Source organism: Prunus mume, linkage group LG1, assembly GCF_029339155.1.
Source record: "Prunus mume cultivar Tortuosa linkage group LG1, ASM2933915v1, whole genome shotgun sequence".
Taxonomy (NCBI): Eukaryota; Viridiplantae; Streptophyta; class Magnoliopsida; order Rosales; family Rosaceae; genus Prunus; species Prunus mume.
In genome coordinates, this window is record NC_142698.1 from 2,087,477 (window position 1) to 2,138,044 (window position 50,568).

The 50,568-nt window shown below is 36.2% G+C and overlaps 1 protein-coding gene, 2 long non-coding RNA genes and 1 pseudogene across 4 annotated transcripts; 2 read left to right on the forward strand and 2 right to left on the reverse strand.

Moving 5' to 3' along the window:
• Window positions 1–2,890: 2,890 nt before the first annotated feature.
• On the forward strand, window positions 2,891–4,388 carry LOC103343575 (uncharacterized). The gene is made up of 2 exons (XR_514966.3): window positions 2,891–2,974; window positions 4,127–4,388. It is a non-coding gene; the product is annotated as an uncharacterized LOC103343575 (long non-coding RNA).
• A 113-nt stretch (window positions 4,389–4,501) lies between these two features.
• On the reverse strand, window positions 4,502–6,173 carry LOC103343574 (uncharacterized). Its single transcript, XR_514965.3, has 3 exons — window positions 5,924–6,173; window positions 4,988–5,104; window positions 4,502–4,747 (listed from the first exon to the last, which is right to left on the reverse strand). It is a non-coding gene; the product is annotated as an uncharacterized LOC103343574 (long non-coding RNA).
• A 9,949-nt stretch (window positions 6,174–16,122) lies between these two features.
• LOC148920673 (uncharacterized) lies at window positions 16,123–16,910 on the forward strand (annotated as a pseudogene).
• A 12,365-nt stretch (window positions 16,911–29,275) lies between these two features.
• On the reverse strand, window positions 29,276–35,229 carry YAB2 (Plant-specific transcription factor YABBY family protein). Of its 2 annotated transcripts, none has more exons than XM_008232295.3 (6): window positions 34,882–35,229; window positions 32,538–32,663; window positions 32,198–32,333; window positions 31,554–31,602; window positions 31,378–31,453; window positions 29,276–29,648 (listed from the first exon to the last, which is right to left on the reverse strand). In XM_008232295.3, exons 1-6 carry the CDS (start codon window positions 34,951–34,953, stop codon window positions 29,529–29,531), a joined length of 579 nt encoding a protein of 192 aa, XP_008230517.2. In that variant the 5' UTR covers window positions 34,954–35,229; the 3' UTR covers window positions 29,276–29,528. The 2 variants fall into 2 exon arrangements, with proteins under 2 accessions (XP_008230517.2, XP_008230525.2); XM_008232303.3 differs by having other exon boundaries at window positions 32,198–32,327; window positions 34,882–35,217.
• Between the last annotated feature and the right edge of the window lie 15,339 nt (window positions 35,230–50,568).

Sequence of the window (50,568 nt, forward strand, 5' to 3'; positions counted from 1 at the left end):
TTAATATATGATTATCTTGGTTAAATATATATTAGTATGTGTAATTATCTTGGTATGTATATGTAAATATTGTTGTTATACTTTTATATTAATTATTATATTATTATAATAATACTTATTTGTTTATATCTTATTACATATATTATTCTATTATATATATATATATATACATATATCTTATTATATATGTGTGTGCGGATATGTATTAATAGACCTTGTTAGTTAGTTTTGTTAATTCATAGACCTTGTACGTGTCAAAGTGAAAACCATGTTAAGTAGCAAGGTTAGTCAACTCACCAAAGAGAAAAGGATATGATTGGAGGAGTTGGAAGAATCACAAAGACATTCTTCCTTTATCTGCTATGTATATTACTTGGTTAGGAAGTATAAATCAACCGCCATTACACCATCCAATAGAAGGTGTTTTACTGCTGACTTATTTCCTTATATATAGGACATTATGTTCATAGCAAATGAACCAAGAAAGAAAGAGAGAAATGATGAAATTCTTGGAGGAGGCATAGGACTTAGCTTGTGTTTTCTTAATTGGAGATAGCTTTGGAAACAAGGTAGGGATTTCTTGGGGATCTTTACATAAGATTGATTTAATTAAATTTTGTGAGCTCTATATTATGTGTGCTATTATAATGGGCAAGGATTAAAATATCGGCCGTACAGATAATATCGGGCCTCCAATTTACGGATATTTCGAGGAATATATCGTTATCGTTTTGGGTATCGGGAAAAAATTAACAAAAATGACAGATATAGGCATTGAAACACATAATTTTAGTGTAAAACTTTCATAGATGTTATGTACATTGTCAATGAATGTATTGAACAAATAAAACTCAAAATTTACTAATAATAAGATATATATATATATATGATAAAATATAAGTGGTATGTAATACGCGTTAATGAAAAGTTTAAAAATAAAAAGTTGATTAGAATGAATAAATCATGCATAAATCCATAGTTTATTTGAACATTGGATTACAATTTAGACGAGTGTCCAACTACATAAATGAAGAGCTCCTATGAGGTTCAAACAATGTGGAACAACCATCTAGATTCATACAATAATCATACCAAGTCATGTAACCCGAGTAGTTTGTAAGCCATGTTTGAACATGGTGCACATATATCTCTCTTGAGCTCCCTACTGTCCTCCCATATATGGGATAGTTATGATTAACCCAACTAGTAGATCCATAATCTGTTTCATCATCTTGAGCTCCATATCTAGTTCCACTATAATCAGACATGACATAACCATAGCCATCATAAGATTCATTTGAGTTAGTACTAGGTCTAGATTCTTTTGATGCATACTCTAAAACATGCATACTCCAAAACATCTTTTGAATTGAATATTGCCAAAAGCCTTCACACATATATCTAATCACTGCACATATACCTCCAAAAAATCTTTTCAGTTTCAATTTGCTTCAAAACTTTTGAATTTTTTTGGGTTTTGTTATGGGCATCGGGAAATATCGGGAATATCGGCAAAATATCGGGGATATAGCACTTATCGGGGATATATCGTCGATATCGGGGAAGATATGGCCTTACCCCCCAATATCGGTGTCGACAGTTCAAAATATCGATATATCGGCCAATATATCAGTGTATCGGCGATATTTCAATCCTTGATAATGGGTGTTCTTGATATTGTATAATGTTCTTGATATAGGATATTTATGTATTGTGAACTATTTGAATAATGTTGATATCATATCATGGAAATTGGTTGGAGTTGTTGGGTGGAGAAGATAATGATGGAAAAGAGGGTAATGAAAATAGTCTTTTGTGTAGTTGAGTCTAACTCTTGGTAAGTACCAGGTCTCAGGGATCCCACAGTGGACATAATTTTTATTGGATGATTCAAGACTGGCGAAAGGGAGTTAGACAAAATGACTAACAAAAGGGGAATTCTGGGATGATTAAAATGGTGTTAGTTCATATAAATGGGCATGACATTCGGGACCAAGTGGTATAAGCATGGTATGGGACGTGCAAGTCTGCTTGTCTAGTTATAGAATTAACGGGAATAGATAAAGAGCATTCATTCATGCATTATTATGAATATTGTGATATTTTGGTTGTGTGATTGCATGTCACTTAATTTAGTTATATCAATCTATTGTGGTAAGGTCTCATGTCCTTACTGAGCTGTGGTTGCTCACCCCTCACCCTTTTTAGTTTTTAAGATGAATTAGTGGGCAAGAAACGGAATAAACCAGTTGATGCTAAATTAGACGAGAGTTATAGAGCTTTATTTATTAATTGTAAACTTGTAAGATTTTGGGAACTATTTTTATAAGAGAAGTTTATTTTAAACCCATGTTTCGACTTCTTTTTATTTTATTTTACTTTTTATTTTCTCACGCTTGCTGGTTTCCACCTACCCCGGTGCTGGGCATGACATTATGGGTTATGACTGGTAGGCTAATTTCCAAAGAAATTGTCTCCTAGGTTCTACTGTACACTAATGTATAGCGAGTCATGAAGAACTTGAACATTATGTATTTCATCTTGCCTAAAGGTGTTGGAATTTATAATTTTTTTATTCTCGTTGATTTATGCTTGGCTATGCAAACACATTTTGATAGAAAGTTTCTTGCCTAAAGGTGAAGCTGATTCTATTTTTTATTATAACATAAAATCTTTTGTTCTAGTTTTTTTGTTGTAATAATATATATATATATATATATATATATATACAGTCCCTTCATTGAGGGATTCCTCAAATAGTGTTATTTGAGGATGGGGCTTCGGCCGTTGGATGTCTTTTAATGAGATTGTGCAGCTGTGATTGTTTTAAAAGTTGTAACCCGTTTTCACTCAAATGACCCGCAAAGGACTGAAGTCAAGCACATATGAAGAAACAAAGGAAGAGGAAGAGCCAGCCTTGCAAGTTGAAGGGCAGATCCACCATCGCCAGCTGAAGAGTGGACCCGACAATTAGGTATGGGTATCGCTGTCGATGGTTATTTTTTTATCTCTTTTCTCCATCTGGGTTGTGGTTTTAGATTTGGGGTTCTGTGATGGTTTTTTGATATGGGTTTGAAAATTTCTGTTCAAGGTTGAGATTACACCTGATTTCTCGTGGGTTTCTTGATTTTGAGTATATGTGTTATATGAGTTGGGTTGTAATGGTCGTGAGAAAACAAGAAACCATTTGATCTTCTGTTAATCAATAAGGAATGCATTCAAATCCTGTGGGATTCACACTTTGATTTGTGGATTGATTTTTTTTTTCCCCACATTCATGTCAATTTCCTCTACCTTCTGTTGATTTCTATTGCGTTTCATGTTTTTTTTCAAAGAAAAAAAATGAATTGTTGTGGGTTAGTTCTAGGACTCACTAATCTGCAACAAATAGAGAATGAGTTTGTATAAATTCATGCCATTTACTTATTGTTGTTGAGGTAAGAGATATAACTATTTAATTTTGTTATGGAACGCATAAAAGTGGTCTAAATAATCCTTCTAAGTCTGCAAATAATCTTTTTTATTTTCAAAACCAGAATGCACACAGCCAAACGATAAGTTAGTTAAAATTTGTATGTTATCTAGTGAAAGTAGATGATTTTAGTGAGCCTAAACAATTTCAGCCTAAAGAATTGTAAGCCAAGTACAGAATACTATAAAAATGGCTTTAGCACCTTAAACAAAATGTAACTGTTTGTTATGGTAAAGAAAAGGAAAAAGGTCACTTTCCTTCCCTGTCTCTGAAGCATATGTTTTTGTATGTGCCAGTGAAAGCCTAAGGATTTAACATATCTTTTTTTTTTTTTGAAATTAGATGATAATACAGTTCTATTCGGTTCAGGAACTTGCTTCTTTTACTTTAATAAAGATAAATATAATAGAATTGCTTAACTGAATTTGTGATGTTCATAATACTTCGCTTATGTATGACAGTGATAATAAACTTTAAATCTGTTGTCATTCATGAATTCATTAAAATGACTATAAATGCTTTGAAGTACTTAAGAGTGTATCTCTTTTTCAGATGTTTATAGTGTTTGAGTTATATGAAAGTTTTGTAATTGCAGGAAGAAAATATGATAATTGAAGGTATTTATCTATTTCGTTTGTTTTTGTTTTCTTGCAGGCTATATGGCTAAACCGAACGAGACGATCATTTTTGCCCGCAAATGTTAAGCTTGGCTTTAGTAGACGGAGGCTGTGGCTCAGAGTTTCTATGAAATCATGATCTCATTTATGTTTTAGTGATACTTCTTTTGTTAAGCGTGTAAATTGTATCTCAATGCCTTAGATTAGGTGATGTAAATCTAAAGTTTGTTTTATCACACTTGGGACCTGTAATTATCAACGTTTGATGGTTGAAAGAGCTTCATGGCAGTTTAGAGCTATTCAAATTTCTGCATAATTCACGAAAGCCAAGCATGCTAATGTTCCTAAGTCAGGCTTGGGAGTCACATGACAAATCATCACTGTTCACATGTATTTTCTGCAAACAAACTCATGTCATCAACCAGAAATTTCTGATCATTATTATTTCCACACCGAATATAGCACTTTCTTTTGGATTACAAACATTGCAATGGAAACAACTAAATCATGTTTGCTCCTTCGAAGCTCTTCTTCTACAGAAATTTGCCACAACCATACGTGCATTTCAAATCAAAACATTCCGATTCATATCTGTAAGAGGGACCTTATCTCCATAAAATTTCCGCATGAACTTCACTGCTACTATTGGACTTTTTATCTAGCACAAAAACAATTTCAATTTCAAATGCATATTAACAATTCGTAAGCAATCTCATAAGCAAGTACAAAAACAATTTTGCATGTGTACTATAAAGGACTAAAATATATCCGTAACACGTTAATCAGCTAAATAGAGCTCATCATTTAACTATTGAAAGCATCACTAATATAGGTTGTAATTGTAAACATAATATGAGACAAAATTTGGAAAAAGGATTATATACAGTTTAGCGCGCACCTACTACAGCTAACAAGTCTCTACGGTTTTTTTCACAAAGCAATAGCTCCAATACTTTCTATGTGAACCTATGCCAAGACGAAGGCAACATCTGCTTTCTGATTCGCACAACCGAACCTACAAGGATGGAGTCAGATATACCAACAAATATCATCTATACACACACAAGCCTTACACAGAGACACAAGAGACCGAGATTCTTATTGTGATCTAGTTCTTGCAATTTATATGAATCAAGGCAATCGAGTACTGTCTATCAGCATTGAAGAGGGGGAGAAACAAGGCCACAACTGCCTTATGGGCAGACAGTGAAAATGAAACAAAAAAACGTCTTGTCCTTGCTTATAAGTGTTCTCCCACAACTTGATACACAGGTATCAAGGCATACAACAATTCCAATATGACATGCCAGAGCAAAAGAACATGACATGAATGCGACTTCATACATTTGTACATGCAGATTTCTAAAAAATAATGCTTATAATTGTTTGTCATTGAAAAGCACACAAGCCCATTCACTATTTGATATCCCAATATGACATTGACTTTTTTTGTTTGTTTTTGTCTTGGTTGCCTATGCCGTTAGAACTCATTCTCTAATTTTACAAGAAATTTCTTATAAATAAAAAAAATGAAACCCAATAGAAATCAACAGAAAGTAGAGGAAATTGACATGAATGTGGAAAAAAAAAAAAATTCACAAATCAAAGTGTGAATCCCATAGGATTTGAATGCATTCCTTATTAATTAACAGAAGATCAAATTGTTTCTTGTTTTCTCATAACCATTCAAAATCAAGAAACCCACGAGAAATCAAGTATAATCTCAACCTTGAGCAGAAATCTTCAAACCCATATTAAAGAACCCCAAATTGAAAACCACAACCCAGATGGAGAAAAGTGAGAGAAAAATAACCATTGATATCGATACTCATACCTGATTGTCGGGTCTGCTCTTCAACTGGCGATGGTGGATCTACCCTTCAGCTTGCAAGGGCTGGCTCTTCCTCTTCCTTCGTTTCCCCTTTTGCGTGCGTGCTTAACTTCGGTCTTTTGCGGGTCATTTGAGTGAAAACGGGTTACAACTTTTAAAACAATCACAGCCGCACAATCTCATTAAAAGACATCCAATGGCTGAGCGCCCCATCCCTCAAATAATACTATTTGAGGGATCCCTCAACTGAAGGGGATTGAGTTATCAATGCTAGGTGCCAATCCCCTGAACTTCACCAACATTCTGAAACTAAATGGAAGCAACTACAAGAAATGGAAACAGGAGATTGACATTTTGCTAGGACTGTTGGAATATGATGTAGCTTTAAGAGAAGAGAAGTCAGCTGATCTGACTGCAGAAAGCACTGAAGCAGAGAAAAGTCATTTTGCCAATTGGGACAAGACCAACAGGTTGTCACTGCTGATCATTCAGAATCCCATGGAGGAACATGTAAGTGGTGGAATCAAGAAGTGTGACGCTGCAAAAGAATATTTGGGAGAAGTATCATAAATCCCAAAAGGTAGAAACTGGAAATTTTTTGTCAACATTTACCACCATGAAGCATGGTGGTACTGGAAGTGTTCGCGAGCACCTTTTGAAGATGGTTGATGTGGTCAACAAGTTAACTAGCCTGCAGATACCTATTAATGATGAGTTTATAGTTCATATGGCACTCAACTCCTCGACTCCTGAGTATGAACAAATTAAAGTCTCCTATCATACTCAGAAGGACAAATGGTCAGTCAATGAGCTAATCTCAATTTGCTGTGAGCAAGAAGACAGGCTCAAAAAGGGTAAGACAATGGTTGTTAGTTTGGTTGATACAGTCAACAGTAAGAAAAAGTTGGTGGTCCAAAGAAGTATGGAAATAAAAAATTTGGAGGATCAACCTCTGGTAAGAAATTTTCCAATGACTCTATTGTACCTGCTAAAAATGATCAAAATCCTCCTACTTTTGAAAACTTGAAAGTGAACAAAAAGATTGCCAAATGATATTTTTGTCAAAAATCTGGTCATGTGAGAAAGGATTGCGATGGTTTCAAAGCATGGCTGGTGAAGAAAGGTAAGAATGCTATTTTTAACAAATGATTTTATTAATGTATGTGTTGAGTCAAATCTTGTTTTTATTCCTCAAAATTCTTGGTGGTTTGACACTGGTTGTACAACACATATTACAAATTCTTTACAGGGATTCAGAAGGGAGATGATACAAAGTAAAGAGAATTATAGAGTTTTTGTTGGAAATGGATTTAGATTAGAAGTTGAGTCAGTTGGTAGTATTGAGTTAAAGTTGTCTTCTGGTTTTCTTTTGTTTTTGAATAAAGTACTCTATGTACCTTCGATGAAAAGGAACCTAGTGTCAGCGTCTAGTTGTGTAAAAGATGGTTTTGCTTTCACTGGTGACTGTGAAAGTTTAAAACTTTTTTGAAATAATAAATTAAATGATTTGCTTGGTTATGCTTTCCTGAGTGGTGATTTATGGCAAATTCAATGCACTGAAGTTCAAGAATGTTTCAACATTGAATATTCTGCACCCAAGAGAATGCTCACTAATGAAAATTCTTCTATGCTTTGGCATAGAAGATTGGGGCACATCTCAAAGGATAGAATGACTAGATTAATAAAACAAAACATTTTACCAAACTTGGATTTAAAGGATTTTGAAATTTGCATAAACTGTTTCAAGGGTAAAACTACTAATACAAGAAAAATTGGTGCAACTAGAAGCAATGACTTTTTAGAAATCATTCACACAGATGTGTGTGGTCCATTTCCAACAAGAATCATTTGTGGCAACTCTTTCTTTGTTACATTTATAGATGACGACTCTCAATATACCTATTTGTACTTAATTTCTGAAAATTCACAAGTCTTAAACTGTTTTAAAAAATTTAAACTTGAAGTTGAAAAGCAATTGGACAAACACATTAAAATTGTAAGGTCAGATTGTGGAGGAGAGTATTTTGGCAGGTACACAGAGGCTGGACAACAGAAAAGACCATTTGCTATCTACTTGCAGGAAAATGGAATAGTAGCTCAGTACGCAACTAAAACTCCACAACAAAATGGCATGGCTAAAAGGAGGAACAGGACTCCTAAAGGCATGGTAAGAAGTATGCTTACTTGTTCACAACTACCTAATTTTCTATGGGGAGAGGCACTAAAAACGGCAAATTATATTTTGAATAGAGTTCCTAGTAAATCAATGCCTAATAAGACCTTTTGAAATGTGGACTGGAGGAAAACCTAGTCTTGCTTAATTACATGTTTGGGGTTGTCCATCTGAAGCTAGAATCTACAATCTAGTAGAAAAGAAACTAGATTAAAAAACAACTAGCTCCTATTTCATTGGATATTCTGAAAAGTCTAAGGGTTATAAATTTTATTGTCCGCACTCTCATACTAGAATTGCAGAGAGTCATAATGCAAAGTTCATTAAGCATTCAGTTGCAGGACATACTAATTCTTAGAAGAACTACAACTTTGAAGAGACAGAGTCATCTACACATGCCTCTACATCAAATGATCACACCCTTATGTTGCCCATTCCTTTTGTCCCCTTCAAAGTCGGTGGAAACATTGCACCAGTTTCTGCCGATACTCCTCAACCGCAAGATATTGCTCCACAAAATATTATACAGCAAATTGACAATCTTTTTCAGGATGAGCAGCCTACCGCACAACTTGAGCAGCCTACCGCACATCTTGAGTAGCATGATGAACCACCTGTAAGAAGATCTCAACGGGCAAGAAAATCTGCAATACTAGCAGATTAGAGGGTTTATTTTCAGGAAATAGAGTTTGATATGCTCAAGTGAAAGGTTTACCAAGTGCTCGAGGGGAGTAACAATAATCTGCCCAAGAGGACCAAGTCTAGCCGAGCTCAAGATGGTTGCATGTCTGATATGCTAAAGACCAGCTTTCTGTCAAGCTTATCAAGCAGAAAGATGAAGTCATTGGATTGCTTCAAAAAGGTGTGATTTTTTCTATGAAGGGTATTTGGTGTTCATCTATTATAGCACCATCTTCTTCTCAGCTTGAAAATTTGGAGAAGAAGAATGATGTCTTTACTTATCTACTTTCAATGAAGCAAAAGTGTCTAGAAGCATGTCACAAGAGCGTTTAGAAGGAGAAAAATCAAAGACTGCCTGTTTGGAGAGGATAATATCCTTGCTTAAGAGTTCCCTTGCCTTGAAGGATGATGAAAGTAACGCCTCCTCCACTGCCTTGAACTAACGGAAGGAAGCCTGTTTCCTGCTGAAACGTGAGTTCGTTGAACTGTCTTAAGGTTATGATAATATATATGAAAAGTTCGATGCCTTCTAGAAGAGCACCTAAGAATCCAAGTTCACAGCTGTTGTTGATGCTTACAAGCTAGGCTACTTGGATTGCAAGAGAGGGGATGCTTCCTACTACCCCCTCAGTTATGAAGAGGTTGAACTGTTCTGCCCATAAAAGTTCTTTACTGAAGACGAGCAAAATAATGTTGCAGATATAGATCCAACTGAGGAGCAAGCAACTGATAAGACTGGAGCCGAAGAGAATGCGGTAGATGAGACTGCAACTAAAGAGAATGCGACTTATGAGACTACAACTGAAGAGAATGCTGCTCATGATACTGGAGCTAAGAAGGACCCTAACAATGGAGAGTCTCATGCTGAAGTCTCAAAGTAGATGAAGACTTTTTCTTCTTTGTAGCTTACTAACTTTATTTTTCTTTAAGTATTGGTCTAGATTGACCATCTCTTTATGTTTTGTTGAAGTTGGCCTTGTTAACCGCTTTTAATTATAATTGAACTTTTGGATCTGCTGATAGTCTATTCCTTGTTGAATTTTGGGTATGTTGACAGCTTGAGTGGCTTGCTGAAGCTTTGAAGGTGGGTATGATGATTGCTTTTGTGGCATGTTAGCACTTTGAATGTGGGTCTATTAACTGCTTTCACAGCTTGTTGGTTCTTTTAATTTAGGGAAACTTTAGCCTGAGCTGAAAATGTCTGCTGATTTGAGAGACTAGAAGCTTGACTCAACTCCTTCATGGATTTCTATTATGCCAAGTAGGAACTTAAACATACTTAGTAGGATTAGAAATTAACCGAAGTTAAACTTTGTTATCCTTAGAAATCACATGGAAAGACGAATATTCAAAGTTAAAGAACTTCTCAAATTCATCGTTTTGTGAAATGTTAACCACGTGAGTGACGTAACGGATTAAGTAGTCGCCAGTTAGTTACCATGTGCTGAGCTTGTAGATGCATCTCCCTGAGGATGCTAAATTATTTACCCACCTTTACGGAAAAGGTGCCGCCCTCTACTGAGGAAGACAAATGTTCAAAGTTGAAGAACTTCTCGAATTCGTCCTTTTGTGATCTGTTGACCACGTGACCGATTTGATGAATCAAGTAGCCGTTGATTTAAATTCCCTTGGGTAGGGTGCTGTCCTTTGCTCATGAATGAATATTTCTTGACAACTTCTTGAAATGAAATAATTTGATGAACAACATGAAATGAACAATAATATTTATTCAGCTGAAGTGAGATAGACCTAGTCATCTGCTGGGAACTAAGCTACTAAGTAGTAACTGAAAACATAGTGCTTTTGGAGGTGATAAGAATTTCACTAGCTTGGAATTTCTTTTCCCTCCAAAGTGTCTAATGTGTAGTTTCCTTTGCCCCCAAGTCTGCTGACCGTATAGGGGCCTTTCCAATTAGGCTTCATCTTTTTTTATCCTTCTCTACATGCTGTAATGAAGGCCACAATATGCTTTCAAGTCTTGAAAGGTTGCATCGCACTCTTCATCCCTTTGTCTCTTTGTCCTTTCTTCAAGGCTTTGAAGAATGGTCTGCACTTGTCAATAGATCTTGAAAGAAATCGGTTGAGAGATGCTCTTCTGCCCGTGAGGCTTTGAATTTCATTCATAGTAGAGGGAGACTTCATGTTGAGGATGGCTTTGATTTAATTGAGGTGAGCCTCGATTCCCTTTTGAGTGAATAAGTGCCTCAAGAATCTGCCAGGTGAAACTCCAAATGTGCACTTGCTTGGATTCAACTTCATTTGGTATTTTTGGAGCAGGTTAAAGGCTTCGCCATGATTTTTGATGTGATCTGCCCGCTAAGGAGCTTTGACAAACATATCATCGACATAGACTTTTATTGTCTTGCCTATCTGCTCCTTGAAAATCTTGTTCACCAACATCTGGTAAGTTGCTCCAGCATTTTTCAGCCCCAAGGGCATGACCTTGTAGCAATAGGTATCGCTTTTGATTATGAAATAAGTCTTTGCTTTGTTGGATTCGTGCATCATGATTTGATTGTGGTCAGAGTATGCATCCATGAATCTAAGCAGCTGATTCCCGAAGGTTGAATCCACTAGCTGATCAATTCTTGGCAAAGGAAAATTATCTTTTGGTATGCCTTGTTGAGATATGTGTAGTCTACACATACTCTCCATTTGAGTTGATCTTTTTCGTCACTAGCACAACGTTGACTAGCCACTCAGAGTAGTAGATCTCTTCAATAAAGCCGGTAGCTAGGAGCTTGTCGATTTTGGCTTCGATGATGGCAATTCATTCGGGATCGAAGTTGCATCTCTTTTGAGCGACTGGCTTGTTAGCTCGATTGACATGAAGCCTGTGGTAGATGACATGCGGGTTGATGCCTGGCATGTCGAATGACAACCATGCAAACACATTCTTGCTGTTTTAAAGCAAGGTGGTCAACTTCACTTTCTCTTCTACGCTGAGTCGCGAGCCGATTCGTGCTTTTCTCTCTGGCTTGTCAGGATCAATAAGTATAAGTTCGACATCCTTTTCGGGCTTTCATCATTCTTCAATAGAAGCCTTAAGACGGACACTTTCTTCTTGATCTTGGTTCGATAATTTCTATTTGGAAGTGATAGGCTTTTTCCCTTTCTCTTTTGTTGAAGTGACGAGAATGAACTCTACTTGCTTGCTTCCTTTCAACCATTGGGCTGCATCATTTTCTATACATTGCTTAATCGTTGTTATCCTTAGAAGAAGAGAATGCATCTATCTTGCCTGTCCAAAATGCCATTGTAGGGGAGATTGCATGGATGATCATGAAAGTCTGCGTGTTGATCACTAGTAGAGAATAGACATCTAAGTCTATTGTGCCCACGGTAATTGAAGTTGATCCATTAAAGCTAGTCAATGGTCTGGCTGACTTGTTGATCAGGTTCTCCATGCCGATCTGCTAGACAACTGAAAGTTGTAGTATGTTGGCTACACTGCCTTCATCTACATGGATACAGTCAACCATTGCTTGAACAACTTGAATGCTGATGAAAAAGGCATTATTATGTGATAGATCAAGCCCGAGTAAGTCCTTTTTTTAGAAGCTAATGACGGGATCATCTTCCTCAAATTGGCAGCCGGTTAGGACTTAGGAGACTATGGTCGCTTGCTTGATCTTTCTCTTCTTTTCTTTACTGGTCATCCCAAACACCTTGGAGTCAGCTAGGATGACACTGATCCTTATGACATTTGGAGCGAGCTGCTTGGCAGGATCACAATCTTGGATCTACTAAAAAGCCTTCTTAATGGCCTTCTTTCACTAACTCCTTAAAGATGCTTGTTTCATGATTTGCAGTCACCGGTATAGTGTCAATGAGTCCAATGGAATGCGTAATACTTGGAGGTGTCTCTTATGGTGGGATCAGATTTCGTTGGTAGTGGCCTCTTCACCAATTACTTGTTTTTCACCTGGTTGAAAATTTGATTGATCAAAATAGTAAATTCTGCTTAAGTCTTACCAGCTAAAGAGCGACCTTCGGTAAGTCACGAATTGCGCTTTCCTCCATTATTTCTATTGTAGGATTCGTCATTCTTCTCACTTGCCCCATTTTGCGATTGGTCGACTTGTTTGCCAAATTTCTTCATGGCGATCCGGTCATCATCCAAGAATTCATAGCACTCTGCCATTGCGAAGACATCAGCCAGAATCTGACTTGAAGCAATGGTTAACTCTGCTCAGTAAGTAAGCCCTTCTTAAAAGTAAAGGATAATATCGATCATCACATCCCAATATGTTGGATTTCTCCCCTTGAATCTTTTGATGTAGGCTTGGGGAGACTCATCATGCTTCTTCTAACAGATTGCTTCTTGATCACCTGGTATGAAATGTATTTCATTGTGAAGACGAGAACTAACTCTTTAAAGCTGTCGATAGACTTTGGTACCAGAGTATGGAACCAATCTTGAGTTGCTCCTTACAAGGTCATGGAAAACACCTTGCACTTCAGTGCATCGCCACTCTTGTAAAGTATCATGGTACTCCTGAGGTGCTTTATATAGAATTCGGGATCGGAATCCCCTTTGAGTGGTGTAAAGGAATGTGTTGTTAACCGCCTTGGTGGAGCTGCCTGCTCAATCTTGTCGATGAATTGAGAGGAGTTCACCTAGTATACTTCTTGGCGCAAAGTGTCTTCTAAGTATCATTCAACCCTTAGGTTTCAAAGTCATTCATTCACGAGCTTCTCGACGTCCTTCTCTCGTAAGGGATGCGGTACGCGTTGAGAATGTCCCCGGCGTTGACATCGTTGAGTAACCTTTTTATTAGTTAAAGGGGTTGGTCTCTTTAGCTATCTTGCTGGTGTGGCGTGTTGTTGAATTGAACTTGTGAAAGGATCTGCTTGGAATCTGCTCTTTCAGTATGACCTGGTGAGTGTCTTCCTTCATGTTCTCCGTGAGGAAGTTTACGTGGCTGGTCTCCTTGTGGGCTTAACCTTGAGTGAATGCTTCCTCATGGGCCCAAGCGAGTGTGAACATTGGACTGCGCTCCCAACCTTGAGTGCACATTGGTCTACAGGCCTAATCTCGAACGGACACTTGCCTTGCTCTGGTCATGGATCAGCATGTTCATGTCCTCCACCTCGGTGCTCTAGTACATCCTTCTTTCCTCACCAACAAGACCAAATTCGAAGTCGCGAATCAAGTCAATCTTGTCTGAGTAGCCAATTGGCCAAGTTGTTTGGGTCCTCGAACCTCTTGGTTAGCTCATCGACATTGCAATTAAGATCTGTGTGATTGTTTGGATCGGTGGGAGTGAATTGTGTGGATCCAAGTTCCACACGACCTAGGGTTTCGATAGAGGTGTAACCGAGTGCCATGACCATTGTGGGTGGCAACGTAGGAGGGTACAAATGCACTTACTGAGGAAGGCAGAAGTGCCAAAGGTGTTAGAGACCTCAACATGGGCCATGGCGTCGCCATGGGAGAGAACCTCAAACTTGGTCATGGGGCTTAGAGGGTGATTCCTAGTCTCTGCCGCGGGGCCACTTGGATGGCCAAAAGTTTCAGCCATGGCACCACGAGGTAGATTGGCGGCCTCGGCGATGGGACCCTGAGAATGGTGGCTAGGTGCTGCACTGTGGTGCTGGCTCGGAGTCTCACCACGAGGATAGCTCGGACCCGTGAAGGAGTTGGTAGTTGCGGCGGCCTTAAATGAAATTAATTAACAGAAAGGAAACAAATTTCCCTTGGATTACCAATTTCTTGATGCAGTTTTCTCCTCGAGTATATTAAAAAAGTATCATCGCACCTCTTAAATGAATTCTTCTAAGAACCTTGCAAAATAAATGAGTCAATCAGAGAACATCAATGTGGTGTTGGCCAAAGGCCCTCCAAAGCCTGAGTCAAAATATGGTCTTAGGGAGATGCACAAATGCTTGAAAGGAAATGAGTGTTTTTTCTAAGGGAGATAGGGGTGGTGTGAGAGAGAGAGAGAGAGAGAGAGAGAGAGAGAGAGGGGCGTGAGCCTTGTGTTGTGCTAGGGTTTGGAAGTTACCCCAGAGCATGTTTATGTATAAGTAATGGGTGTGGGAGAAAATGGAATGACTTCCATTCTTGACTTCCCCTACGTTTACTTGTAATCAAGAATTAGAAAAATAAGTGCCTTATCTCAAAATCCGTAATCACATCCCCTCAAAACCAGGAATCATATTAACAAGGGGTAGTTGATTTGATTCCCATTCCTTTTTCCCCTAATTCCTTCTAAAAATACCCTTACCACATTACCATAATTCCAAAACACCCCAAACCTTAGAAAAATAAAAACTCAAGCCAAGAAGTTTTAAGACGCTCCAACTTCTTTTTTCACGTTAGCATTGCAAACGTCATTTCCTCTTCAACAAGCCTCCCAGAAGCAGCAACAAAGCCTTGTGCTATGTAATTCATTCTATCTATCTATCTTCTTCTTCTTCTTCTTCTTCTGTCTTCACTATTATAGGATTGGAAAAAAAAATCATGATCATATCAAGCAAAGTAAAGATACGTTATTATATAGAGAGGTCATCTTGTTTTGACTTGCAGTTTATATATATTTTTGCTGCATGGGAGGGTTCTGCCTATGATAGTTGAGTCCTTGAATATGCTATGACTAAGGGAAATGGACTAAAAGTCCCTAATGGTAATATTCAAAAACTAATATTTTAATTTAGTGCATTGCCATTATACATATAATATCACTTTAGGAATATGTCTTACTGTTTTATTGTTACATTAAGTTATTATTATTTAGTGAATGCTAGTTACACCAATGGCACAGGCTTCCTTGCACCTTTTAGAGAATAGCGTTATCATCTTAATGATTGAGGGGATGGCCACTGACTTGAGACACCAAAGGAGTTTTTCAATATGAAATATTTGAGTGCTAGAAATGTTATTGAGAGGTGTTTCGGTTTACTAAACATGCGTTGTGCAATTTTTAGGAGTCCATCCTTTAATGATATTATAACACAATGTCGTATAATTTATGTGTGTTGTATGTTCCATAACTTTATAAGAAGATAGATGGATTTAGATCCTTTTGAACATCAAGTGGACAATCAGCTTGTAGATGGGACTTTGTCCTCAGAAGAATGGAGTGTATGGAGGCAAAACCTTGCAAATGAAATATGAAATACATGGAATGGAAATAGGGAATAAAGAGGCATTGTGCAGTTAAGAAATAATTTATTTATCATGTTTATTTAATGTACTTGAGTCACATTTATCATGTTTAGTAATGTATTAAAGATATTCTTTGTATGTTTAAGCTTAATTACCATGTTATAAAAAAGATTTTTTTTTTTTAATATTATGTATATTTGTTTATTGTTTATTTTATGTGGTAAATCCTTTACCGTCATGAGTTCTACTGCTACTTCAAGTGGAAGTGTAAATGCATGAAGAGGAAAAAATAAGCATTATTGGACAACTAAGGAGGATAGCATATTGATGGAATACTTGATGGAACTCCATCAAAATTCCAAATGGCGAGGTGACTCAGGCTTTAAAAATTGATACTTAAATTGGAAAACGTGCTAGAAGCCAAACTTACGAATTGTGGGTTAAAGGCATCACCCCATAATGAATCAAGAGTGAAGATTTTGAAGGAAAAATATACTGCTTTAGGTGAGGCATTATCTCAAAGTAGTTTTGGATGGAATCAAGATGACATGACATTGGTATGTGAGAAAAGTGCACTTGATGGGTGGGTGAAGGTAAATCTATGCATATTGTCTTAATATTTATTTAAACTAATGCATATATATTTCGTAATTGTAGAACAAAAAGGATGCAAGTGGTTTGTAAAGAGAGTTGTTTCCACACTACTATGCACTTGGAGAGATATACAGAAAAGATCGTGATATTAGAACAAATGCTGGAAATATGGAAGATGATGAAGAAGACGTTAGGAGAGAGGATACAAGTGTTCATCATATGGGGGATCTCCGTTTGAGGATGTTAAGGATTTGGAAGATGATGAGACAACCTTTACACAACCAAATCCCCAACCATCAAGTGCCCAACAATGCGCTCAATAGAAGAGGAAAATAGAATTTCTATCTTCTTTGCAAGTATTTCTTTCAACAAATCTTGCTGATATGCAAGCTAAACTTGGTGGTGAACTGAGGAAAATAGAATTTCTATGAGAATTAGTAAATAATAACAAGGGGAATCAACCTTATTCATGTTCTGATTCCATATGGTTAGTAAACAGCTAAATGGGAATGATTCTTCGCATAACGATTCACTAGTTCCAGGATTCCTACATTCCACGATTCCTTACTTCCTCCATTCCTCGTAAGTAAACAGCCCCTCAATGTGATACAATGTTATCTTTATATAGCCCTATGATCTTGTGCCTTGTTCGGTATAATTTATGGGAGAATAATTCCTTTTTTAAGGGAATTATTATTTTTCTATAAATAAGGAGATTGGGTAAATCAAGGAGATTTAATCAATTATCGAATCCTTGATTTATGGAGATATCCCCATCTTAAATCATAATAACTGGCCAGTTAAATGAGGATTTAATTAGGACAATTACTTTACATAATGAATATTCCAATATCCATGTGGCATCACCTGAGTGGTTGCCAAAAATCTATGTTCCCACACTCAGGATGGAATTGGTCAAACTATTTATTAAACTCTTGAGTTACGGTATCGGCCATGAATTGGAGATTCACCAAGAACTCCCCTCACAGTTCAGTTGTCATGGCTTGAAGGTCAACCTTCTTTGCAACATCTTCATCACGTCTAGCATCTAACTTTATCATAAAATTATCCATCCTCAAAAGACAAGCCTCCACTAATTCGATTGAATCTTTTTACTCATTGCGCTTGGTCTTTCCCTCCTTGCAAGTATCATCACACCAACAATATTCAACATCGATGTTCATCTCTACTAAAAAAATCACTTGAATCCAATCGTTTGACCACTCAATTATGTTATTGAAATTTTAGTAATTTCTTAAGCCACAGTATTCATTAATTTTGTAGGATACAATTGTATGTAGAAACGGTTTTCGATTCGTCTAATTTTTTGCAATGATGATCTATGAATGTAGAATTAAAAAATAGATAGTTTGGATCATTGTAAAAAAATTTGTATGGTACCATAAAGGGCGTCCCTCAAATAAAATTATTTGAGGGATCCCTTAATGGAATGGAACTGTATATATACAGATAGCTTCCATTGAGGGACACCTTTATAGGGCCCACTCCACATTGTATTTTACTAATCCAAACTGTGTTTTAGATAATCATTCATAGATCATCTCTACATAAAATCACTTGAATCCAATATCATTTTACCGCTCAATTGTGTTATTGAAATTTTAGTACTTTCTTGAAGCACCATGTTCATTGATTTTATAGAATACAATTGCATGTCAAAACGGTTTCCGATTTGTCTAATTTTTTTTTTGTAAGGATGATCTATGAATGTAGACTTAAAAAATAGATAGTTTGGATCGTTGGAAAAAAATTCGTAGGGTACCCTAAAGGGCGTCTCTCAAATAAAATTATTTGAGGGATTCCTTCAATGGAAGGGGATATATATATATATATATATATATAGAGAGAGAGAGAGAGAGAGAGAGAGAGAGAGATTTATGATGTCTTAAAAAACAATGAAAATAGTTAAAGTATTTGTGACTCCCTAAATTAAGGAGTAAAGTTGCGTTGAAATTTTATAAAATACTCCTAAAATAGCTTTCTAATTTTTTTTAGATAAATTTAAATTAAAAAATAGGGAGCATAATTGTGGATACCCTTATATAGAGAAATGTTATATCACCACATAGTTATGTCTTCGATTAATTTGCCATCTCATTAAATATTGGCAATAATACTTTGACCATCATTTATATCAATTAACTTTCTTTATGCTTTAAACATCCATCTAATACCATTCTTGGATTATTCATTGTCATTTCAACTACTATTATATCATCTCATCTTTGTTAGACGACTTACTCATGTTGATCAAGGATGAATAGCACTCACAGTCCATAGGCAATGTATAGACATTTCAGCATCATTCTTTTAGTCACATCCCTATGAAAATTAATGTGAAAACACTTCTAAGTAGTTTGCATTTCCAATGTTCGTTAGGATCAACTAGTTCATGTTCTATTATTAGAACAAACTAATATAATAGGGTTAGTGTTTTGTTTTAAATCAAACTTATTTAGAATTCTGTTTCCTTATGCAAATTTGCTAGTACACGATCACATACTCTATTTCTTACAATAATTTCACATCTTTCATGTCATGCTTATCACACATATATAAGTTAATATAAACGTTTCATGAAAACATAAATCACATCATAGTATCAACGTTATAACAATACTAAACACACACTTTAATATGTAACATGAAATCTATATCAAACATGTCTTGGTTCCATCAAATTTGCATAAATATATTCTCTTGATATAATTACCATTTTTATCTATTTCTCTCTCTTATGGTGGTTAAATGGATTTTGAGCCTCTACATTTAGATTTCGTGTATTTACCACCATTTCGCAAAATCTTGACTATCCTAATAATCTAACTGTTTAAAGACATGACACATTAACAATATAAGTGTTTAATTTTACTTTTCATTAGACAATTATTTAATTGTTTAAACAAAAAAATAAATAAAGAAAAATCCACTCCCTTTTCACAAAAGGTAAAGGGGAAGGGGCTGTTGGTTTCTTCACGGAAGGTGAGGGGGAAGGAGGAGATGCGAGGAAAATAGAAATAGAGGGAGAGAGAGAGAGAGAGATGGTGAATGGTATAGCAGCTTGGCTGGTATTAGGTTGGGTAAGGAGAAAGATGGTGGATGGTATGTATGTAAGTAAAATTGAAGTTAAATACAATAAACACATGAATTACAACATGAATAAAGCATACTTATCGATTGAGAAGAAGACATGACAACTATGGTAATGATCTTCTTCCCTTTGCAACACCAGAATGTTCTTGCTATCAATAGGTCAAGCACGCCACAGAACTCGTGTATTGTGAGAGAGGGACCAATTCTTTTATATTGAAGAAACCTTAACACTATCTCTCCTATTATAGATAGAGTAAGAGTTGAAACAAAACCAATATACTTAAGTGATTGAGTCCTAGTCAATATAAACATAAGTAACCAAAGTCTATCAAGACTAAAAGTCTAACAATAACTATTAAACATAAATCCCATTATCTCATTCTAATATGATAATCATAACATGTGATTAGGCTAACTCACATAAGTCATCTTACATTCATCCACATGAGTGCAGCCTAATTACATTGTATCATATCATACCAAAACAAGGCAATAATGATCACTAGATTTATTCAAACATCAGTGTAACTTCCAAAACAACTGTCGAATGAATGTAGGGAGACTTTGGAAAAACCCAAAGGAGAGAGAAATTTTGTAAAAGAAGCCAAAATGGACAAATTTGCCCTTATTTAGTTTTGAATTTCCTAAGAAATCATTTACACTTGCATGTCTTTGATTTGAAAGTTGAGAGGTTTTTCTGTCCTTTTAAAAAAAAGCTTTAGCTTTTTCCAAAAGTGAAATTTTTTTTATGGCTAAAACCTAAATTTACTATGAAGGGTATATGTAGGACCTTAGAAACTTGACACAAATTCAGCTGTGCCATCACTCTAAAATCACGTACACATACACTAGAACACATTGCTGCAGACATAATGATAATAAGTGAAGAGTTAGGTACCCAAATAATTCCCACATTTCTGGTCCAAGTAATGGAGCTCAAAAGAGACTCCCAAAATGATTTCCTTAATGGAAATCCAAGCTTAAGGAAAACAAAACTGAAAAGAAACTTAAACAAAAATAAACTGCCAACCATTCTTAAATAGAATAGAACTTATTCATCATCTAACAAAACAAAGAGAAAAGAACAGCTCAAAAATAATCAACATAGGTTATAGAAATAACCTTGCTCCCACACTTAAACCGAGTCAAAAGATTCATGCAATCCCATATGCATTACAAAATCTTGAAAAACTCCCACAACCAAGGCTTTAGTCAAAGTTTCGGCTAACATGGAGTGAGTGTTTATGTACTTTACTTCAATAATACCTTCCTTGACTTTACCTTGAAGCGACAGATACTTCACATCCATAATTCTTGAAGCAAACGTTCGTTTGTTGTTCTTGGCAAAATATATGGCGGCTTTATTATCACAGTAGATCTTCAAAGGCTTGTCAATATTTGCCACTAGTTTCATATCTATTACAAAATTCTTGATCCACAATCCTTGCCTAGTTGCTTCAAAACATCCAATAAATTCAGCTTCCATAGTGGATGTAAATATAGAATTTTGCTTTTTGCTAACTGCACCTCCAGCCAAAAGAAAAATATATCCACTTGTAGATTTTCTGTCATCCACACAACCAGCCAAATCTGAATATGAATAGCATGTGAGCTCCAAACTGTCAACATGACCATACATTAACATAAGGGATTTAGTCTTCTTTAGATATCTCAGCACCTTCTTGGCTAAAACACAATGTGGTTCACCAGGATTTGCTTGAAACCTTCCTAATACACTGAGTGCAAATGACAAGTCTGGCCTAGTACAAACTTGGGCATACATCAAGCTACCCACAAGAGATGCATATGGTTTATTCTTCATGTTTGCCTGCTCTTGTTCAGTCATAGGACATTGGTCCCTTGAAGGCCTATCACCTTTGCCAATAGGAAGATCTCTAGGAGAACAAGCCTCCATATTAAATCTTTTAAGTACTTTGTTGATGTAATTATGTTGAGACAACCCCAAAAACTTTCTTGATCTGTTTTTCATAATTTCAATGTCCCACACAAAACAAGCCTCACCTAAATCCTTCATATCAAAATTATTAGATAACATAGTCTTTGTCTCAAGTAGTAATTGAAAATCAAAACTTGCAAGCAAAATATCATCAACATATAAAACCAGAAAAATGAACCTGGATTTTTCGACTTTGAGGTAGATACAATCATCAAGTCTATTCTCTATAAAACCAAAAGATGTTACCAATTCATCAAACTTGAGATACCACTACCTTGAAGCATGTTTAAGACCATAAATGGATTTGTTCAACTTGCACACACAATGCTCTTTCCCCTTTCAACAAATCCTGGAGGTTGCTGCATAAAAATATCCTCCTTAAGATCTCCATTTAAAACAGCAGTCTTGACATCCATTTGATGCAACTCAAGATCAAAATGGGTTGTCAAGGCTATAATGATACGTAGAGAATCCTAGGAGGACACTGGGGAAAAAGTGTCAGTGTAATCAAAACCTTCTCTCTGTGTGAATCCTTTAACAACCAGTCGTGCCTTTAGCCTTTCTACTCTTCCTTGTGAGTCCCTTTTGGTTTGCATCCTATGGGTTTTCTGGAAGAAGTGGAATCTGTCAAGGTCCAGACACCATTTTTTGCCATTGAATTTAGCTCTTCCAACATTGCATTGTGCCATAAAAAAGCTTGAGCACTCTTCATAGCCTGATCAAAAGACTTAGGATCATCCTTTGGCCTTCCTGAGTGCAACCCTCCTCATGTCGAGAGGAGTCAAACACGTCGGACTAGTTCTACTCTTAGCCTCTAGCACATCAGTAGGTATAACACATTTGCCAAGTAAATAAATTGGTTGCTTACTTCGATCTTCATCATTCGACCAATGTAGATATCTCGATAAACAAGGAGAGTCGATGGCTCTTCACTTCTAGGGAGATGAACCAGGCTTTGCACAGGCATAGTTGCATGGAAGATTGTGAGTCTTAAGCTTTTCAGCAAAATACTTGAGCAGGATATCCAGGATGTCTCTCTCACAACATCAAGAAAATGCTCGACCTTTGTAGATGAAGAAAGAGCAACTCCTTTTGGCTTGGTCTTCTCACCAACATCTCTCTCAGCAGACAAGGTCTCACTTGGAGAAAGATTAAACACGACGGAAGGGAGTCTTCGTTTTTTCTTTAAGGGAGGCGCATTTCACTGGAAGTCATAGCTTCATACTTGGATTCCTTGGGAACATGCTTCCTTTTTGAGTCATGACTATACTGCTTCCACCATTCGACATCTTTAGCTGAGGGCATGCCACCTTCCTTCTCTCGATATTCACTAAATAGCCATCTCCATTCACAAAACTTCAAGGGATGTTCATGGCTTGGCTAAATTTAGCCATGTTTGACTAAAGATCAAACCTTTTTGTGATCTCATCAACCGTAAGTAGAAGACTGAAGACATAAGTCAGTCAGTCACAAACACCCCAAAAAAAAAAAAACATTCATGCAAAGTAAAGTAGGTACCACAAAGGGCCATCATTCACATCGCCTTCCCGTCTTCCACTAATCTCTAGCACATCCATACTCCAAGCATGGTCACCAACACTAAGGCTATTGAACAACTTCTCTTTGTATGAGCGAAGTTGAGCATAATTCTCGCTATGCCTTAGTTCAAAATAGTAGCATAATTCTCGCTATGCCTTAGTTCAAAATAGTAGATAAAACATGTGGTTGAAGGACATGAAGGGAGTAGGCGATTGAGAAATCATGTGATTGGCACCGATGTGCCCTTTGAAGTTGATAAATTGACATGAAGACAAGCTTATCTACTTCATGGATGGAGTCCAACATTTAGCTAAGCTAGAATTGCAATGCAGACGTGTCCAAGCTTTATCAATAGTCATTATCGATGCGGAGTCCATTTTGCAATCAAGAAAGGCTAGTCCAAATCCAACTAGCATAAGAGCATCCACAATGGGAGGGTGTATAAGGGGGTATATGTTAAATATAAACCCTTTATAGCCAGAATCATCTCCAATGGGAAGATGTAAATGGTTGTAAAAATACACTCCCACCATAGAGATGTAAAATTAGATGCACATTTGCATCTTTTTTCACATCCTTTGCAAGCGGGATCCACAAGAGAAAAAGGGAAAGAGAAGGATTGGAATTCAAAATGGAAGGTCTAGATTTCATGCAATTTGCATTGCACTTCCAATGGCCCAGATTTCTACATAGATATTTTTATGTTAGTTTGTAGGTAAAATCATATGTTCTCCAAATTTAAATTTTTTTAGGTCCATTTATTTGGAAAAATAAAATAAATCTAATACGCACAAAATTGATTTTAAAAAGTTAAAACACACAAAAAATAATTATCACTAACAAATCAAATATGCATCTTTGGATTTATATCGTTTCTCATTGAAGCAAAAAACGTATTTACACCCCCTGGAGGTGTACATGAGATGTAAAAGTGGCTTTACACCTCCGAAAATACACCCCTCCACTGTTGATGCTCTAAGGTGGCCATGGTGGGGAGACAACAAGTAGAGAGATAAGTCCAAGGATGAGAAGCCCATGGACAAATCCAATTATAAACCTTGGAGGAGAGACAATAAGGCAAGGAAAAGAACAAGTAATGGAAGTGAAAGTGCAGCCTATGTGACAGATTACAGTTTATTTGTGATTGTCTGAAGAAGAAAGCATTCATTGTGTGACGGTGGCTCGACTAGACTCTAAGGAGAAGGATTAGGAAGAAGAACTTGAGCTCTCCACCTTCTCAGCTCGTTAGAAGGAAGGGTTTCGTTTAACAGTCTAATGTATATTGATGCGATGGTGTGTGGCAAGACATCTCATGTGATAATTGATATGGGTGCTAGCCACAACTTCACGTCAATTAGAGAAACAAACAGGTTAGGACTCAAGGTTTCGTAGGACGACAATAAGATCAAAGTAGTGAACTATGGTGTCTAACAAGTTGAATGAGTTGCTCATGGTGTAAAGTTACACCTTGGTTCGTGGAGTAGTGCGGCAAAGTTAACTATCATTCCATTGGATGATTACATATAATTATTGGATTTGTTCATGGACGAATTTCAAGCTTTCCTTATTCCATCTTGGAGTACTTTGTTTGTCTTGTAAGGTGGGATGTCAAACTAGTACCCAAGTTTGCAATTCTAACATTATTGTCCCCACACCTTGCAAATTGCAATGGGGTCATGTTGTTTGGTTCATTGTCAGAAAATCCATTAAGTAATCGCTTGGCACTAATGAGACGTCAGTTTTTCTCAAGTGGCATAAAATATTAAATTGAGAAAAATCTCTGAAAGAAAACCTAAACATAAGAAATATAAGATCATATTAAAATCAAAGCAAGAATTACCCCCCCTTCTTCTCTCACAACAGACAGTTTCCTACCTCACATCGCCCTACCAAAACAACCACTGCCATAGGCACCACCTCTCTCTCTCTCTCTCTTCCCCACCACATGACCACACATACAAAGCCACCAACCACTACCGATCTCCTCAGGCTAACCCCGACCACTGTCCACACACCACTACAACCAGCAGCGGACCTATTAAGGCGCAAGTTGTCTTTGTCCTTTTATTTTTATTTATTTTTATCTTACTCCATTTACTTAAGTTTACAATGTAAATAAGGAAGTACCCCCCAATTTAGATTCAAATAAAAATACTAGAAAATCAAATTCCCACCAAATCAAAATATGAAAAATCAATTTGAGTGCAAAATACGATTTAGGCTAAAAATGATGGTTCATTAAGTCAATATATACTTCATACTAAAATTCCATAAAATTAAGTTTTCTTATTTAATGTTTAAGGAATAAAAGCCGCTAAAAATTATCTTGAGAAAATGATTATTCCGAAAAATCATTTTTCATACTTAGTTAATATTGCACCTTCGCTAAGAAATTTATGGGTCCGCTAGTGACTACGACCATATATAGTTTACATCAACAATCTCCCATCCCCACACTTTGATCTACCCAACCCTTCCTAATTTCCAACCTCGTGACCATATATGGTCTCCATCTGACTAGAAACAGTTCCATTGAAAGTTTAGAATTTGGTTAAATTTGGAAACAATGCGATTTTGCAATTTTTAGGGTCGGAAATAGGAGATTGATGGCAGTGGGTTTAGATGGGTGGTTGTGGCTGAATAAGTGGCTTTGTGGTTGTATTGGTGGCGGCAGTCGGAACGTGCATTGCCGAGATAAAATAAATTTGTGGATGTATTGTGGCTTAGTAGATGTTGGGTTGGGCTTGAGGTCAATGGTCGGGGGTGGGGGAAGACAGTTTTTATTTTTCACTTTCATACTTTTTTTAACTTTAATATTTTAATATACTTTCTTATTATTTAATTCATTTTTGTTTGTTTATTAATATTTTATGCCACTTAAGATAAGAAAAGTAGGCTTCACCATGTTATCACTAAATGGATTTTTTTTTAACAACTAGATCAACAACATGAATCACATTGCAACAATTTTATAAGGTGGGTATGAAAATATTTTTTATATTTAATATAAGCGATAATCTAAATTATTAAAGAAGAAGACTCTCTCTCTCTCTCTCTCTCTCTCTCTCATAACCTAACCCCTTACCGAGATACAAATCAAATTCTTAATCTTGGGTTTCAATGTTGATGTGAGCATAGCTGAAAATTCTTATTTTCGCTATTTAGAAGCAGCAATTTTGAGAGGATTTTAACTAGAGGGGTGGGGGTGCCGGGTGAGAGAGAGAGAGAGAGAGAGAGCAAAGAGATGGAGGGGCTAGGGTTGGTGTAGCTGAGCGTCCATGAGAGGGGTGAGGGAACATTCGGGGTGGGTTGGGTTGCTAGGTAGGGGAGGGGGCTGGGGTCTGGGGGTAGATTTTTCTTTTCATATTGTGTTATTTATCATTTTATATAATTCATTTTTATTTTTTATAAAGGGATTGGTCATTCAGTTTGTGGGATGTGTCCGACAATGAACAGTTCATCATTTAATATCTAACCAGACAGTCAATTTGACAAAGAGTATAAATTGGTCAATTTTCATAATATTAAAATTTAAATTGATGAAATTAAAATCAAATGACTTATATTAAAAATGACCCCGAACATCATTTCTCTTGTTACGTTAAAGTTACATAAATAGAGAGAGATACACTTAATTGTATTAAAAGGGTATGGCAGACGCACCTTCCTTTTCTCTCTCTAGGTGGTGTTTCCATTTCCAACGGCAGCGTTTTCCCTCCCTTCTTTTACTCCTTCCCTAATTAGTCTCGCGAGTGACATGACAAGTGTGATCCAGACATTTATTGTTTTCATAAAGCTACTAAAGTAAAGCAAAATCACCCTCCCCTCTATCTTCTGGACAAGACCCACTCACACCCACCCTCGCACACACGCATCATTCCAAAATACAACTACACGATTTGACGTTTCAGATTCTGTACTCTCAACCCCATGCCACGAGACAAAGCAACCTATTCTCTCTCTCTCTCTCTCTCTCTCCTCTCTTTCTCTCTCCGGGCATTAATATTCCAAAATGGCATTTTACAGTGCTATTCTTGATGCTACAGCAGCATAAGTGGGCATATTGCAGACGTTACAGTCCACAACACTGTGCTTAATTGGATATCAACATAGCATGAACCAAGATCAATGATCCGATCAACCGTGGGTGATCTTCACACCCATCACCGGCGTGTGATTCCCTCAAAACCTAGCTAGGGATAGCTATCGAACCACGTCAGCATGACCACAGCAAATATTCTTATGGTGAGTTGCTTAATTGAGAGAAAGCAGGTATAACAAGTAATTAATGGCTTCAGTTGAGTCAAGTAAATTATAATTTATAGACTTAAATATGCAAATTTCCGTATTAGTTGAAACCACCAGCAGGTTTAAAGGAATTAATTTTCCAAGCATATTCCACTCAGTCTTATTGGTTGGTAGCGGCCTGAGGCTTTGCATGTTCTTCGTTCCACCACTCTTTAGAAATTCTATTTACTGAATAATAATTATTCCAAAATTTCAAGGACTATAACTTATAGCAAACCCAGTAAGAAAAAGGGTGTGCGATACACAACTCGAGGTATGATCAATTATTATTTTTGTATGTAATTCATAATTTAATATTGATTTTCCTTAAATTAATTGATATTGATATTGATTTTCATATTAATTGATATACTATATAAACTATAATATGCTCCTTTTTTTAAGGGTGGTGATTTTCCCACTCCCCTTTTGTCTACTTACACTCCCTTTTGTTTTTAAATAATTTTTACTATAACGAAAAGGGGAGTGTAAGTGAATAAAAGATGAGTGGGAACATAACATTTCTAGCAAAAGGGAGTGTAAGTAGATAAAAGATGAGTGGAAAAATCATCTCCATTTTTACAAGCTTTTACCCTTTAAAAATTGCACATCCGCTGAAAAATTCATAAGTCCTCCAATGACTATAAGCTTGAAACTGGAAAATAAATAATAGATCTTATACACTTTCACTAAAAGTGTGAATGTTTGTATTTCGCAATACTTCAATGTAGATTGCAAAGAAAACTAGAGAGCAATGTCAACAATGACTAAAACAACCCTAATTCTAAAGTGATTGATAATTTCCTCGAAAGTACCTTGAGGTATATACGAATATCATATACCCTAATAATCATATGGTAATCCTATTTTACACCTATAAAATTGATCAACAAAACCTTTTTCTCTTCCACACACTGAAAATTTAAAACTTTAGGTGTTTCAAAGAAAACCCTTCATAATTTCCACAATACTCTCAATAATTTGTTTTTTTTTGGGACTTATCACAAACATCTATGAGGTTCATCAAACTATTAGCTATAGTCCTTTTTATACTTTTTGTTTTTTGTGAGTCATCGTTACATCAATTTGTTCATGTAGTTGGATTCCATCAAAAAGTTTGTTAGTTTGTTGCTAGGGGCAGAGCTAGAATTGTAAAGTTGAGGGAACCGAAGTAAAAAATACGAGTATATAAAATATCTATGTATTCAATGTTTACATGTTTAGAGCTAAATATTTCTAATTTAGTTATGTCTTATTTATTTTAAAGGAAATTTTAACTTATATTGTAAGTTGTTTATTACAAGTTTTATATGTTATATATAATATAATACAGGAGAGATCAAAATCTAAGGGGGTCAGGGCCACTCTAGGCTAGGAGTGGCTTTGTCACTGTTTGCTACCATGGCATGCATGTCGAACCCATAAATTCAATGAAAAAATAATACTAAAAAAATTAAAACCTTTAAACAGAAAAAGAAAAAAACTAAGAAAACTTTCAAAACTATTTATAACAAATCTATATAATCATGGATAGAAAACTTTAAAAAATGCTATTATGATCATCTGAGCCCCCAGTAAGAGACAGGTGAAGCATGCAAGAACGTCTGCATCATCAATCTTGTGAATATACACAAATGGCATCTCTCTCTCTCTCTCTCTCTCTCTCTCTCTCTCTCTCGTGTTGCATCAGTCATGACAGCTCGATATACACTCATAAGCTGGTTGTGTAAATATATATACACACATATATATAATATATGCAGCCAAAAACTTTAACCTATGGTCCTCTGGGGTGAATTCCCAGATGCATGCAATATCACAGTGGTTAATTATGTGGTCCTCCCACAGAGAGAGAGAGAGAGAGAGAGAGAGAGAGAGAGAGAGAGAGAGAGAGAGAGATTGATCTGCTTTATCTGTTTACTTAAAAGATTAAATAAAGTCCAACATGAATGTAATGACAAGAATTCTTGATAGTTAGGGAAATCAATTGAACACATATATATAGCAATTTGAAAGGGTGAGGTTCTAAAGAGGTTCCCTAGCTATAGGGTTAGGAGACTTCATCAACCTCAATATTTCTTTGCATCACACACACACATATATAGAAAAACCAGGGTGCTTCTTTCTCACGGGGGATATTTACCAGTTTGTTTTAGTAGAATCCGCTAGACTTTTGAGTTCCCTGATCTGCTCCTGCAAAAGTCTGATCCGGCTTCGGTTGCTTGCTGCCATCCAGCTTTAAACCAAAGTGAATGTGAGGAAAATGTGCCCACTGCAACACAAAACCTTTTCTCAGTTGATAGTTTCCATTTTAACTTTCATCATTATTATTTCTCCAATATTGTGACAAATGTTTAAGGCTGATAAAGAGAACTGCATTGGCATATGCAACATTATAACAACCTTGACAGCAACACATGTAATAAACAACATTGTAAAAGACCAATCCCTATCCAGGATGCTCATGTTAAAGGGAGAAAAATTATATACAATGTGGTATGGAGCCTTATGTCTGAAATGCTTAAGCTTGTTAGAACTATAAATCTCCCTAGTTTCGAAACTGATATAGCAAATCAGACAGTAGAGCATGCTTAAGTAATTGGACACTGTCCGCCTCCTTTCTGGAAGGAGACATTACCCTCTTCCTGAAAATTACAGTTTGACACATATGCAAAACCAATTCATCAAAAACACAAAAATTTATGCACGTATGCCAAACTATGATTAACAGGAAAGTAGAAGTTCCTATTTTCAGAGTAATGAGTATTTCACTTCCAAAAATGTCAGACAATGAGCTTTTTTCAGTCCTTTTTGTGTTTTAGATGTGCTAATAAATTTCGTCCATATAAATATCACATCAACTATAATCAAAAGAACGATTAACCACACTTGTTGTTCCATACCCCTCAACCCAACAAGTTAATCTGCATTCTTTAGTGACAAGCAACACAGAAAATACAATCTGATTTTGTGTTTTTTATATTCTTTTTCCCCTTTATATCCATATCTCGATGTATGCCCTCAGTCTTGCAGAAAGAAAATATAGAAATCTAAGAATGAAACTATACATTTTGCCATGACAAACAAGATATTTCACAAACTTCAAATGGCAAAAGACCATGAATAAATTAATTTTCCTTTATAGTCTTGATTCTTCTTTTGGCCATTTCCGTTTTTATGGTTATATTACTCTCTTTTTTTTTTACCAAACATTGCTATCATGTTTCCTAAAATGAGAATGATTAAATGGAAGAGCTTCAGAGAACTCCTTGTCGGATCGAATGCCACCAACTCTTTCACTTTGTGAAACCTTATTTTGCACAAAAGCATGATACAAGCACTTAAAAAAATCATTCCTTATTTCCACGCCATGCATTTAGCCATCCAAATGGAAATCGTTTCGGTTTTGTTTTTGTTTTTGTTTTTGTTGTTTTAGTTAAAGATTATATGTTTTTGTTTTTGTTGTTTTAGTTAAAGATTATATGGAAAAGTAAATGGGAGAAATGATAGCTAGAGAAAGGAGAGAGAACAGATGGAGAAGTGGGGAAGGAGGGATGGTGGACAGGACAGAGAAATGTAATGGAATGTTACATAAGATGAAAAGCTAAAAGAAAATTTTAAGTAGTTTTTGTTTTTCTCATGTTTTGTTTCATGCATTTGCCTTAGTTTCTCCATCATTATGATTTCCTCCCTCCTGTAATTCTTTCTCGATCGTTTTCTTCTATATATTTTCTCTTTATCTCTAAGTAAACAAATAAAAACTACAAAATAAAAACGAAAAACGAAATGATTACTAATAATGTTTCATCTTCTGACACTTTTCTGACTTGATTAACAAGAGTCATTACTTACTAATAATGTAAGGAGCAGCATCGATCAACTTGATGGTTCTATGTACCAAAAGAAGCTTGATACTACTTTAATAACTACAGGACCTCCCAGATATGAAAAAGTTGAGAGACATGATGCCTTCTTTTCTTTGTTATCAATCCATGACTTACATTTTTAGCTGCAGTGCTAAAAGCTTCCCTATGGCTAATGTCAGGATTACTAGCTTTAATCCTTTGAATTTCTTCCCTGGAGAGAGAGAGAGAGAGAGAGAGAGAGCCATTAAAAATGAGATAATATGTCCATCTTAGCAACAGAATTTGTGATAAAAGTATTGTATTAAACTTACTTGATAAACCTGTTATATGCTGAAGGAACCCGTTGTCTCTTCTCGGGTGCTGAGACATTTATATATAAATATGAACAAATATAAAATGGTTTAGATAATTCTGCATGAAATGAAATGTCGGCTTCCAATTCCAATGAAACTCCAATACAAAGTCCAAGAAATTAAATCATCCAGATATATACAGCTAAAAAATTGACCACATTCCAATGGTGTACTATTGGGATTGAAAGCACAGAGGGTTCATTTAGAGGCAGACTATAGATTCCTCACATACAAAATGCAGCCTATATAATTGGTTTTTTTTAAATATTATTATTATTATAAATGATTGGGGATTAAATTGTGAAAGTATTAATGGACATTGGTATCAATTAATTGATGGGTTCTGAAATCTGTTATGAAAGGTCACCATCATCCTATTTGGCCCATGAGGCACTGAGGACAAATCTCTATTTGCATGCATGAGTCTTATTAGCATCAGAAGATTAGGTGGTTTTCCAAATGTGTAGAAACACTTTTCTTAAAGCTACATTTGGATATTAAATCAATCAAACCAGGTAGTTGGTTTTGCATTTAGCATTTGGTATGAGAGACATTAAGTTTTTTGGGGGTGAACGTGTAGTTGGAGAGAGAGAGAGACTCACGGCGGATGGGAGAGATTCTAGGTTGGTCATGAAGCTCTACAGACTCAAAGGGATGACCAAACTTGCTGCATTTGGAAGATGATGAAGATCCGCAGCTCTTATTTGAATCCTCAGAGCTCAGGTGCATCTTCTGTAGCTTTAATTTCACCAAAACAACTAATTATCCCATCAAATTAAAACCATCTTTATAAATGAACTTAACAGACAATTTTCACACACCCCATCAAATTCCTTGTGGAATGAATATGATGAATTGTGCTTTGTTTTCTATTTTTGTTATGTTTTCCCTTGGTAAGGGCCGGCTTAAATAAATTATAATCTAAAATGATTAATTAATTACCTGGGGATCTTGAGGAGCAAGAGCATTCGACTGAAGGGAAGCTCCCATATTAACTGACAGCAGATTGGCACAATGCCCACATCTCACCGTCACCACGTTCTGTAAGCTGTTGCATGGAACACTCACCTGCAGGTGCACCCAATTACATAAATTAAAAGATAAACTAAGTAATTAACACTTAATTATACAATTTCTGTGTCCTATGTTCTTCTTAATTAATAGAAACACACATAAACAATGTCAATTATCCTCAGAGAATGAAGGATTTATTAAAGTTTAATTTGGTTAGTACCTTAATCACAAATTCTTGCTCACAAATATGCCGTTGTCAAGGTGTTTAATTTAAGCATCAAATAATAATCAAACCCTATACTCATAAACATAAAAATATCTTGTATGAGATAGCTATCTTCCTCATCCGCAAAACAAACTAGATATATGACATCTCATCCAGGACTCTTTCTATAATGCAGTGATCAAGAAGAAGAAGAAGAAGAAGATCAAGAAGAACAACAAGTAGAAGGATGAAATTCCTAAATGTATCCAAAGAAGTAGCTAGAAAGATTATATATATGTTATTTACAACAAAAATGCGGTTATGATCAATGTAGAGAGAGAGAGAGAGAGAGAGAGAGAAAGAGAGAGATCGTAATCGCAGCTTAACAGAGACCCTCTCTCAAAACTCTTAGGCCTCACATGGGTAATAACTATAAGGACTAGCCTTCATTTAATAAATTAAAGGCTATCATCTCTCTCTCTCTCTCTCTCTCTCTCTCAATCACACACACACTGGAAACAAAGAAACACACGCACACAAGAGTCAATTAAGGCACTATTTATTTTTTCCCTTTCGGTGCCCCTCCTGGCTTTTCTGCCTGACACATCCCCAAGGAAGATGATAAAAGATAGAAAGAAAAGTATATATATAGGTATAAATACATATATACATACATGTAGCTTCAATCAACCAGAGAGAGAGAGAGAGAGAGAGAGAGAGAGAGGACGAAAGTGACATGACAGGAACGGAAACCATTAAAGTCCATGACAAGCATTAACCACTCATCACTTTCAAACATCGCAAAGATAGCCCATGAATAAAGAGACAAAGCTTGCTGGTATCTGAATCGCCATCATCATATACACTAATTTAATTACTGTTCACTCTGCACTGTGCAGTGTTTAACATCATTTTCTATATATCAACAGCGAACAAATAAAGAAAAAAGGGAAAAAACAAAAGAAAGCATTCAAAAGGGGTTGTTTATCAGAGGCATCTTATGATGAAAGATAGTAGAAAGAAGAAAGAAAAGAAAAGAAAAATTTGCTGCTATGGCTCCAAGATTTTCATTGGCAGCAGATCTCTCTCCCTCTGTATATATATATATATATTCACAAGTTCAAGTAAAGGGAAAAAGAAAAGGCACCTTTTGTACTAGATTGATATTCAAAACATGAAATATGTAACGACTGGATCGATCATATTTATTTATCCACAGAGGGAGGGAGGGAGGGAGAGGGGAGAGAGAGAGAGAGAGAGAGAGAGAGAGAGAGCAATGAAGGCATGACAAGATCGAACGATAAAAGAAAATGAATCAGTACTGCCATGGCTTGGCTTTAGAAATAAATTAATAATATCCCTGCCATTTAATTTTTGTATATATATAGGAATCAGCATAAAGTTGTGCGGAGCTTGGGATCAGAAAAACTGTCTCAACCTGTGCCTGCCTGGAATTAATTGGAAATATAACCCTAGCTGTTGCCCTAGTAGTTTTCATGGCAATGAAATAATCTGCAGTAGGAAACCTTTTAGGAGATTTGCTTGCTATCTTTAGCTAGAAGGAAGCAATCATCCGTCGCTTTTGAGATAAAATAAGTCATTCATGGGATCGATTGGAATTCTACTATTCTTGACGTACATAAAATTGAATTTCTTATTATTTTCATGTACTTGGAGGCTTGCAGGCCAAAACCCAGATACAATTCCTCATAAAATATAGGGTACAAGACAGATTGTTGGGTCAATTCCATGTGAAATCAGAATAAGTTGCAGTTCATGGCGTCAATTCAAGTACTTTAAGCAGAAAACAAGGGGGCATTTTATGTATTGATTTAAGGGTCACAATTCTAGCTATATATTCGCAAAACCCAATTAATTCTTTTTCTTCTACACTTGGAAGTAAGTTATTTTTGGATCCATGAAGGGTCATGATGCATAAAATTCATTCATCTAAATTTATGAAAGCCCGGATGTTGGTCAATTCAGCTGTGGAAACTTGAAAGACATCACAAAGAAACCTTATAATGACATTTAGAGAGAGAGAGAGAGAGAGAGAGAGAGAGGTACCGCTAAAATGGTGTTGCAGAAGTTGCAGTGAACATAACAAACACGTTCGGATGCCATCAAATCCATTGACATAATATTTCAAAGCTTAAATTGTAATATATAGCCGGATCAGGAAGTATTCCTTGAGGAAAAGGCTAAGCGTGAATAAAAAAAAGGAGATATAATTAATTCTGATAATAACAAGAAACAAATTATACAAAGAAATGAACACGAAGACAAAAGAAGATAGAAAAAGCTTTTTGTGAGAGAGAGAGAGAGAGAGAGAGAGAGAGAGAGAGAGAGAGAGAGAGAGAGAGAGAGAGAGAGAGAGAGAGATGGGACTAGACTGGTCGGAGAGTGAAGTGGGAAGAGATGTAAAATGTAACTTAAGTAGTGGTTTTTGTAATATGAACATATAAAAGGTGGTTTTATGGGAAAGGTTGTTTGTGGATTTAGAGAGCGAGAGAGCGAGAGAGAGAGAGAGAGAGAGGTGGTGGGGTTGGGTGTGTTATGATTGAGAGAATGAGTGGGTCGGAGTGACCCATCTCTCTTAACCCTCTTGGCTTTCTGTAGCGGACGAGGGGGGCGCGATTGAGATATTTATGCTTGGGAATGTTTAGAGAAGAGAGAGAAAATAATAAACCAACAAAGAAAGTAAAAATAAAAATAAAAAGCTATTATTATTATTATTGGGATGAGAGACATGCTTAGAATTTCTGTCATGCAATTGTATTGTATGTCTGTCAAGTGTCCAAGCTGCAGTCAATGAATTAGGATGCTTTTGCTCATTACTCATAATTCCTCATTTGTCCTTATTGGGATTCTTGTTTTCAAATTTTCCTTTTTTTTATTCCTTTCTAATCTCCATGCATGTTCAATATTTGTATATTACTTTGTTTTATTTTGGTTGATTTGTCCATAAGGAACTGAATTGATAAGACGTTCACGTATAACTAGGCTTTATGGTTGACAATGAAGCTTTCATAGATTTTATTTTGGTTGATTTACCCATAAGGAACCTAATCAAATTGTTTCTTATAAAGAAAACAAAATATTTTATTGCTTAAGAGTGGCTCTATAATTCTATATATCTTATCTAAACCTACTTCTTCTAAGATACAAAGAAAAAGCTAATTCTTCACTCATTCTTTAAGTAAAATAAACTAGATACAATCTATCCAAAATATGAAATTACTTATAAAAACAATTTAAGTAAAAAATTTTATAGTTCTCATCCCAAACAACTTTCACTTAAGAAATAGAACCTCGCTAAAAGAGTCTAGCCCAGTGAAAAAGGATCTTGATTTGTAGATCAGAGCAGTGACGAATCCAAGATTGTTAGCCCAAGAGGTTTTAGTGTAAGAGTTTCGATATTTTTTTAAAGATGAAAATAACACTAAAAAATAATTTTCTATTACTTTCCTCTTATCATTCCATAATTCTACACATGAATTAATCAAACCAAACAGTCAACCATTTTTTAAAGAAACAAATTTTATTAAGACAAATGAACAAACAAAGAGAGGACAAGAAGTCCATCACAAAATTAATCATAAACCCTAAATTCCAACAAATCAAATAATATTAGGCATTATCAATAAATCATTATCCAATAAAAATATTAGGCATTATCATCAAACAAAAGAATGTAACACAGAGGTTTAAGTATACCAAGAACAATAAATTTATAAAATCAGAGATGGAGAGGGAAGAGAATAAAATTTTAAGCCATGTTGAGGGTTTTTTTTTTGGGGAGGGGGGGGGGATTTAGTTGGGAACTTAGGGTAGAGAATAATAGAATTTGGGGATTTTAGAAGTCCATTTGAGTGTTTGAGTTGAATGGAGTAGAGACATGGTATTTTATTACATTTATTTAAGTATTTTTATGTTTTTCATAAATCTTTGTCTCATGAAAGCCCACTCTCCACTCCAAATAGTGGACAAGACGACCCAATGAAATGGGAAATATGACGGGTTGTTAAGCAAAGGTGTATATTAAATGTTGGCCAATATTTTCCAGATTTGGTAAAACTGTAAGATTGAAAGCAATGGGATGGAGGTAATTGGTGTGTTTGAACTTTGGGGGGAGTTGCTGGGCCAGACCATTTTAAAGAAAATTCCTGGGACAAAACGACGTCGTTTTGCCCAGGATGTTAAAATAAAAAAACCAGCAGAACTTCTTCTTCCTCGCGTAGCTCCTTTCTTCCTCAGGAAAAACGTCGAGCACTTGGTGTGCAACTACAAAGGGTCTCTCCCCCAACTCCAAGGGACCCCTAAGCCTATTTCCATGGTTTCCAAGAGGTAGTGCGATCCCACTGTGGCTCTGTCACTGGACCAGAGGTCTTAAGTTTAACCCCCTATGACACCTTGGTAGTTGTAGAAAACCCCTCTCCCCTCATATCGCTTGTATCAAGAAAAAAAAAACGAAATGAAACCTCACATTCATAGTTACTTGAAATACTAACTAGTGTTAAGGTTTTAGCTAAACAGGAAACACTACACCAGAACACATCATTTGCGACGCACAAAATACGTCGTAAAGTATCATTCACGACGTAAGGCTACAAGCAGTAAAAGCCCGTGTAGTAAATAATGTTCCTCAATAACGACATGTTTTTCTAGTCGCAAATAATCCCACAAAAAGCACGCTATAAACTTTACTACAGCGTGCATGTAATGTCGTTATAATTACTTTAAACGACTTGCATAGTGAGCTGTAATTCAATACAAGCAATTACGACATGCACTAGTCGTCGTAATTGAAGACTATCAATTAACAATTACGGTTTATTCTGCACGACGTGATTGGTATTATTTTTGTTTTGTTTTTGTAATAATAAATCTCATGTTGATTTTATCATTCATTCAATACGTGTTACCTGCTAAAACTCAAAATTTACGTAACTAATGTCATCTAACCCAGTATTGAAAAACAGATAGCGAACAAGAATGAGATTAATGAAGGGATTCAACTCCGTGTGCTTGGATTAATCAATAGAAATTTCAAATTCAAAAAAATAACATTTGATTGATGATATGATGTGCCTAATGTCAATAAAGCAATACAAAAAGACCAAGCAATTTCAATAGATGTGCTAACTTTCAAATCTCCACACCTAACCAACTTCATCTACATAGAAAGCAAAAGATACTAAGCAGCAGCGAGTGTTAGTAGTTGACCATTTCCTCTCTGCAAATCAACTTTTTCTTGCTAAAACATCACCCATAAAAATAAATAAATAATACACTAGTAAATCCATTAAATAACATAACTGAGCAATCAGTAAATTAATCCCAATTTACTGAGCAATCTATTATTCTTAATCCACTCAAAATTAAAGACCATCTATCTATCTCATATACCAAATTCAAGTGGAGGTTGCCTAACAGCCTAAACAGTACATATGACAAATACTATTCAAGTGGAGGTAACTAAACATGAGAAATATGGCCTTCCCAATTGCAATTGCAACAAGATTATTCTATCATGATCAATATGTACGCTTGACCAAATACCAAATCCATAGAGTGGCCATAATTAGCTCGGAACTAAGTTCTTTGAAACGTGGCTTGGGAAGACGTTTGATGAAGATATCAACAAGTTGGTTGTGAGAAGATATGTGAGATATGGCGACCAATTCACATATATAATGATAGTCGACCTCAATATGCTTGGTTAATGGGTTTGCTGAAAGTGCTAGGGCATTGAGGTTGTCATAAGAAGAAGAGCTTTTATCGAGAGGAAAAAGTGAAGGTCCTTTAATAAAGAGGATATCTAAGTGAGTTTAGTGGTAGTATGACCAAGGGCTCAATATTCATTTTCTCTAGGGGATTTGGCCATAAAGGTCTAGTTCCATGTTATGATATTGTTGACCAAAAAAAGAAACAAAAGCTAAGGGTGGATTTTCTATCAATGGGGCAACTGACCTAATCAACATCGAAGAAAGCTGTGAGAGATGTAGAGCCTTTGGGACACCATGATCAACTGTTCCTTTGAGATATCGAAGGATCCTTTTGACATCAGTGAGGTGAAATGTTTGTGGAGTTTGTGTATGTTGGCTAACTTGATTGATAGAGGAAAAGATATCTAGTCGAGTCCAAGTAAGGTAGTGAAGGGCACCAACTAGTGATCAATAATGAGTAGGGTTGTCTAACACATCACCAGAAGTGATGTCCAATTTGGTTGTGGAAGTGGGAGATGAGCAATGTTTTGCATCGATCATAGTTTCTTTAGTGAGAATGTCTTGAATATACTTGGTTTGACATATGAACAAGCCGTTTGTATTGCAATGAGCTTGAATATCAAGAAAGTAGTGAAATGAGCCTAGATTTATGATAATAAATTTATGACTATTATTGAATGTAGGAGTGACAGTGAGCTTTGTCAGAACTAGTGATGTGCATATCATCAACATAGGAAGGTATGATATGGAACAACTTAAATGAAAAGATATGAATCAACAGTGGAGGAGGTGAAGCCAAGGGCTAACATGTAGTGATACAAGTTTGCAGACATAGTTGAGAGGGAATCTAGTATCAATATCTAGGCTTGTTAAAGCAAAGTTTGAGGTGGTCAATGATATTGGATTTTCTAATTTAACGAATACAATTTCAGTTGGTAGTGGAACTCTTGTTAATGGTATGTTTCAATTCAATATCAAAGAATTTGACCATGTTATGAGCATTGCAAGCACCAGCAACTTCAAAACAAAATTGAAACATATAATGGGTGGCACAAAAGACTTCGTTACATCTCAAAATGAAAGTGATTGCCAACGAGCTTGCCATCATCAATGTTCGTCTTTCCGATGATGATCTATTTCTTTATATTCTCAATGGTATTGGCCCTAAATTTAAGGAATTCGTTGCTTACATCCGTTCCTGTAACACCTTATTCTCTTACGAAAATCTCCATGATAAATTTGCCGCACATGAAGCTGGTCTTAAACGAGATAATACTGCTTTTGCAGCCCATGTAATCACTACCAATGTCACTCACAGCTCTCGGCAATACACCTCCAATTGTTCCTCCTGCTATTTTTCATCTTCTCCCAAATGATAACGATCGCCGATCTAACAACACCTCCAGGACAGGATACCATGGCTACTGTCAATGGTGTGGTACGCAAGGTCATAATGCCAAACGTTTCCTTCACGTTCAATTTGCCTCTCGAAATCAACCGGTGATAAATCCCACTACCCATGGCCACTCATCCTTTTCCCCAACTTGGTTACTTGATTCTGGTGCATCCTATCATGTTACCTCTGATGTTGCAAATCTCTCTGGTGTCTCTCATTATGATGGGCTTGTTGATAATGGTTCCGGTTTGAGTATTACTCATGTTCGTTCATTTTTTCTTCCTTCCCCATCCTCCGAATCCTTTCACTTATCTAATGTTATGTCTACTCCATCCATGACCAAATATATTATTTCTATCTCAAAATTTAATAAGCAATACATCTATTGAACTTTTTCATGATTCTTTTCATGTTAAAGATTTGAACACAAGTGAAATACTTCTTTGAGGCCTGAGGAAGGACGATGTGTATGAGTGGTCTTCCCAATCCCTCCATCAACCTCAGGCTATGGTGGGTGTGGTGGTCTCTCCAAACCTGTTGCATCGTCATCTTGATCATCCCAATCATAAAACTCTTCAACAAGTCTTTTATTCCTCTTCTATTCATGTATATTCCAACCTGTCTAAGTCTATTTGTCATTCATGTCAATGCAATAAGAGTCATTAGCTCCCATTTCACATTTCTTCTCTTTAGACTAAGGGTCCATTAGAATTTCTTTAGAGTGAAGTTTGGGGCCTCGTTTCGTATTCCTATATTGATGGTTTTTCTTATTATGTTATTTTTGTTGATCACTTTACCAAATACATATGACTTTATCCTCTCAAAAGGAAATCATATAAATTTTCTACCTTTATGACCTTTAAAGCTCTCGTTGAAAATTATTTCCTTATACACTGATGATGAAGGGGAATTTGTCAAACTCCAACACTTTCTCTCTGCGTATGTTGCCACCCCTAACCACCACCTCCACACCAATGACACTATCTGAATCGCCGACGACACTATCTGAATCGTTTATTGTTGCATCTTCATCCTCAGAGTAGTATCTCTTCCATGCACAATTCCCACCCACCACTATTGATGTCCGTCATGTTCCATCACGTAGTCCAATTAATTATGGTCATGCCCACACAAATTCCATCCCTCCTTCAACAGACGACCCACCCATTCCACCATCTCTTGATCAAATTGAGCGTAAATCCAATCTGGCCTCACCAGAAAACATGTCTCATAGCCTTCCCAGCCAAGTCATCTTTATAGTTATGCAAGAAATTTTAATATGTCTGTTGTTACATTTTCCATCCCTAATTAGTAGCCCTTTACCTTGCCTAATCCATCTCATGCTTCCATTGATGCCCGAAATGTGGTCTCTTATCACCATATGGTGATGCATGCAAAAGCCAGTATCTGCAACATAACCTATGTTATGTTATAGCTACTCCCAAACATCCCTTCCTACCTTAGTTGAATCAGCATGTGTTTTCCTCTCTATTAAAGATCCAATTTGGCGAGCTAGCATGTCAGATGAGTTAAATGCACTAATTTGCAATGCTGCTTGGGAGCTTGTGCCACCTCATCCTATTCACAATCTTATTGGTTGTAAGTGGGTATTTCATATCAAACAACACCCTGATGGCACTATTGCCTGGTACAAAGCACGTTTGGTTACGAAGGGCTTTCATCAATGGCCTAGTGTTTATTTTTCGTGACCTTTAGTCTAGTTATCAAGCCAACAACATTTCGTCTTGTTTTGCATCTCGTCGTGTCTCATGGCTGGTCCATCCATCAGTTGGACGTCAACAATGCCTTTCTTAATGGCACGATCAGTGAGAATGTTTATATGTCTTGACCTCCAGGTGTCGTTGACCCTAATCTTCTTTCTCATGTTTGTAGAGTTCAGAAGGCTCTCTACTACCTTAAGTAGAGGCCTCGGGCTTGGTACACGAAACTGAGCTCTGTCTTGCTCTCTCATGCCCTTCCTTTTAATTTCTAAATTAGGCAGTGATGTACTTCACTTTTTGGTGCATGTTGACGACCTTATTATTATTTGACAACAATTCTTCTTTTTTCATATATTTCATCACCATATTGGCTCACGGTTCTCTGTGAAAAACTTGGAGTCTCTTCACTACTTTCTTATTGTTAAATCTGTTCCCACCATTGTTATTGTCTTTCTCTGCCAACACCAATGTATACACGATATTTTGATCAAAGCCAAAATGGGTGGCGCAAAGGAGGTCAGCACTCCCTTATCCACATATGATCCCCTTATGCTCCATGACGGCTCTCCACCTACTGATTCTTCTCAGTTTCATCAAATGATTGGAGGTTTCCAATATCTTAATCTCACATGCCCATAGATTTATTTTGTCTTCCACAAACTTTCTCAGCTCATGCATTAGCCCTCAAAGTCTCATTGGCAAGCACTAAAGCGTTTACTTCGCTACTTGAAGGGCACCTTATATTTTGGACTTCATCTCTCTCGGCGACCCCCTCACCATCTCTATGCTTTCCTTTTATGTGGATTGTGTTGACAATCGTGATAACTACAAGTCTATTGCTGCCTTTGTGGCAACCTCATTTCTTGGAGATCTCACAAAGAACACTCTGTTGCCCGTTTTTTCACCATGGCTGAATATCGGGCTATTTCATCCACCACTGCTGAATTAGGATGAGTTTAATCCTTGTTACGAGAACTTGGTGTCTCCCTTCCAACACCACCAATCATTTCTTGTGATAATATTGGAGCCACATTTTACTGTGCCAATCCATTCCTATGTTCTCGCATGAAGCATATTGACATTGATTTTCCATTTGATCCAGATCATGTAACTCATGGATTCTCCAGGTTTCTCATGTTTCTACTGTTCATCAACACAGTTTCAACTCCTACGGTCCAAGATTAGTGTCTTTGATGGAAACACTATCTTGCAAATGCATAAAAGGGAATGTCCTTCATTAAAGGAAATCACCTCATCATCAACGTCAATTACTTCCTCTTCATCTGCAATCCTCTACCAAAGTCAACCATGACTTATGTCTTGTTGTCCTTCCAATAATACCTTATCAAGATTTGATTCTCTACATCAATCATGCATGTAATTGTTTGTATCTACCTTATTAGGAGCATAGCAATGTGTATATAATACTGAGATTCTGTAGTTTTTATGATCAATAAAATTTACCATTCATTCATAACCACTTTTGTTAATAGCTAGGTGACAACCACACCTTTGTAACCAAGTCACCATCATAATATTATTGCATTTGTTGCTTTCTTAGTGTTTGGACCTCATACATAAATCTACTGCCATCTTTTGATGCATAAAACCACGAAGGTAAATTACCGCATTGTCACAACATACTACGTCATCTCTCACTAAAAACCGGCATCTAATTAATATAAAAAGAGCAAAAAAGCCAACTTCAATAAGCTTAGGCGATGCTTTTAGAAACTTCGTATCGTTTGAAAGAAATAACATTGCACAATTTGTCCACATCTCGCAATAACATAGAGTAACCATCATAAAAAAATATTAACTTCTTGTCATGCAGAATCCCTATCACGTCGATACTTTAAAAATAAATTGTAGTGGTTAATAAGATTTCACGACGCCTATGGTTCTTACTGATGTGTAAATGAAGTAGTAAGGGCTGTAAATATGGGAAGAACGATGTTACTATGATCTACTACAACCCTAGTATTTACATGGATGTCGTCGTTACTTGACTTATTACGACACGAGTAATATAAATATAGATGTGGTTCCTCCCTCTAAACGTTGCTAGTAACACTAATACCGTCGTGCGTATTTTGTTAGATGATGACAGGTATCAGCTTACCTACGTTTAGAAGAACTTTTACGACAGATATTTAAACTGAAAAGCCTTTTGTGGTTCCGACAGACGACGGTAAATATATGTGGAAGGTCATGGTGAAGTCATTAATTATGACCCTAGTATTTACATGGACGTTGTCGTTACTTGACTTACTACAACAGAAGTACTATAAATATAGACATGGTTCCTCCCTCTAGACGTCGCTAGCTACACCAATACCGTCATGTGTATTTTGTTAGATGACGACAAGTATCAACTTACAGACGTTTAGAAGAACTCTCACGACAGATATTTAAACTGAAAAGCCATTTGTGGTTCTAATAGACGATCGTAAATATATATGGAAGGTCGTAGTGATGTCGTTAAATACGTCATTTTGTACCTTTACGGTCGTGTTATGATATTTAAAATGTCGCTTCTATGAACAACTCCGTCGTAATATACAACAGTAACGTCTGCATGTACTTGACCGTCGTTGTTGGTTATTATTTTTCATTCAGTGTCGCCTAATTGAAATTTAATGTCAATTTTAATTAACCGACGTATTCTTTTATTTCAAATGGCTGTTTTTATTTAGGTATAGTCATTTACCGTCATCCATTCCACAATATTTGTTAAAACACGACATTGGGTATCATTTAGACTTCTGCTTTTGCAACTTGAGAAAAGTACATTACATAACACACATAATTAAATATTAGAGAAAAGTACAGCCGTTGTTTCCTTTTAATTACAAGCGATAGTCTAAACTATAAAGGGGATGAGGGTTTTTCATGCACACACTACGAGGTGTCATGAACTTTTGAACTTGAGACCACTGGTATGCAATGAAGATCTTTTTTTCCACTGGTCTGCAGTGAAAAGCACAATTGTTGATGTCCCTATTATGGAATGATTAGATTATCAATGATAACTATTTTTCCCTCTTTTCGAACGAGGTGACCAATGGAAGGAACTTTTGGTCCTTTTTCTTTTGAGTTGCGTAGGTGTGCCATCACCAAGCCATTGAATGGTTTAGATGGAAAGGGTTGGATGGATATGTTGTGCTTCTAACTTCTGATCGAGTAACTGATTGGCCAAACAAGGAACCTACTCTTGGCCTAGGTTCTTTCACTTCCTGAGGCTCGATAATGGTTAGGCTTTGTATGGATGTTTTTGTGATTGTTAGATTGTTTAGTGAGAATGGTGCAATTAAATTAAAACGTAATTTAAACTAATAACAATAATTAAAGTGCAAGAAAAAAATATCAAAGCGATAAATAAGCATAAAATAAAACAAGAATGTAATAAGAACGATAAGAACAATAAACTGAATTAAATTTGAAATTAAACTTAATAAAAATGCGAAAACAACTACAAAGTAAAGCAATTGAAATAAATTGGAATTTAAAAGCAATATAATGTAAATTGAACAAGAATTTAAACTTACACTACGAAAAGAAGAACTGGTATAATCTACATGCCTGAAAAGTAAAATCCTAAGTCTAGAAAAAGAAAAGTGCAAGATGAAAAATAGGTTTGTGTGTCCAATGATGTGTATCTTCTCCCTTTGTCTGATGAGGCTTATATAGTGCACCCGTCAGCCCATAGGCTAGCCCTTAAATGGCAATAAGTTAGCTATATTTGAAATCTTAACTTGTGAAGCCTCCAAATTTGTGGGATCACATTCATGGAGATATTCTGATTGCTTGATTCTCTCTTTTTTCAGAATGTTTTGGATTGTCATCAATCTCTTTGATTTCTTTGCTTGACTTCTGCCACGTGCATGGAAATCCTCTAAAAATCTTGGGTCTGATTCCATGGGTTGGACTTGGACCTTCAAGACTTTGGCTTGACATCTGGTGAGACATCGTGACTTTTAGAGCCACGATCTTGGTTGAAAAACTCACCGATGTTGGATTGGCATGAGAACCCAATCGGTCCACCCGTGATTTCAAGATTACTCAATATATATATATATATATATACCCACATATATAATATCATTAGCCTTCATATTGATAGAATCATGTAAGGTTATTCTATGTTAAAAAATTGGAAAAAGAGTTGGTGTGTGGAGTTACTTAATATATTGGTTAATCAACTGACTATTTAATTATCTTGTGCTAGTAATTATCGTTTGGGAGTGATTCTGGATAGGCCAGAATCACATTTGGGGAGAAGTTCTTCTCCATACAATCACTTAAAGTGATTATTTGGAAAAGTGATTCTCCATAAAAGTGATTACTGTCCTCTCTGTATTTCGGACTTGTGTCAAAAGGTAAGGGGTTAACCAACTATGTTGTCGTGGCTGTGGATTACTTTACGAAATGGGCTGAGGCTGAGCCCCTAGCAAACATCACAGCATCAAAGATTTAGAGATTCGTCTCAAAAACACTGTTTGCCGTTTTGGAGTGCCGATCATAATCATCACCGTTAATGGGAAACAATTCGACTGAAAAAAGTTATGAGATTTCTACTCAAGTCTTAAGATCAATTAACGCTTCTCTTCACATGCGCATCCCCAAGTCAAAGATCAAGTAGAGGCAATCAACAAAATCCTAAAGCAAACACTCAAGAAGAAGTTGAGGGCCAAAAATGAAGATTAGTCAAGATTTCTACTTGAGGTACTATGGGCCTACCGATGCATTGAAAGAATGTCTACATGAGAAACCCCTTATTCCCTTTCTTTTGCTTCAAAGGTGGTCTTTCTCGTAGAAATTGGGGAACTTATTGAAGGGAAAACTAGGTATGGGGATTTCTAAAATCCCATATAAAGCTATGAGAGAACAAATCATCTAGCATATGCATATCATATATGAAATCAAATAAATCGGAAGCAAGAAAGTAGCTAGAGGTTCACACTAGTCTCTACTTAGGTTCCAATATTTATAGGTTAATGAAAGTTTGCACTATTGACACTAATATCACATATTAAAGAGAAGGTAGAAAGTAAGGTTACCTCTGGAGTGTATCTTCAATACCAAAAATGGTATTTAAGTAGAGGGAATTGTCCCTTAGTTGTTGATTCTCCACCTTATTCTCCAAATAGGCACAAAAGATATTATGCTTCTCCAAAGTATCTTCACCAAGGTAGAATGAGAATGAGAGAATAAGGAACCAAGAGAAGAATATATAGAGACATTTTGTCACACATGTCTTCCTAAATGCCTAACTTGAAACACTAAGGAGGTTTAAGGTTATGGAAATAAATATATAGAGACATTTTGTCACACATGTGTACCCAAAAACCCTCATGTGCTGCACCCTCCCTCTTTTTGGCCTTTTTTGGCTACTTTGGTATACCACATTAATCCTTTAATGTGTCACACTTTGCCCTAAATTCATAAGGTCCATTCTTATAAATATTAAAGTCATATAGGACAAAAACTAAAGTTCCATAACTTTAATTAATTCATTTAAGCTAATCTAATTAGTTTAATTGATTTGATGACTTAGTGTGAGATCCATATCTAAAGGTTACCAAGCTGGAAATTCATTTATTCTATTTTCAATTCTCGATCCATATCTTTTTAGTGTGAGATCTTATAGCACTACTACAAAAAAGGAAAACCACGACGGGAATTCACCGTCGTGTATTCTGTTTTCAAATGGTCGTGGAATCCACCGACATCTTTTCCATAACAAAACCACGACGGTGAATAACCGTCATTGTTTAAACAAAAAACGTCATCAAAAAATAAAAACCGACGTCTTTGTGCTGCAAAAAGACATAAAAAACAGTCGAGGATGAGAATAGACGACCAACTCCAACAAAAAAAACGTCGTTAAAAAGGAAACAGATGACAAATATAAATACGACGTCTTTACAATCATAATAGACGACGTTATTGACACCTACTACGTCACAACATTTCCCACAACCGTCGTAAAATAAATTTTCCACTTCGATTTTTCTATGAATTATGACGTGGAAATAGATGTCAGGGTCATTACTTATGACGCATATATTTACAGAGACGACGTTGAATTTGATAAATAACGTCGGTTCCAAATAAATGAGAGCCGTATTACAGAATTTATACGTCATATTTTGAAAATAAACGACGTGAAAAAGATGGTGTTATTAATTACGACACATAATTTATAATGACGACGTTGTAGTCTATATACAACGTCGTCACCATTAAAAAGACTGTCGTCTTTAATAATTTATACGTCTTCATTTAAAAAATTGACGTCGTCTAATTCATATATCTTAACGTCGACAAGTTTAATGGACTTCAAATACCGTCGTAAAATATATTTTCCACTTCGATTTTTCTACGAATTATGACGTGGAAATAGATGTCAGGTTCATTAATTACGACGTATGTATTTACTTAGACGACGTTGAAATGAATAAACAACGTCGGTTCCAAATAAATGAGAGCCGTATTACAGAATTTATACGTCATATTTTGAAAATAAACGACGTGGAAAAAATGATGGGGTCATTAATTACGACACAGTAATTTATAAGGACGACGTTGTCGTCTATATACAACGTCGGTACCATGGAAAAGACCGTCGTGTTTAATAATTTATACGTCTTCATTAAAAAAATTAACGTCGTCTAATTCATAAATCTTAACGTCGACAAATTTAATGGACTTCAAATACCGTCGTGAATTCATCCTTTTCCACTTCGCTTTATGAAAGAACATGCGACGTGGTAAATTCATGACGACGTCGTCTTTTGTAACGCTCAGTGTTAAAGTTCTCGCCTTTTAGACGTCGGTGTTATGGGATTGAGTCGTGTTATTTTGAATTACATGGCGGTTCTTTATGCTTGTCCGACGTGTTATCCCGATTATCGCTTTCACAATAGCGCGTGGTTCTTCATTGTTACTTTGCTTTAAGACGCCGGTAAATATATTGCGATCGTTGAATGCTCCAAAACATCGTTATTTATTAGAACAGACGCTTTGTTTTTCACATTTTTATCAAAACCGCGTGTTTTGTAATCTGGAACCAGTAATTTTGTACTGATTGTTTTGTGGCCAAAACCTCGTATAATGAAAGTGAAGAAATCACATTACAATATATTACAAAATTAATGTCATACACTGCCAATTAAAAGCATCATTCAACCCATATATCTTCACACCCATCTCGAATATTTTGACTCCTAACTCAACCACCACTTCATCAAATGTGTCAACATTTGGCATCCCCTAGTAAATGGCTCACACTCAATTCTCACATCACCTAAGACATCATCATCAATAACATCATTATATTCTCTATTAGGCATTGATAACACTACCGACCAACCACGATGCATCGGGTCGTCAACAAAAAATACTTGTTTGACTTGAGAAGCCAAAACAAATTGGTCATTCCTATGTCCAATTTTACTCAAATCTACAAGGGTAAATCCAAGTTCGTCCACTACAAGACCAGAAGTATTATCAATCCAATCACACCTAAAGACTGGGATTGTAAACTTTTGGTAGTCAAGGTCCTAAATTTCTTGAATGACACCATAGAAACCCATATTTGAGAGAATTGGGTTTTTATCCTTGGCACTAGCAACTTGCATAGTATGTGCAAGTAAATAAACTCCACTATTTTGAGTTGTCCGCATTATCTTGTGCCTTGATGTTGAATTTAATACCTTTAATGAGATAGCTCCTATATAATGGCACTGCCATGTTTGGACCAAATTGCTAGCCACCTTAAATTTTCTGATACGCCATGATTGTCTTCCTCATTAAGTTCACTTTGAACCTGCAAATTAATCATAACTTAATTCAATCTAACATAGAAAGAAGAAAATTAAAAGTCCAATATGTTATTCAATAACATATACCTTGAAGCGTAGCCATTGAATGAAAGTGCTATTGTGCTTATCCTGCAGCCACTTTGTTCTCTTTCTAAATTTTGGATAAGTGGTCTGGATGTGGATCATATGTTGCCTACATGACACACAAAATTCAAGTATTACGGTCCCAAACATATAAGATAAACATAAGAAATAATTTAAAATGGAAACTTAAAGAATAAAACGATACGTACTCGATATAAGGTAGGACTTCCTCCGTATTCTCCAAGACATATAGATGTGCTTGGTTCAACAGGTCCCGATCAACTACGATCACTTTGTGCAACCTGATAATGGCTTTGAAACTCCCATCTTTTGGCTTGAAGGCACTTCAACTGTACTAACATCGATAAATGCTCGGTACAAAACTCTACAGCTTCTTCAGCTATATACCACTCAACAATGCAACATTCGGGACGAGTACGATTCTGAACATACCCCTTTAACACTTTCATATATCTTTCAAACGGATACATCCATCTAAAATATACTGGCCCACACAGACGAACTTCTCTGACAAGATGTACTACTAGATGAACCATGATATCAAAGAATGAAGGGGGAAAGTACTTCTCAAGCAAACACAAAGTAACTACTACATCTTCTTCCAACTTATCTAGCTTGGAAACATCAATCTTTGCACATATAGCATTGAAGAAGAAGCACAAACGAGTTATTGCATACCTTGCAGGATTCTCCAAAACAGAACGAATTGCCACAGGAGCAATTGTTGCATTAAGGTATGACAATCATGTGATTTAAGGCCAAGAAGTCTTGAATCTTGTAAAGATACAAGATTTTTATATTTGAAGAATAACCTTCAGGGACCTTCATACCATAGAAAGAATTGCAAACCTCTCTCTCTCTCGCTCTTGACAAATTCCAAGGCCCGGGAGGCAAACGAGTACGCCTTTCTCTATACTCGGGTTGCAAATCGTTTTGACCCCATGTTCAATAAATCTAATCGAGCAGAATCCCATCTT

What these genes read in the sequence shown, in the direction of transcription:
- YAB2 (XM_008232295.3), bottom strand. Translation starts at nt 34,953, where the DNA reads ATGTCAATGGATTTGATGGCATCCGAACGTGTTTGTTATGTTCACTGC. An exon ending in TCTGCAACACCATTTTAGCG is followed by an intron (nt 32,664 to 34,881) that starts GTACCTCTCTCT and finishes GTGCACCTGCAG; the next exon opens with GTGAGTGTTCCATGCAACAG. An exon ending in GCATATAACAGGTTTATCAA is followed by an intron (nt 31,454 to 31,553) that starts GTAAGTTTAATA and finishes CTCTCTCTCCAG; the next exon opens with GGAAGAAATTCAAAGGATTA.